Source organism: Oncorhynchus clarkii, chromosome 7 (genome assembly GCF_045791955.1).
Source record: "Oncorhynchus clarkii lewisi isolate Uvic-CL-2024 chromosome 7, UVic_Ocla_1.0, whole genome shotgun sequence".
NCBI lineage: Eukaryota > Metazoa > Chordata > Actinopteri > Salmoniformes > Salmonidae > Oncorhynchus > Oncorhynchus clarkii.
In genome coordinates this window covers 33,277,260-33,349,348 of record NC_092153.1, presented here as the reverse complement: position 1 = coordinate 33,349,348, position 72,089 = coordinate 33,277,260, and the positions used below count along the sequence as shown (strand labels likewise).

At 41.6% G+C, this 72,089-nt stretch overlaps 1 protein-coding gene and 1 long non-coding RNA gene across 3 annotated transcripts; both read left to right on the top strand.

Annotated features, from left to right (window-relative positions):
- The first annotated feature begins 23,479 nt into the window (after positions 1–23,479).
- Positions 23,480–51,071, top strand: LOC139413210 (oxidative stress responsive serine-rich 1). Of its 2 annotated transcripts, none has more exons than XM_071160327.1 (5): positions 23,480–23,581; positions 31,647–31,809; positions 37,814–37,923; positions 38,103–38,213; positions 49,960–51,071. In XM_071160327.1, the coding sequence occupies exons 2-5, from the start codon at positions 31,798–31,800 to the stop codon at positions 50,699–50,701; spliced, it is 975 nt and encodes a 324-aa protein (XP_071016428.1). In that variant the 5' UTR covers positions 23,480–23,581; positions 31,647–31,797; the 3' UTR covers positions 50,702–51,071. The 2 variants fall into 2 exon arrangements, with proteins under 2 accessions (XP_071016428.1, XP_071016426.1); XM_071160325.1 differs by having other exon boundaries at positions 23,490–23,863.
- On the top strand, positions 40,376–44,384 carry LOC139413211 (uncharacterized). Its single transcript, XR_011634776.1, has 3 exons — positions 40,376–40,579; positions 41,254–41,286; positions 41,633–44,384. It is a non-coding gene; the product is annotated as an uncharacterized lncRNA (long non-coding RNA).
- Positions 51,072–72,089: the final 21,018 nt, after the last annotated feature.

The following is a 72,089-nucleotide window of genomic DNA, read 5'->3' as shown; positions in this document are numbered from 1 at the left end:
AAAAAAAATCTGAGTTTACATTGGCTATTTAGATTCACTAGTTCCAAAAACATCAAGTGATTTTCATAGCCACATCGTTTCAACAGAAATACTCATCATATGTAGATGTAGATGATGTATGTAGATGATAATGTAGATGATAATACAAGTTATATACATGGAATTATAGATATACCTCTCCTTAATGCAACCGCTGTGTCAGATTTCAAAAAAAGTTTACGGAAATACGGCAATAATCTGAGACGGCGCTCAGAACAGAAGCCAAATTAGCCGCCATGTTGGAGTCAACAGAAACCAGAAAATACATGATACATGTTTCCTTACCTTTGATGAACTTCATCAGAATGCAGTCCTAGAAATACCAGGTCCACAATAAATGCTTGATTTGTTCGAAAATGTCACAAAGTCACAAAGTGCATCCACTATAACGTGACGAAATGTCCAAATGTTCCGTAACAGTCAGTAGAAATATGTCAAACGATGTACTGAATCAATCTTTAGCATGTTATTTACAACCGGAGAATTAGAATTACTTCAGATGAGAAGTGGAACGCAAGTCCCTCCCCTGTGAACGCGCCTGGTGAAAGCATGGTCCACTAATGGCTGTGGTGACTATTTCCTGTGTCAATCGACCCCCCTTCACATTAGAGTCATCAGACAAAGTTCTGTTGACATCTAGTGGAAGGCGTAGGAAGTGAAAACTCATCCATATCTCACTGTAAGTTCAATGAGACATGGGTTGAAAATCTGCCACCTCCAGAAAAAAAAACAGGAAGTGGAATTTCTCAGGTTTTTGCCTGCTATATGAGTTCTGTTATACTCAGACATAATTCAAACAGTTTTAGAAACTTCAGTGTTTTCTATCCAATACTAATAATAATATGCAAATATTAGCAACTATGACTGAGGAGCAGGCTGTTTGATATGGGCACCTTTCAATCAAGCTACTCAATACTGCCCCTGCAGCCATAAAAAGTTTAAAAAACTTGAGTCTCTCCCCTTATACTAGGTCCTGGCAGAGTTGTGCAGACTCAGGACAACTGAGCTTTGGAGGAATACACAGATTTAAAGAGGAGTCCGACATTTTCTTTCTAATGATCTTTTCCTCAAAGAAGTTCATGAATTTATCACTGCTGAAGTGAAAGCCATCCTCTCTTATTAGTTAGCTTTGCGACAGTATCAAAAATATATTTTGGATTGTTATTATTTTTTTTAAGTTGGATAAATTGGATGATCATGCAGCAGTGAGGGCTCTTCGATACTGCACGGTACTGTCTTTCCAAGCCAGTCGGAAGACTTCCAGTTTGGTGGAGCGCCATTTCCGTTCCAATTTTCTGGAAGCTAGTATCAGAACTCAGGTATTTTCTGTATACCAGGGAGCTAGTTTCTTATGACAAATGTTTTTTTATATATTTTTTTACAGGTGCGACTGCATCTAGGGTATTGCGCAAGTTTAAATTGAGTTCCTCAGTTAGGTGGTTAACTGATTTTTGTACTCTGACGTCCTTGGGTAGGTGGAGGGAGTCTGGAAGGGCATCTAGGAATCTTTGGATTGTCCGAGAATTTATAGCAGGCTTTTGATGATCCTTGGTTGGGGTCTGAGCAGATTATTTGTTGCGATTGCAAACGTAATAAAATGGTGGTCTGATTATGTCCAGGATTATGAGAAAAACATTAAGATCAACAACATTTATTCCAGGGGACAAAACTAGGTCCAGAGCATGACTGTGGCAGTGAGTAGGTCCGGAGACATGTTGGACAAAAACTGAGTCAATGATGGCTTTTAAAGCCAACACCCTGACCAACCAAAACATAGAAACATACAAAGCAAACTATGGTCAGGGTGTGACATGGAGTGGGTCTGTGGACTTTTCCATGTGAATATTAAAGTCACCAAAAATTTGAAAATTATCTGCCATGACTACAAGGTCTGATAGGAATTCAAGGAAATCAGTGAGGAAAGCTGTATATGGCCCAGGAGGCCTGCAAACAGAAGCTATAAAAAGTGATTGAGTAAGCTGCATAGATTTCATGACTAGAAGCTCAAAAGACAAAAAGTTTTTTTTTTTGTAAATTGAAAATGGCTATCGTAAATGTTAGCAACCCCTCCACCTTTGCGGGATGCGTGGGAGATATGGTCACTGGTGTAACCAGGAGGTGAGGTCTCATTTAACACAGTAAATTAATCAGGCTTAAGCCATGTTTCAATCAGGCCAATCACATCAATATTATGATCAGTGATTAGCTCATTGACTGTAACTGCCTTGGAAGTGAGGGATCTAACATTAAGTAGCCCTATTTTGAGATGTGAGATATCACAATCTCTTTCAATAATGGCAGGAATAGAGGAGGTCTTTATTCCAGTGAGATTGCTACGGTCGAACACCTGCCATGTTAAGTTTTGCACAACCTAGATCGAGGCACAGACAGGTTCTCAATGGGGATAGCTGAGCTGACGACACAGACTGTGCTAGTGGCAGACTCCACTAAGCTGTCTAACAGCCTGCTGCCTGGCCAGCACCCTCTCTCATTGTGGAGCAGGGGGAGTTAGAGCCCTGTCTATGTTCGTAGATAAGATGAGAGAACACCTCCTATACTTTACACAGCCAACTGTCCTCCCTCTCCTATGAGCCATCTCCTGTAACAATACATATTCTCTAGAAATAACACCCCTACCACCACGACCTTATAAATTAAGTCCCCAACCAGATCCCCAATGCAGTCACATCCCATCTAACCTATAACACACTAGTCACTACTCCTAATGTACTTCCACAGTTAAACATACTAAAACATTTTCAAATCAATTTAGTACATCAGTCCCTCAAACAATAATCACTCTGTTCCACAAAACCTAAAAACATTTACTTATTAACAAGAAAAGAGAGAAAAAAGTTTAACAGTACACCACCCATGGATGTGACTAACATTATAATTCTGAATACATTTTAAAACAAAATAACAAAAAACCTTATGGTTAACCCAAGCTATCATCCAGTGATGATAGTGTCGTTCCTGTTGGTGTAAAGGCTTTCCTGTGGTGAAGTAGAGGCGGACCAAAACGCAGCGTGGTTATATTGATTCATGTTTAATGAAAAACGATAAACACGAACACTACAAAACAAACGTGGAAAACCAAAAACAGCCCTATCTGGTGCAAAACACAGAGACAGGACCAATCACCCACAAACACACAGTGAAACCCAGGCTACCTAAGTATGATTCTCAATCAGAGACAACTACTGACACCTGCCTCTGATTGAGAACCATACTAGGCCGAAACATAGAAATACCCAAAACCTAGAAAAACTAACAGACTGCCCACCCAACTCACGCCCTGACCATACTAAATAAATACAAAACAAAGGAAATAAAAGGTCAGAACGTGACAGTCGGTGGACACTTAGAAATAAGGTTTCTGGAGCCTCCCTCAGCCTAATAAAATTGAGCAGTGCCCTCACCCCTCATCGTTTGTAAGCAACTATCTCTTAGTATCCGAATCATAACTACATAATTTTATAAATTATCCAACCCAAATTCAGAATGACAGTCCTTAGTGCTTACTTTGAGACTATGACTCAAATTCCTGCTTCCTAACTTAGCACACATCATCCCGGTTAGAAGGTACATTTGTAAACAGAACCTTTTATTGTCGTTAATAACTCTTCTCATTACAACGTAATGACCTCATATATTATAAAGGCTGTCAAGCTCCCAAACTAACTGGTTAAAGTCGGCTAGCTAATTTAACTAACGCAACTTTCAGACATAAACAAGAAAACATGGTGGTAACTGACTGTGCTGCTAGCAATAATTCAAATTACGTTATTTCCCTGACGTTTACTGACACCGGCAATATTCAATCCAGCTTTGAGCATTTGTAAAATCATAAGTTATTCTGCACTCTGGTGCATCCAACCTAGTGTTTTGAAATCCAAACAAAATAGCCTGAACGACTTTACCAAGTACCCTGTTTTACACTATCCATTCTCAAAATAGTCCAGTTAGTGCAATTACACTGATAGAATGCTAACTTCAATATGCTAGTATATATTGATTCTGGTTTTATGTGATTGTGCCAATTCATAATTGCCTCCCTGCATTTTTCTTCTGATTTGAATTCTCTGTTAGCAGGGAAATGTTGCCCAACATTATCCATTTTGCTCAATTCTTTCCATATTTGAGCCGAATTAGTAGAATTTGCGTGCACTTCTTTCAGCCACTCCATGGTTTCATTAAAAATAACTATTCTCCAAGCCTCTCCCTATTGTCCTGTGATATTCATATTTATTCTTTGCTCCCTAGTTTCATTTTATTGTGCTATTCACTTTATTTCTCCCTACTATCCTATTACCTCATATTGATATCCACGCTATTTTCCTTTCTGACTATTGCACTCGGTCTATTGGTTATGGCCCGTGTCTCTAGGTTTTTATAATTGTTCTCTTTTTGAGTATATTCTTACTTCAAATGTTATCATTTCTATATTTCCCTGTACTGTATAATATTCTACCTTGCAGCACAGTATGCAATTTTCAATGGCCTTACCAGGCAATCGCTAATATCGTCTTGACATTTATTACGAATTTACTATAATGTTCATGTATTTTTTAATTTATCGTAACTGTTCAAACTTCTAGTATTATATTCCTTCAATGTGTATTCATGTACCATTCACCCACCCCTCCTTTAGTGCGGGACTGGGTGCGTCCTCCCAACCAGGCTACACTTAAGCAACGGTTTCGGGAGTGGTGCTCGACCCTTTCCCCACCAACAGCAGAGAACTTTTACACTCACTTTCACACACCCCTTCCGCTTTCCTAAGTGACCTGAAAACTTTAGTCCATTCTATAATTTAAAAAACAACGTATTATACAGAATTTTCACTTATTTATTTAACAATATCGATACACTTGCGTGACACAAAAAGCAACCCTATAGGATTTCTCTTAGACTTTCCTAAGTGACCTGGAAATTTAGAATTTTCTGATGCACTTCCTCGACACAGAAAAGGCAATATTATACAGGATTTTTTACCCACCCAAGCAGTCCCACGCTAAATCTAGTTGAGGCGGTATTGTGGGCTACCCACCCAAGCAGTCCCTTGCTAAATCGAGTCAAGGCGGTATCGTGGGATTTCCTATCCGCCCAAGCAGTCCCTTGCTAAATCAAGTCGGCATCGTGGATTTCCTATCAAACAATTCACAAGTAATGTTATTCGACCATGCAGATAGACAGTTACCACTTCAAACTAGATTGAACAGAAGCAAACAAATAACCTGAACGAGACTGAACACCCACCCCAGCTGAGCAACTGAGCGAACTAGATTAATTGAATGACCCACCTGACTCGGACTGACTGAATAAGCTGAATGGGCTGCGTTGTGCGCAAACTCAAACAGGTCTAAACAAATAAGCCCAGCCAAAGACTGAACAAACTGGTCAGATGAACCGCCTGAACAAATTAGTGAACAACCCCACTTCACTGAGCCAGACAGATGAAGCACATACATCTCCCTCTGCAATTGGTCACACACACACACACCAATTACTATACTATATTTTCACTGTTGCAACACTCAAAAGCGTTTTATCCCCCCCAATATTTTGCATGCATTTCTAAGGTCTCAATATTTCTTTGGTTCGTCAAATTTGGAGACCCACGTGGTGAACTATCGCTACGACAGATTTCCAGAGTGAACCACAAACTCTATTACTATAGGTAAGTACTCAGCTTACCATCTTTCAAGTGGCCACTTGTATTTTTGTGCAGTTCATCCAAGAAGCCTGTCCGCAGCTGCAGATTTTCACCGTCTCTGGTCCCTTTTCGCCACTCCTGGCTAGCTCGACATTTATGTTGTCGAAATATTCAGTCAATAATATTTCTCAAATACCAGAGCCTGTAAGTTCAAATATACTTGTATTACAATAGTAATATAAGCCCAGCTGGTTCATGAAAACAACTAACTTTCTAGTCTTGGCTCACACTCTTTATACAGGTTACATCCTTACGTCACACACACACATAGTAACTCCTCTTTATGATTCATCCACTCTGGAATTTGGCCACCATTATCCTTTTTGCCTTGCACTAATTTTAGTTTGGTTTCACATTAGGGCATGGCAACTTTAGAGCCATAGCAATGATTAAAAAATAAACAGTCATGTCCACCCCAGACAGGTGCATGTCTAATGGTGTCTAATGACCCAGACGCACATATGCACACATACCCATATGCACACATACCCAGATGCAATCTAGTGCACTATTCTTGCTGGCTCCTCTGAAAGGATCAGACATGTTCTGGAAAATTCCCAAAAGGCGTACCAACCATAGCAACAGTAAATATTAGGCCATAGCACTGGTACAGAAATTATAAGGGCACAAGGCGAGACGCAGATGGTTAGAGTCTTTGTAGTGTATTTATAATCTAAAAAGGAGTAGGCAAGAGAATGGTCGTGGGCAGGCAAAAGGTCAAAACTAGATTCTGAGTCTAAGAGGTAAAGAGTGGCAGCCAGGCTCAAAGTCAGGGCAGACAGGTCAGGCAGGTGGGTACGGAGTCCAGAGAAAACAGGTAAGGGTCAAAACCAGGAAGACTAGAAAAAGGGAATTAGAGAACAGGAGCATGGGAAAAACACGCTGGTTGACTTGAAAACATACAAGACAAACTGACACAGAGAGACAGGAAACACAGGGATAAATACACTAGGGAAAATAAGAGACACCTAGAGGGGGTGAAGACAATCACAAGAACAGGTGAAACAGATCAGGGCGTGACAGAAATGAACAGTCATGTCCACTCCCCAGACAGGTGCATGTCTAATGGTGTCTAAAGACACAAATGCACATAGAGTGACTAATCCTTATCCCAGTCTGCTGTTCCCACATGCTTCAAGAGGGCCACCATTGTTCCTGTTCCCAAGAAAGCTAAGTTAACTGAGCTAAAAGACGTCCGCCCCGTAGCACTCACTTCTGTCATCATGAAGTGCTTTGAGAGAGAGACTAGTCAAGGACCGTATCACCTCCACCCTACCCGACACCCTAGACCCACTCCAATATGCTTACCGCCCCGATAGGTCCACAGACTACGCAATCACAACCACACTGCACACTGCCCTAACCCATCTGGACAAGAGGAATACCTATGTGAGAATGCTGTTCATCGACTACAGCTCAGCATTTAACACCATAATACCCTCCAAACTCGTCATCAAGCTCGAGACCCTGGGTATCGACCCCGCTCTGTGCAACTGGGTACTGGACTTCCTGACGAGCTGCCCCCAGCTGGTGAGGGTAGGTAACAACATCTCCACCCTGCTGATCCTCAACACTGGGGCCCCACAAGGGTGCGTTCTGAGCCCTCTCCTGTACTCCCTGTTCACCCACGGCCATGCACGCCTCCAACTCAATCATCAAGTTTGCGGACGACACTACAGTGGTAGGCTTGATTACCAACAACGACAAGACGGCCTACAGGGAGGAGGTGAGGGCCCTCGGAGTGTGGTGTCAGGAAAATAACCTCACACTCAATGTCAACAAAACAAAGGAGATGATTGTGGACCAGGAAATAGCAGAGGGTGCACCCCCCTATCCACATCGACGGGACAGTAGTTCCTCGGCGTACACATCACGGACAAACTGAATTGGTCCACCCACACAGACAGCGTTGTGAAGAAGGCGCAGCAGCGCCTCTTCAACCTCAGGAGGCTGAAGAAATCCGGGTTGTCACCAAAAGCACTCACAAACTTCTACAGATGCACAATCGAGAGCATCCTGTCGGGCCTGGTACGGCAACTGCTCCGCCCACAACCGTAAGGCTCTCCAGAGGGTAGTGAGGTCTGCACAACGCATCACAGGGGTCAAACTACCTGCCCTCCAGGACACCTACACCACCCAATGTCACAGGAAGGCCATTAAGATCATCAAGGACAACAACCACCCGAGCGACTGCCTGTTCACCCCGCTATCATTCAGAAGGCGAGGTCAGTACAGGTGCATCAAAGCAGGGACCGAGAGACTAAAAAACAGCTTCTATCTCAAGGCCGTCAGACTGTTAAACAGCCACCACTAACATTGAGTGGCTGCTGCCAACATACTGACTCAACTCCAGCCACTTTAATAATGGAAATGGATGGAAATTGATGTAAAAATGTATCACTAGCCAATGCCACTTAATACACTGCTCAAAAAAATAAAGGGAACACTTAAACAACACAATGTAACACCAAGTCAATCACACTTCTGTGAAATCAAACTGTCCACTTAGGAAGCAATACTGATCGACAATACATTTCACATGCTGTTGTGCAAATGGAATAGACAACAGGTGGAAATTATAGGCAATTTGTCACGACTTCTACCGAAGGTAACTCCTCTCCTTGTTTGGGCGGCGCTCGGCGTCGCCGGTTTACTAGCCGCTACTGATCCCTTTTTCCTTTTCTGGTTGTTTTGTCTGTGTTCCTTTTCACACCTGGTTTCAATTGCTTTTATTTCTGTGTGTATATAGGGCACCTGTTGCCTGCCTTAATTTGTGCAGGATTAAGCTTGTGGGTATTTGCGTTCGGTTATCTATGCTGTTTACCGTTTTCGCTATTACGCACGTGTATGTAGTGTCGGAACTGCGGTTGTTCCGTGTATTGACACGAGTTTCTGTTGCTTCGAGAGCGTAGTTTTGGATTTTCATCTGTGCCAATTTTGTATTGGTGGACTATTTGTGTATATACAGTGCCTTGCGAAAGTATTCGGCCCCCTTGAACTTTGCGACCTTTTGCCACATTTCAGGCTTCAAACATAAAGATATAAAACTGTATTTTTTTGTGAAGAATCAACAACAAGTGGGACACAATCATGAAGTGGAACGACATTTATTGGATATTTCAAACTTTTTTAACAAATCAAAAACTGAAAAATTGGGCGTGCAAAATTATTCAGCCCCTTTACTTTCAGTGCAGCAAACTCTCTCCAGAAGTTCAGTGAGGATCTCTGAATGATCCAATGTTGACCTAAATGACTAATGATTATAAATACAATCCACCTGTGTGTAATCAAGTCTCCGTATAAATGCACCTGCACTGTGATAGTCTCAGAGGTCCGTTAAAAGCGCAGAGAGCATCATGAAGAACAAGGAACACACCAGGCAGGTCCGAGATACTGTTGTGAAGAAGTTTAAAGCCGGATTTGGATACAAAAAGATTTCCCAAGCTTTAAACATCCCAATGAGCACTGTGCAAGCGATAATATTGAAATGGAAGGAGTATCAGACCACTGCAAATCTACCAAGACCTGGCCGTCTCTCTAAACTTTCAGCTCATACAAGGAGAAGACTGATCAGAGATGCAGCCAAGAGGCCCATGATCACTCTGGATGAACTGCAGAGATCTACAGCTGAGGTGGGAGACTCTGTCCATAGGACAACAATCAGTCGTATATTGCACAAATCTGGCCTTTATGGAAGAGTGGCAAGAAGAAAGCCATTTCTTAAAGATATCCATAAAAAGTGTTGTTTAAAGTTGCCACAAGCCACCTGGGAGACACACCAAACATGTGGAAGAAGGTGCTCTGGTCAGATGAAACCAAAATTGAACTTTTTTGGCAACAATGCAAAACGTTATGTTTGGCGTAAAAGCAACACAGCTGAACACACCATCCCCACTGTCAAACATGGTGGTGGCAGCATCATGGTTTGGGCCTGCTTTTCTTCAGCAGGGACAGTGAAGATGGTTAAAATTGATGGGAAGATGGATGGAGCCAAATACAGGACCATTCTGGAAGAAAACCTGATGGAGTCTGCAAAAGACCTGAGACTGGGACGGAGATTTGTCTTCCAACAAGACAATGATCCAAAACATAAAGCAAAATCTACAATGGAATGGTTCAAAAATAAACATATCCAGGTGTTAGAATGGCCAAGTCAAAGTCCAGACCTGAATCCAATCGAGAATCTGTGGAAAGAACTGAAAACTGCTGTTCACAAATGCTCTCCATCCAACCTCACTGAGCTCGAGCTGTTTTGCAAGGAGGAATGGGAAAAAATGTCAGTCTCTCGATGTGCAAAACTGATGGAGACATACCCCAAGCGACTTACAGCTGTAATCGCAGCAAAAGGTGGCGCTACAAAGTATTAACTTAAGGGGGCTGAACATTTTGCACGCCCAATTTTTCAGTTTTTGATTTGTTAAAAAAGTTTGAAATATCCAATAAATGTCGTTCCACTTCATGATTGTGTCCCACTTGTTGTTGATTCTTCACAAAAAAATACAGTTTCATATCTTTATGTTTGAAGCCTGAAATGTGGCAAAAGGTCGCAAAGTTCAAGGGGGCCGAATACTTTCGCAAGGCACTGTATATATATGTATACATATATCGATATTAAACACGCTTCTCAGAAATCCCTGCTCTCCTGCGCCTGACTCCTACACCTCTCACCGAGACGCACCTTATCACACAATTAGCAAGACACCCCCAATAAAGGAGTGGTTCTGCAGGTGGAGACCACAGACCACTTCTCAGTTCCTATGCTTCCTAGCTGATGTTTTGGTCACTTTTGAATGCTGGCGGTGCTTTCACTCTAGTGGTAGCATGAGACTACAACCCACACAAGTGGCTCAGGTAGTGCAGCTCATCCAGGATGACACATCAATGCGAGCTGTGGCAAGAAGGTTTGCTGTGTCTGTCAGCGTAGTGTCCAGAGCATGGAGGCGCTACCAGGAGACAGGCATGTACATCAGGAGACGTGGAGGAGGCCGTAGGAGGGCAACAACCCAGCAGCAGGACCGCTACCTCCGCCTTTGTGCAAGGAGGAGCAGGAGCCAGAGCCCTGCAAAATGACATGGGCAAATTGAGCCTCAACAACAAATCAGTTGCCACTTTCGCAATGCCCTTGCCTGTTGACTCTGGCACCCTGTATAGCACAATAAACTCCTTGTGAGGGACAAGGACAACATAACGCAGGCAGACACTCTTCTGTTCAGCAGCAGAGACATCTTGAGTACCATCAACAATTACTGAAAACTGTACAATCGAAAGAGACCAAATATAAGCTGCAATGCCTCAAATGACTGTATTGGCCATGATGGTCAGAATTTCATTCTGTGCCTTGGGGCCTGTGTACATTGTGGTATGCTCTGTTAACCACTTCAGTAAAATGAGATCATCCTCTTCTGCCCTAAGTTTAAAAAGCTGGTATAAATTCCCACTGTCATCCATGTGGCCTCTAAAGGCTTGTCCCTGTCTTGCTTCACTGAACTAACAATTTTCATCAAGCAATGCCTTGCGTCCTCCTGCTGTTTACCCCACGCACTGGATAACTGGGAACTGATTGGATTTAGCTGGTGTGCTGTTACAGTTACAAAGTGGCGGTGGGTTTGGCTGTTTTGATGTGCTGTGAATTTTACAATGGCTTTTCTCCAGTTCCTAAATCTTGCACTATTGAAGGCAGAATCCACTCTCTGGCCAAAATATGGCATCCTTTAAAACCCTTGGCTACAGTGAAAACACTCCTTTTTTTGATGGATTATAATATAGCCAGGGGACATCGCGAAACCATTTATAGTGAAACGTTGTTGGTGTGGCTGATATGGTTTTGTGCCATCACTGAAGTAACTGGACAATGCTGTGCCACTGTCCCCTATACTGGTGCTGCTGGCAACAAGGTTGACACCTGGTCCTGCCGTGGCTGTGACACTGTCATCTGAAGTCTCTCTCCCTGGCTCTTTTGCTTTCACCACCCTCACTGACTCACAGTTTGTCTCCTAGAAAATAAAGAAGGTGTTTGCCACACTCCTATCTACCGGTACCCAAAACTACACAATTAATCACAGCAGTAATACCATTGCCTTAAATGAATCTTGGTTCAGTCACCAGTTTAAGTTGAGAGTGGGAGTCTCCATGGCATTGTCCAATTATGTCCCTATTTTATAGGTCTAAAAGAAAGAGGGGACCTTTCATAATGTTGTCAAACAAAGACTCAAACTTACCTGAGACTCCCTGTCTTTGCCAGTGTGTCCCTGCCTATCTGTCCCCAGCTCTGCCGTCTGTGTGCCATCTGTTGCCTGCTCTGCCTAATGACATCATCATGAAACAATTCCATTAGCATTTCACTTCTTTCTTATGAACATTTTATCAACTAGTCTTTGAGATATTAGGCTACTAGGGTTCTTACCTTGCATTTTAGTGCACTGAAAAATTTATTTTTTCCTTTTTCTGCCATTTTTCTGGCTGGCTGGCTACACACACACACAGTGTGCAGGCTATTTACAGTAGGAGATGGGCTTCTATCATCTACAAGGGTAGCTGTATGAGTTCACCATTTACACAACATATGTTGCAACCTTTTGTAATTTGAATATTGTTTGTTTTTGTTTTATATTGGCTGGCTTCCCACAATAGCTGAATTTGCAGAGCTAGCGAGCACCAATTTCGTTTCAGTGGTGTTTGCTATAATCTTTGCTATCGTCAGTTTACTCCAAGATCGGCACATAGGTGCTTCAAAGTCCCCTAGCAGCAATTTAGCTTTTGCAACTAGACCATTAAAGATATTTAAGACAATGGTAGAAGAGAGTGTAGTTCTGTTCAGTTTGGAGTTCAGTTTATCGCTAACCTTATCACAGGGAAGAATTACAGCTGCATGCTGTTCTTGGAATAAACTGACAACAGCAAAGATTCCATCTTTGACGACGCCACATAAATGGAATAGGTGCTAGCTAGCTAATGTTTGCTCCATCGGTTTGCTCGCTAGCTCTGAAAATGAACCCTGCCAACATAAAACGAAATCGCTATGGTGCGATTGACTGGATTAACCTCACATTAGCTACGAGCATTGAGTGTCTTCCAGATGGTAGACACGAACACTGTCACATTGCCAGCTAAGGAACACTACATTGCATTGCTAGCTTCTCTCATCGACTCAAATTCAAACAGCTGCAAACACTGGTTGATGTTACTGTAGCTAGCTAACAAACGTCAGCTAACCGCTAGCTAACATAAAGAGTGACCTGTAATTCAATGCTGTGAAAATGAAGACTGGTGACGGTTATAAATGTGTTTTATTGTATTGAGTGGTAGAAGTAAAGAAATGTCTAACATATCCTTTGTTTGAACTACTTACTGGAGGTCAGCCACCAACGACAGAATGTCAGATTCCCACACATGCACTGTACCTGCATCATGTGCCACTACTGGGGTTGCAATGTTTGTCTATAATCAGCACAAGTGTTTTCATTGCGCATTATAAGTATTATTGAAATTACATAGTTATATTTACAGTGATATATTGGATGGAAAAAATCTTATTTTTCCCCAGGATGGGGGGGGGGGGGGGTTGTGTCCCCCCAGGGATTTCCGCCTATGTATAAGGAATTTGAAATTATTCATACTTTTACTTTCGATACTTAAATATACTTTAGCAATTACATTTATTTTTGATACTTAAGTATATTTTAACCCAAATACTTTTAGACTTTTACTGAAGTATTATTTTACTGAGTGACTTTCACTTTGTTTCTATTGTCGTATCTATACATTCACTCAAGTATGACGATCGGGTACTTTTTCCGCCACTGCAAATTACTGCTCTTTTAAATACTTCACTCATTGCTTCAAGTCACACCTTGCCACACCCACAAAACTGGAGCAAACGTGCCTCAAATCTGTTGAACGAATGTGGTGCTTTCAAGACAACTGCGAACTCGGGGGAAAAGGTTGGAAAGTCTGAGCTCTAGAAAGATGCCAGTGTTTCCGACATGGAATTCAGAGTTGGGTGACTGTTGAAGTCGGAAGTCAGAGAATTCTGAGTTCCCAGTTGTTTGAATGTGGCATTGAAAGCACCATGACGTTGGTGTGTGTGTGTTCGACTGGATTCATTGGCGGTAGAGCAAAGAACGAAGACTCGGTGGGGACGGCGTTTTCGAAGAGACATTGTGTGAACAGTTAGAATTAGCGGAAAAACAAACAATCAAACTTTACTCGTGTGGTGATGGTTCGGCTCAGCTGTGCTTTGACTGGGTTAGAGATGGTAGGAGATAGTGATGGAGAAGAAAGTGAAGCAATTATGGATCATAGTGGTGCAAATAAAGGAGGGAGTAAGAAAGAATAAAAGAAAGTGGGAGAGAAAGGGAGTAGGGGTTTGAAGGGGAGCAAGAGGTCTATGGAGGTGGAGAGGAGGCAGGAAAGTTTGAGGAAAGCAACATAGTTTCTAATGCTAGCGGCAGTTCAGAGGTAGAAAGTGCAGAGGCAGGGCAAGATAAGACGCGAGGGGAGCATGGAGGTGAGGAGGAGCATAGTGATTCTGAAGTTTAGGGAGGAAGGGGTGTAGGGGTGATGAGTACGATAAGGTTGACGGCTGCGATAAAATAGTTGATTGGGAAAGTTATCAATGCTAAAGTGTTAAAAGATGGGAGTTGGGAGCATCCGGGACTGCTGGATAGGAGGGAGGATGTACTTGGTTAACTTCACCTGGGAAAGATGAGGTGTGCTATGTTATGTTGGCCCATCTTACTGATGAGGCACTGGATAAGGTTGTAGCGGTATTTATTAGAGAGGGGTAAAGCAAGATTTTGTTCGGGCGCCAGGCAGGTATTAACCATGCCGAAAGGAAAAGAGTAGACTAAAGAGAACCACTACCAGACCCACACACATCAGCAGAAGAGACTGCCTAGAGTGTAGCCTGTTTACCAGATAGCCAGTGGAGAGAAAAAAAGAATACACACCATATAAAACCCACATCACAGCACAGGGGTAACCCAAACAAGAATACCTCATACAATAATACTAATACTAATAATGGCATAGCAATTCAACAGCAACTTCATACAAGAACGAACCCAGTCATCAACATAGGATTTGCAATAATCTGTATTATTTTCTAGTGGATGAGTGCAAAGGGTATGAATGTGGGGGGTGTTCATCGACACAACAAAGGCCTTAAAAATGTCCAGTCTTCTCGGCCACATGTCATTAGTACATCTCAATACAGTTCACATAACAATACACAATTTGCAAGCAACCTCCCTTTTAACTGAAATGTCCAAATACTTCTGGCAGGGCAATAATAGTCCAGCTCTAATGAACTTCAATGGGAAGTGCATTGGAAAAATAGAGAGTCTGTTGCAGGGTAAAGCACTGGAACGATAGAGGGAAGAGAAAAAGAGAAAGAGAACAAGAGAGATCTTAGCTGTGGTCTTCAGGCGTGCAGGGGTACTGTCTGACTGTCCGATGGTTTGTATGTTAAAGCTTCGCAACAATGTTGCTACTAATCCATGCGATCCATAACGGGCGCGGTCCCAAACGAAAACAACCACGACCTAGAGCAATTACACCGAGGATTGAGTTAAACACTCTATAAACTACACACGCTGAAAACAAACAAAACTTCTGCAGCACAGCACACACAATCAAACTGTCGCGCCACCAAAGAGCCCCTCCCCAAAGAGCTGAACGAGCTCTCTTTATTTTCTCCTTCCTTACTTCTCATGCGCTCTTAAAGTGGCAGTGCACGGTGAAGGCTCCGTGCAGATTTCGCCACAAGGTATTGGTGTTGTACAACAGTGTGGAAGGAGGGGACACTACCAGGCAGCTGGAAGGAGGCAGTAGTGGTACCAATCCGGAGGCCAGGGAAGGACACAACGAGACCAACAAGGTCAATAGCCTTAACATCACATGTATGTAAGATTATGGAGCGTATGATAATGGAGGCTAACTTACTTCCTGGAGAGCAGGGGGTTAGTATTGCCACATCAGAGTGGATTCAGGAAGGGTAGGGGGAACAATGGACCCAGTGCTCTGCTTTGAAGCAGAGGTCAGGAAGGCTCAGGTGAACAAGGAGACTGTTGTTAACTGTATTTTTTGATGAGGAGAAGGCATATGGTATGATATGGAAGGAGGGGTTGTTAATCAAGCTTGATATTATGGGGGTAGGAGGAAGAGCGTACAACTGCATAAGGATTTCCTGTTTGGGTGGGGAAGTCTCCCTCAGACAGCTACACGGTGGATAATGGTACACCACAGGGAAGCGTGATTAGTCCTCTGTTGTTCTCAGTCATGATCAATGATTTACTCTCAAGTACAGACAGATATTGGGAGGTTGTTATTTGCAAATGATGGGGCCTTATGGAAGAGAGGAAGAAATGTGCCATATAGTGTCACAGGCCAGCTCATAGCCTGTGGCAAAAATGAGGGGACACGAACAACAGGTATAGGCCAATCAAAAAGGTTATTTATTGTAAACCAAAACTATTAACTTTAAACAAAGAAAAAGGAATGAGGTGTGAAAGTATCATAATGTAAGGTGTATGTAAAGTGCAGGGATGCATGAATCTGTGTGTGTGAATATGACTGAGTGAAAACTAAGTAAAACTACAAAGGAACAAACAAACAGGATAATACCTGGAGGAGCAGAGAGAGAGAGACAAGAATGATTAGTGAAGCAGTTTAAATACCCTGAGCCCAGGTGACTCCAAGCACTAACGACCCTCCTCTGCCTGCAGGAGGAACCGCCCCTGCACTGCAGAGCAGGGGCCGTGACAATAGTCAGGAAGGTACAGGAAGCAATTGATGAGGTAGAGCGGTGGGTATTAATGTGAGGATTCAGGTTCTCTGTAGAGAAAACTCAGACAGTGTTCTTTACCAGGAGGAAGGTGGGAGATGAGCTATGCTTGAGGTTATATGGAGATGGTAGGGGCCTTCATGTACCTTGGGGATACTTTGATGCTAGAATGACCTGGGCAGAACACATTGAGAGAGTGGTGGGACAGTGTAAAGAAGGTACTAAATGTGATGCGCTGTCTGACAGGGAAGGACTGGGTGTGCCTCATTGAAGACCATATATGTTGCATTGATCCGATCTGTAATAGACTATGGAAGTATAGCGTATGGTTCGGCAGCCCGTACATCATTGGAAAGACTAGACGTCATACAGGGGACAAGACTCAGAATATGTAGTGGGACGCTTCGGATCTCCCCAGTGGCTGCACTACAGGTGGAGATGGGGGAAATGCCATTGCAGATTAGGAGACAGATTAGGAGACAGCAGCTGGCAATGATTTATTGGGTCAGCCTACAGGGACATGGGGTATCACATCCTGCGAAAGGGATTTTACAGGCATGCTGGGAACATGAGTGAAGACAGAACACGAGCTTTGGGTGGGTGGGTAATACCCAGGCGAAGGAGATGGGACTGTATGGAAGGGAGTTTAGTCCAATGGTAGCTATCCCTGTGAATCCATCATGGCTAATCCCACCTCCAGTAGTAGATATAGATGTATTGGAGAGACTACAGAAAGATAGGGAGGGTGTTGATCCATCTGATTTGTTTAAGAGACGTCTGGATACTGTGTATCAAAATTTTGTTGCCATATTCACAGATGGTTAAAAAGATCCAAGGAGAGGGCGCACTGGGTCAGCATTTGTAGTGCAGGAATGTGAGGTGAGAGTCAGGAAACGTATTACAAATCATCTGGCTGTATATATGGCAGAGATGATGGCCATACTGTTGGCCTTGCAGTGGGTGGAGGAAGTTACGTCATAAAGAGTAGTTATTTGCTCTGATCCATGTGCATTGCTGAGGAGTCTCCAGTCCTTTATATCACAAAGCAGACAAGACCTGCTTTATGAGGTGCTACAAACCCATGGCAGGAGTAAACAAATGGGTATACAGAAAATATTTACATGGATCTGAGCTCATGTGGGAGTGGAGGGGAACGAGGCAGTTGATGTGCTGGCTAAACAAGCAACTAAGTAGTGGGGATGTTGATGTGGTAGTATCAATGAGCAAGGAAGAGGCAAAAAGTATGATATGGACCGTGATGGTGGAGAAATGGCAGGAGCAGTGGAATAGAGATACTAGGGGCAGGCATTGATCTCCCAAGATGGCATAGCAGTTCAGACGTATTTTTGTCCTCGTCCTGTCGTGTCCCGTATATATATATATTTACAACTTTTTTTTCACATACATTTTTAATTTTCCAAAAACTCATCTTCAGAACACTCTCCTGCAATCCGTTTCACCAATTTATATTTATATAAAAAAGTATTATTTACCTCAGATCTGTGATCCTCCGAGAGGCTAGCCAGAAATTAGCCAGAAGCTAGCCGGGAGCTAGCCAGAAGCTGGTCCAGGAGCTACTCTGAAGCTGATTCAGGGGCTAGTTCAGAAGCTAGTTAGCTTATTTACTGGCTAATCGTTGGTACTCAGCTGACCACGGTTTGTGGTCATCGGCTGTCCTTTGGCTCGAGAATCTATCGCCAGTTTTGTACGGCGCGGTGCAGCGCAGCGCGGCTCGGAGCGGAACATATCGGACCAATTTTTCTCTCCATGTCCCTGGATTTCGGCCGCTGGTGTCACGTTCTGACCTCTATTTCCTTTGTTTTGCATTTATTTAGTATGGTCAGGGCGTGAGTTGGGTGGGCAGTATGTTTGTTTTTCTATGTTTTGGGGCAGTTCTATGTTTTCGGCCTAGTATGGTTCTCAATCAGAGGCAGGTGTCATTAGTTGTCTCTGATTGAGAATCATACTTAGGTAGCCTGGGTTTCACTGTTTGTTTGTGGGTGATTGTTCCTGTCTTTGTGTAGTGTTCACCAGATAGGCTGTATTAGGTTTCACGTTCCGTTTGTTGTTTTCGTATTCATTTAGTTATTTCATGTATCGTCATTTATTTAATTAAAGAACATGAGTAACCACCACGCTGCATTTCGGTCCTCTCTTTCAACAAACGAAGAACGCCGTTACAGCTGGCTCTGGACGTCCATGCCTGGATCTCGCAGCTAGCTAGCTGCTATCCGTGTGACTATCGGCTTTCGTCGATTCCGGAGCTAACATCAATTGTTCCGGAGCTAGCCAGCTGAAGAGTTCCATCAATCACTCCTGGGCTGCAGTCACCTATCCGGACCCGTTTTGCTGCCTACGCGGAGCCCCACCGGGCCTTCACGGCTAGACTGCCGACGTTGTCTACCCGAGGGAACTGTCCGGCTGGCTTCTCCGGCGCAACGTTGCCTGGGCGCTCATCTGCGGCCTGCTAGCCGTTGGCTATCTTATCGGCTGCTATCTGAATAGACAATCGGACAATTTTTATTTTATTTTTATTTATTTATTTATTTTTCTTCTTGGGCCCCTATAACTATATCTATTGTTTTTATTTTTGTTGTTGTTGTGTGATTTGGATTCATCCCCTCTACCACACGGAAACCCACTAATCTACTGACGGAACGCAAGAGTTGGCTAATAACAGACCTCCATCTTATGCTAGCTTGCTCCTATGCTAGCTTGCTACCGATTTAGCTGTCTAAATCGCCGTGACCCCCAACCAACCTCTCCACTCACTGGACCCTTTTGATCACTCGACTGAGCATGCCTCTCCTTCATGTCAATATGCCTTGTCCATTGCTGTTCTGGTTAGTGTTTATTGGCTTATTTCACTGTAGAGCCTCTAGTCCTGCTCATTATACCTTATCCAACCTATTAGTTCCACCATCCACACATGCAATGACATCTCCTGGTTTCAATGATGTTTCTAGAGACAATATCTCTCTCTTCATCACTCAATACCTAGGTTTACCTCCACTGTATTCACATCCTACCTTACCTTTGTCTGTACATTATACCTTGATGCTATTTTATCGCCCCCAGAAACCTCCTTTTACTCTCTGTTCCAGACGTTCTAAACGACCAATTCTTATTGCTTTTAGCCGCACCCTTATTCTACTCCTACTCTGTTCATCTGGCGATGTAGAGGTGAATCCAGGCCCTGCAGTGCCTAGCTCCACTCCTATTCCCCAGGCGCTCTCTTTTGACGACTTCTGTAACCGTAATAGCCTTGGTTTCATGCATGTTAACATTAGAAGCCTCCTCCCTAAGTTTGTTCTATTCACTGCTTTAGCACACTCTGCCAACCCGGATGTTCTAGCTGTGTCTGAATCCTGGCTTAGGAAGACCACCAAAAATTCAGACATTTTAATTCCAAACTACAACATTTTCAGACAAGATAGAACTGCCAAAGGGGGCGGTGTTGCAATCTACTGCAAAGATAGCCTGCAGAGTTCTGTCCTACTATCCAGGTCTGTACCCAAACAATTTGAACTTCTACTTTTAAAAATCCACCTCTCTAAAAACAAGTCTCTCACCGTTGCCGCCTGCTATAGACCACCCTCTGCCCCCAGCTGTGCTCTGGACACCATATGTGAACTGATTGCCCCCCATCTATCTTCAGAGCTTGTGCTGCTAGGCGACCTAAATTGGAACATGCTTAACACCCCAGCCATCCTACAATCTAAACTTGATGCCCTCAACCTCACACAAATTATCAATGAACCTACCAGGTACCTCCCCAAAGCCTTAAACACGGGCACCCTCATAGATATCATCCTAACCAACTTGCCCTCTAAATACACCTCTGCTGTTTTCAACCAAGATCTCAGCGATCACTGCCTCATTGCCTGCATCCGTAATGGGTCAGCGGTCAAACGACCTCCACTCATCACTGTAAAACGCTCCCTGAAACACTTCAGCGAGCAGGCCTTTCTAATCGACCTGGCCGGGGTATCCTGGAAGGATATTGATCTCATCCTGTCAGTAGAGGATGCCTGGATATTTTTTTTAAATGCCTTCCTAACCATCTTAAATAAACATGCCCCATTCAAGAAATTTAGAACCAGGAATAGATGTAGCCCTTGGTTCTCCCCAGACCTGACTGCCCTTAACCAACAAAAAAACATTCTATGGCGTTCTGCATTAGCATCGAACAGCCCCCGTGATATGCAGCTGTTCAGGGAAGCTAGAAACCATTATACACAGGCAGTTAGAAAAGCCAAGGCTAGCTTTTTCAAGCAGAAATTTGCTTCCTGCAACACTAACTCAAAAACGTTCTGGGACACTGTAAAGTCCATGGAGAATAAGAACCCCTCCTCCCGCTGCCCACTGCACTGAAGATAGGAAACACTGTCACCACTGATAAATCCACCATAACTGAGAATTTCAATAAGCATTTTTCTACGGCTGGCCATGCTTTCCACCTGGCTACTCCTACCCCGGTCAACAGCACTGCACCCCCCACAACAACTCGCCCAAGCCTTCCCCATTTCTCTTTCTCCCAAATCTGCTCAGCTGATGTTCTGAATGAGCTGCAAAATCTGGACCCCTACAAATCAGCCGGGCTAGACAATCTGGACCCTTTCTTTCTAAAATTATCTGCCAAAATTGTTGCCACCCCTATTACTAGCCTGTTCAACCTCTCTTTCGTGTCGTCTGAGATTCCCAAAGATTGGAAAGCAGCTGCGGTCATCCCCCTCTTCAAAGGGGGTGACACTCTTGACCCAAACTGCTACAGACCTATATCTATCCTACCATGCCTTTCTAAGGTCTTCGAAAGCCAAGTCAACAAACAGATTACCGACCATTTCGAATCTCACCATACCTTCTCTGCTATGCAATCTGTTTTCAGAGCTGGTCATGGGTGCACCTCAGCCACGCTCAAGGTCCTAAATTATATCTTAACCGCCATCGATAAGAAACATTACTGTGCAGCCGTATACATTGATCTGGCCAAGGCTTTCGACTCTGTCAATCACCACATCCTCATCGGCAGACTCGACAGCCTTGGTTTCTCAAATGATTGCCTCGCCTGGTTCACCAACTACTTCTCTGATAGAGTTCAGTGTGTCAAATCGGAGGGTCTGCTGTCCGGACCTCTGGCAGTCTCTATGGGGGTGCCACAGGGTTCAATTCTCGGACCGACTCTCTTCTCTGTATACATCAATGAGGTCGCTCTTGCTGCTGGTGAGTCTCTGATCCACCTCTACGCAGACGACACCATTCTGTATACTTCTGGCCCTTCTTTGGACACTGTGTTAACAACCCTCCAGGCAAGCTTCAATGCCATACAACTCTCCTTCCGTGGCCTCCAATTGCTCTTAAATACAAGTAAAACTAAATGCATGCTCTTCAACCGATCGCTACCTGTACCTACCCGCCTGTCCAACATTACTACTCTGGACGGCTCCGACTTAGAATACGTGGACAACTACAAATACTTAGGTGTCTGGTTAGACTGTAAACTCTCCTTCCAGACCCATATCAAACATCTCCAATCCAAAGTTAAATCTAGAATTGGCTTCCTATTTCGCAACAAAGCATCCTTCACTCATGCTGCCAAACATACCCTTGTAAAACTGACCATCCTTCCAATCCTCGACTTTGGCGATGTCATTTACAAAATAGCCTCCAATACCCTACTCAACAAATTGGATGCAGTCTATCACAGTGCAATCTGTTTTGTCACCAAAGCCCCATATACTACCCACCATTGCGACCTTTACGCTCTCGTTGGCTGGCCCTCGCTTCATACTCGTCGCCAAACCCACTGGCTCCATGTCATCTACAAGACCCTGCTAGGTAAAGTCCCCCCTTATCTCAGCTCGCTGGTCACCATTGCATCTCCCACCTGTAGCACACGCTCCAGCAGGTATATCTCTCTAGTCACCCCCAAAACCAATTCTTTCTTTGGCTGCCTCTCCTTCCAGTTCTCTGCTGCCAATGACTGGAACGAACTACAAAAATCTCTGAAACTGGAAACACTTATCTCCCTCACTAGCTTTAAGCACCAACTGTCAGAGCAGCTCACAGATTACTGCACCTGTACATAGCCCACCTATAATTTAGCCCAAACAACTACCTCTTTCCCTACTGTATTTAATTAATTTATTTATTTTGCTCCTTTGCACCCCCATTATTTGTATTTCTACTTCGCACATTCTCCCATTGCAAATCTACCATTCCAGTGTTTTACTTGCTATATTGTATCTACTTTGCCACCATGGCCTTTTTGCCTTTACCTCCCTTATCTCACCTCATTTGCTCACATCGTATATAGACTTGTTTCTACTGTATTATTGACTGTATGTTTGTTTTACTCCATGTGTAACTCTGTGTCGTTGTATGTGTCAAACTGCTTTGCTTTATCTTGGCCAGGTCGCAATTGTAAATGAGAACTTGTTCTCAACTTGCCTACCTGGTTAAATAAAGGTGAAATAAAATAAAAGTAAAAATAAAATGTATTTCAAGTACAGAGGAAAGTTGGGGAGGGTAGAACGGCAGGAAAGGACAGAAGAGAGGAGGCTGTATTTCCAAGATTAAGGGTGGGACACAGCCAGTTGAATAAGACCTTACATGTGATAGGAAAGCATCCAACAGGAAAATGTGAGTATTGCTAGGAAACAGAGACCGTGGAGCATGTGGGCATTATTGGAGGGAAAGAGAGAGGATGAGATCTAGTTTGAGGGAGAAGGGGATACAGGAAATTAGTTTAAAGAGTATATTGAGTAGAACGTCATTAGATATAGTCACAAATATTTAATATTTTTTAAGAGCAATGGGGCTGGCAGGTAGGATTTGGTTTATCCCTATCTCTGGCCTACACTCCAGTACAGTAGGTGGCGGTAATGCACCTTAACGTTGGATGCCAACCGCCGATAAACCCCACCGAAGAAGAAGCGTCTGTGTTCTACGTCAGGGCAGAGTGCGTTGTTGCAGAGTCACTGCGAAGTGGTTCGTGTGTAAACAAGATGTTGGAGAAAGAAAAGTCTGGAACTAGCCAAGTAAATACTGCTTTTGAAAATAATAATAGATTAGAATGAAACTGAATTGATTGTAGTGTGATGCTTGTGGAACGCTAAACCTAATCGAAAAATGCAATTAGCTCGCGTCTGTCATGTCTCATCAATCGATGAGACATTGCTAACAGAGTTAGCTACTTTAGCTAGCCACCTCACTATTGCTTAATAGCTTGCTGCATTTGAGGCCCGTTTGTCGCAGCGCCTGATAGACCCTATATGTCCAGGCCATCCTCAATCTGGACTGTGGACAGGAGATCCTGAGTTGTGAGTACCCCAATTCTCACACGATGTCAAACTTCGATATTGCCTTGCTAGCTAGTATCCACGTTGATTATTATGGAAATGATGCGCAACTTCATCCACACACGGTAGGCTAGCTAGGAGCAATTCCACGATTTTCACTTTAAAATGTACAAAACAAATACTATTGATTTAAAAGCTTAATAAACCGCACAAGTCTATGCACTAGCAGTACCTTGAACAATTTACACCATTTAAGAAAAACGAATTTACTGGAAGAACTGTGGATGCAAAATTTGGTGGCTAGCTAACATTTAGAATCTTTATGCTAAAATCTCACTTAGTTTTTTTTTATGCGACGTTTACCAAAAACTCTTAAATATCTGCACCGAATTAAGATTTAAAGATGTCTACAGAAAGAATGGGGTGTCCGCTATGATATGACACCTTGAGTTTGAAAAAATATACTGTTGTTGTTGAACTAGGCTAGTGAGTGAAGTGTATTTACACCTGGTATCAGATTACGGTAACGGAATTACATAATTTGTTAAATTAATTTCTTAACTGCCATTTTTCCTTAACTATAGATTTAAATAAATTTAAGCAAAGTTGTTATTCCTCAACAAAGTTATTGGAAGTGTTATTACCTATTCTCCTAGGAAGAAACGGGGGAAATTAAGAAATGGGATTCTTGAGAATAATGTTTTAGGATTTCTTCTTGGAAATGCATTTAATTTTAGGGCAGCTAAACCATTGTCTTGATTTGAATGGATACTTTTGTAAACATGAACGCTTTCTTGCACCACAGTTGGCTACCTGATATTTCATTACAGCAAGAAAACAAATTAAACGTGCATTAGCTAGCTAGTAATTAACAATATATTACAATATTGGTTATTGGTTTCAAGCACGTCACTAATGTCAATGCCAGATAAGATATTTACGAGGTTCCTAAGAACTTTGAGGAATTACATTTACAAACTATCTTATGAACTTTTTATTTTTTCCCATAAACTTTACTTTTTTTGTAAGTAATGTTTTGTGAATCCGGCCCCTGATCTGTACTACACAGAAATGCATAATTACGGATATGAATGTCATTATCTTCATGATGACTTATCCTGAATAGGTTCACCATGGAAGAAATATGCAATATCATTATTTGCATATATGGGTATTATTCACCACACGGACTATTATTCTAATCAGCTCTGCACCAAAACAAGACCAAATTTGGTTGGACCTGACCAAATCTTAACCAATCATAGACATTTCTGTTTCACAAGTTTGGACTGTACAGCCACAGAACAATGAGCCAGATATTTCACGGATGTATACCTGTAAAGCATCCGGTTGACATTTTCAGATATGGTGATGAGAAGAAGCCCAGTGGCCGGCAGTGGGAGATGGAGTGATATGGCTTTTGGCCGACATTCTTCTTATCAATGGAACATTTGATCTCAATACAGTTTGCTGTTCCAAAACTAAGAGTGGACTAAGTTTTGTAGATTTTACCCTCTGCTAAAAAAAATACAGTTTAGGAGTGCAAGCAAGGTGTGAATTTAGTTATTGGAAACTGGTGTAATTGCGGCCTGCAATTTGGGGTGTTCCTGCATGTGGGCATTCTTATGTCTGCAGGAACCCCTCTTTATACTTCTATTGGTAAATGTTTTAGCTAGGACAGGCGGGGGCGCTAATGCACAATAATGTTGGATGCCAGCTGCCAATAAACCCCCCAGAAGAAGGGGCGGGGCGACAGCGATAGCTAGCTAGCCGTACAACGGTAGACGGTGTCCTTCGTCCCTGCCAATCGGGTACTGTTTTCCCACAGTTATGTTAATGATGGTGAGGGCAGGCGGGAGAGAAGGACACTGTGTGCTAGCTTAAAACCTCTTACAGCCACTGAGACGCCAGCGTATCACATAGCCAACAGGAAATGGAAGTGCGCAACGCCAAATGCTAATAGTACTCGATAAAACTCAAACTTTCATTAAAACACACATGCAAGGTACTGAATTAAAGCTACACACATTGTGAATCTAGCCAACATGTCAGATTTTTAAAATGCTTTTCGGCGAAAGCATGAGAAGCTATTATCTGATAGCATGCAACACCCCGAAATACCTGAAGGGGACGTAAACAAAATAATTAGCGTAGCCGGCGCTACACAAAACGCAGAAATAAAATATAAAACATTCATTACCTTTGACGAGCTTCTTTGTTGGCACTCCTATATGTCCCATAAACATCACAATTGGGTCTTTTTCCGATTAAATCCGTCCATGTATACCCAAAATGTCCATTTATATAGCCCGTCTGATCCAGGAAAAAACAGCTTTCCAAAACGCAACGTCATTTTTTAAAATGAAAAAAGTTGCCAATAAACTTTGACAAAACACTTCAAACTACTTTTGTAACCCAACTTTAGGTATTTGTAAACGTTAATAATTGATCACGGGGCGATCTGTATTCAATAACAGCTACTCTTGAAATCATCGTCCATTGTCTCTCTCCCATAAGCCTCTTCCTGTTTACTGGATGACAGGAAGGGCCTATTTCTATTTCTATTCCACCAAGGATTAAATCCAATGAAATTGACAGTACTGGCGACATCGTGTGGAAGCTGTAGGAACTGTCAACTGGTTGCTATTTATTTTCTCTTGCCATAGACAATTCAGAGACTGGCGGATTAATACTTTTTTTTTTTTTTTGTGACATGATTTAACCAGTTTTAGAAACTTCAGAGTGTTTTCTATCCACACAGTATGCATATACTATATTCCTGGCATGAGTAGCAGGACGTTGAAATGTTGCACGATTTTTAACAAAATGTTGAAAAAATTCAAGAGAGCTCTAAGAGGGTAGGAGTGCAAAGGCGAATTGACTTATGCGCTCTGTCCGTTTCCATCTTGTCCAGCTGTGCCTGTAACATTTAGTGTAAACCCTGTTTCTTGTATGCATCAAAATAGCGGTCCTTGTACCTATCATCGGGCATGGTGACGACACAATAAAGAGACTGTATGTCACCGAATCGTAGAGTACTTTTGCAAGTTTTAACCCCATGGTATGTGTCGGCAGTTTTGTTGAGCAGGTGTTTCAATGCTATTACAGAGGGTATTGAGTCTCCTGCAGACATAGTTGGATTAGCTTATTTCTTGAGTCAGTTGTTCGTTTCAGCTCGAATGGAGCTAAGAGTGTGTTCATGTTTCCAAGTTTCAAACGTTCTCACGTGCCATTGAAATGGCAGCAGCGGTATCAGAACCAGCACACAATAACGCTTTGCTCAGTACCAAATCCTCATTGACCCACTGTGCTGTCAGTCAGCATGCAAGCAGGCTGACATCGCTGGTCCAAATGTCAGTCGTGAAGCTAATAGCAGTGATGCCCATAACAAGTAGCTCAGGGATGTGCGTTTCAACAATACCATGTAACTCCGGTAGGGCAACATCTGAAAAATAGCACCTATTTGGTGGTGTGTACCGGGGCTCGAGGTGCTCAACCAGTCGGCGAAAGCCAACAACATCATCCACGACAGAGAACGGTTGATTGTCAAGGGCAATGAATCCCATTATCTTGCCGTTAATGGATTTCACCTTTGAGTTGTCTCTCTGAAAGTTTCTTACTCTTTCAAATGACGGCTCGACTTGAACTTGTTTAGTTGTTGGAAGTGTGCGCTTAGTATTTTTCTGCTTTTGTTCTGTGTAGCGCTATATTTTCCGTGGCGTCATCTACCTACATTATATAGGTATGCACGTCAGCTTTGACATCGGTTTTGCACATCGGCTTTAAACCAGATATTGGGCTGATTGTTGGCATTTTTAACTAATATTGGCCGATTCCGATATATCGTGCATCCCTAACGTCTATGTTTGGGCCAAATCAAGGCTGTTTTGGACCGGCCCAAAAATAGATGTTTGTGGATGTTGAAATCAAGGCCAGGACGGACTGACCAAACTTCAACCACTTCAACGTCCATGTTCAGTGGGTGTGGATGCTGGTTACAGTAAGTGGAAAGAGAGGGGGTCATGGGTAGGTGTCAGTAAGAGCCGGTAGAGGTTTCATTAACTTCTTGACGCTACCTATCCCGTTAGCGGGATAATTGTCATCAACAACCGCTGAATTGCAGAGCGCCACATTCAAATAATATTACTAAAAATATTTATATTCATGAAATAACAAGTGCAATATAGCAAAACACATCTTAGCATTTTGTTAATCCACCTGTCGTGTCAGATTTTGAAAATATGCTTTACAGCGAAAGTAATCCAAGCGTTTGTGTAAGTTTATCGATCACTAGACAAAACATTATGAACACCTAGCATCAAAGTAGCTTGGTCACAAATCAGAAAAGCAATCAAATGAATCGCTTACCTTTGATCTTCGGATGTTTTCACTCACGAGACTCCCAGTTACACAATAAATGTTTATTTTGTTCCATAAAGATTATTTTAGATCCAAAATACGTTTGTTTAGCGCGTTATGTTCAGAAATCCACAGGCTCGAGCCGTCACGACAACGCAGACGAAAATTCAAAATAGTATCCGTAATGTCCACAGAAACATGTCAAAGGTTTTTTATAATCAATCCTCAGGTTGTTTTTAAAATATATAATCGATAATATATCAACCAGCACTGTCTTTTTCAGTAGGAGAGGGAGAGACGATGGCTGTCCAAACTCTGTTGAGCAAGCAAAACTCATGCGAACACCTGACGCGATGTTATCTTTCTCGCAAATTTTTCAAAATAAAGCCTGAAACTGTCTGAAGACTGTTGACACCTTGAGGAAGCGATTAGGAAAGGGAATCTGGTTGATATCCCTTTAAATGGAGCAAAGGCAGGCTATGGAACATGGAGCTTTCAAAATAGAAGCCTCTTCCTGGTTTGATTTTCCTCAGGTTTCGCCTGCAATATCAGTTCTGTTATACTCACAGACAATATTTTGACAGTTTTGGAAACGTTGTTTTCTATCCTAATCTGTCAATTATATACATATTCTAGCATATGGGCCTGAGAAATAGGCCGTTTACATTGGGAAAGTTATTTTTCCAAACATAAAAATAGTGCCCCCTAGCTGAAAGAGGTTATCTAGAGAGCGAGGGTTTTTTAAGACTGTTCACACTCGCTTTGACCACCATATGACTAAAAGAGAAAGAAAACAGTTATGAGCTGAACATATATTAAAACAAAATGTAACCTTTTATTTAATTAGGCAAGTCAGTTAAGAACAAATTCTTATTTACAAAGACTGCTTAACCCGGACGACGTCTGGGCCAATTGTGCGCCACCCTATGGGACTCCCAATTACGTCCGGTTGTGATATAGCCTGGAATCAAACCAGGGTCTGTAGTGACTCCTCTAGCACTGAGATGCAGTGTCTAATAGTATGGAAGAACAGTAAAAGGTGACCCAACTGTGGTTTGTGACTACTATGATTTTCCATTGTAGCCAAATCAATTGCAGTATTAGCGTATTTTAAAAAGGGGAAAAAATAAAATAAAAAAATGTATAGGTAATTTTATTACCGATTTGGTAACAAAATTACGAGTTTTAGTCACTTAATAAACAAAAAATTATATTAGTACAAACACAAACTAATTGGTAGGTTTACCTTGTTACTTCTGTTAACTTTCATTGTCCTTCCTCATGGGGTCAAACATTTTGGTAACAGAATTACAAGACACACGGCAATATTTTTTAAACTTACAGAAGGCAAATAATTTCTACAAAACTGTTGATATTAGTTGGCAGGGGTCTTTACATGTATTTATAATACCTTTTAAGACTTTCTGGTAGAGGTTTTGTAAGACCCCTTTTCGATCAGTTTGACCAGAAATCAAAGCCAATACTTACGCCTAATTTTTAAGGGTGCTTGTTATCTGGAATACTTGGGACATCCCAACTCTGACGTTACCCAATTGAAGTTTGTATTTAAAATGGTACGGGTTAAGTTTAGGCTTAATAACTTCTTACGGCTGAAATCCCGTTAACGGGATCGATTTGACAGCCAGTGAAAGTGCAGGGCGCCAAATTCAAACAACAGAAATCTCATAATTAAAATTCCTCAAACATGCAAGTATTATACACCATTTTAAAAATAAACTTGTTGTTAATCCCACCACAGTGTCCGATTTCAAAAAGGCTTTACAACGAAAGCACACCATGCGATTATGTTAGGTCAGCGCCTAGTCACAGAAATCAGCCATTTTTCCAGCCAAAGAGAGGAGTCACAAAAAGCTGAAATAAAGATAAAATTAATCACTAACCTTTGATGCTCTTCATCAGATGACACTCATAGGACTTTTTCATGTTACACAATACATGTGTGTTTTGTTCAATAAAGTTCATATTTATATCCAAAAATCTCAGTTTACATTGGCGCGTTATGTTCAGTAATGTTTTGCTTCCAAAACATCCGGTGATTTTGCAGAGAGCCACATCAATTTACAGAAATACTCATCATAAATGTTGATGAAAATACAAGTGTTATGCATGGAATTAAAGATATACTTCTCCTTAATGCAACTGCTGCATCAGATTTCAAAAAAAGCTTTACAGCGACAGCACACCATAGAATAATCTGAGTACAGCGCTCAGAGACCAAAACAAGCCATACAGATACCCGCCATGTTGTGGAGTCAACAGAAGTCAGAAATAGCATTATAAATATTCACCTACCTTTGATGATATTCATCGGAATGCACTACCAGGAATCCCAGTTCCACAATAAATGTTTGTTTTGTTCGATAAAGTCCATAATTGATGTCCAAATACCTCCTTTCTGTTCGCGCGTTTAGTTCACAAATCCAAATTCACTAGGCGCGTTCACTAGGTCTGACAAAGTCAAAAAAGTTACATTACAGTTCATAGAAACATGTCAAATGATGTATATAATCAATCTTTAGGATGTTTTTATCATAAATCTTCGATAATGTTTCAACCGGACAATTTCTTTGTCTTTAGAAGTAAAAGGGAACACAGGTTCTAAAGACTTGACATCCAGTGGAAGCCTTGGGAATTGCAATCGGACCAAATTTTACACTGTATATTGGATAGGCAAAGACTTGAATACCTACAAACCTCAGATTTCCCACTTCCTGGTTGGATTTTTTCTCAGGTTTTTGCCTGCCATATGAGTTATGTTATACTCACAGACATCATTCAAACTTCAGAGTGTTTTCTATCCAAATCTACTAACTATATATTCTAGCTTCTGGGCCTGAGTAGCAGGCAGTTTACTCTGGGCACCTTATTCATCCAAGCTACTCAACTGCCCCCCAGCCATAAGAAGTTAAGGGTTAGGTTAGGGACTTCCCAAGGAGCCCAGATAGCACTAACCAATTTTTAAGATGGAAAATAGTTGAAAAATTTGTCTATGCCTTCATTTCCCCAAAATATACTCTTCGCTTTCATTTGACACCCAATTTGATATGAACCTATGAACTTCACATGTTGGTGCTCATGGGTTCATTTTAAATAGAAATTAACCTAGCTATCCGCTAGCTGTGGTGATTGTGATAGCTAGCTAATGAAATCATTGTGCATTGCTGTTGTGGTGCTTTTCTAAACAGGTCTGTGTTTAAGGTCTGCACGCTGCTGTTTTGAAAGGGGTTGCCTTACAGTAGCAGAGCCTATTTGTAAAGCCTATTCACCATATTATGGCCAGAGATGGTTCATATTATTCATACAAAATCTGATTAGGCTATTGCTAATTAGGCTATTCCTAAATCTGATTAGGCTATTGCTACTAGCTACAGGAATGCAAACTCGTCACTTTTCGATGATATTTGCTGTTTTGATTTCAAAATAGGTCATCCACGTGAAAAGTAAACAGACGCAGAGTGCATCACCCATGAAGCTATAAAAGAACAGATCTTCTCCCTGTGTGATCACATTACCTTCTCTGTCAGCTGTGTCATCACACACTCCACGCAACATTGTCCCTGACTGGGATATTTGGAATGCAACTCGAGGTAAGCAACCTATGTTCAAAAAGCCAGCCGCATCTCCAGCCATTAGCCTACTCAGCTGCTTCTCTGTTGTCTGTTGTTTCTGTGCATCTCCATCTAAAACCATCTAAAACAGAGCACTGTGACACGTGCTTGTGCCTTTGTCACAGAAAAACGCAAGTTTCTAGCCCAAACCCTTGGCGCACATGTTTTATAATATAGAAGATAAAAAGCTTTTAAAACTTGTTAGGGATAGATGTCCCGTCAACGGGACAGTTGTAAATCATGCAGTGCCTTGTGTCACGATCGCAGATTAGAGAAACAACAAATGTTGGTACATATAAGTGTCTTATATCGTCTGAAAGCTGAAGTTGTTGTTAATATATCTGCACTGTCCAATTCACAGTAGCTATTACTAAGAATTAACTACTCATGGGCTGAGTTTTTGGTTTGATATCAAACAACCTTGTTTAGTCATGTTAGCTGGCTAGCTAGCTAACAACTTGTTAACTTGGCTATGCACACATTTGAATGGCACAGGGAAACGGGATAGATAGCCTACTTAACTTCTTGCTCCTACTTGAGACGCAGATGCCTCAAGTAGACACCTGGAAATGCAAATGCGCTACGCTAAATGCTAAATGTACTCGTTAAAACTCAAACGTTCATCAAAATTCACATGCAGGGTATTGAATTAAAGCTACACTCGTTGTGAACCTAGCCAACAAGTCAGATTTTTAAAATGCTTTTCGGCGAAAGCATAAGAAGCTATTATCTGATAGCATGCAACACCCCAAAATGCCTGAATGCGACGTAAACAAAGATATAGCTTAGCCGGCGCTACACAAAACGCAGAAATAAAATATAAAACATTCATTACCTTTGACGAGCTTCTTTCTTGGCACTCCTATATGCCCCATAAACATCACTATTGGGTCTTTTTTTTCGTTTAAATCGGTCCATATATACCCAAAATAGCTTTCTATGGAAGCTGTGTCATTCAGAAAAAAACATTGTTTTTAAACGCTGCGTCATTTTTTAAAATTAAAAAAGTCGACGATAAACTTTCACAAAACACTTCGAAATACTTTTGTAATCCAACTTTAGGTATTAGTAAACGTTTATAATCTATCAAAATGATTACAGGGCGATGTATATTCAATAGCTCCTCGTTTTCAAATCAATGGCTGCCAATGTGCACATTCAAAACATCCTGGTGGAGACCGGAAGAAATGGAATCCAGTTAGTTGGATTTACAAAGAAAAAAGTCCCTTGAAAATGACGACAATGGCGACATCGTGTGGAATCTGTAGGAATTGCATGCAGATCCATAATTAATTTTGTGCCCTTTTAACAACCCATGAAATTGACGCATGGAAATTATTTTTAGCTTTCAGAGAGCAGTTTTTCTTGCGTTTTTTGATGAAACAAACGATCTGTTATAGTCACAGCCGTGATTTAACCAGTTTTAGAAACTTCAGAGTGTTTTCTATCCACACATACTAATCATATGCATATACTATATTCCTGGCATGAGTAGCGGGACGCTGAAAAGTTGCGCGATTTTTAACAGAATGTTCGAAAAAGGAGGGGGTAGACTTAAGAGGTTGTAAAGAGATACTTCAAAGGTAGGATGCATATGCCAACGTAATTTTTAAGCTAAATCTGAATCAAAAGTCAATCTATTTTTTTGGTGTTAATTAAATTCTGTTTGGTGCCTAACTTTGGGAGCAGTGTGTGAGAAAGAGTAGTGTGGGTGGGGGAGTATGTATGCTGTGTGTAAAAGTGTCTGAAGAGTAAGCTAAAGATGGTTTCATGTAGGGCTAGTGTGTTTTCCCCTTATTGCCAAAATGAAAATGCAGATTATGCGTTTATATTCCTTACTATGTCTGTCCTGCCCAATCACAAGTAGACCTTTTGGATATGAGCAAATCAGCTATTTTCTGCAGTAGCCTTTTATATTATACAGTAGAAAGTGTGGTTAAATTCAATCTGTTGTATTGAGAAGAGGTGTGAATATCAGGGACAGGTTTTTCTCCGCAGCACCTTTGTGCAGAACGTATACAGGGTTCGATACTGCGACAAAAACAGTCACATTTGAAGCTATTTGACTTGGCAGTGCGACGCACATTTTGAATTGGCCAGTGAAAATAAATTACATGGTCACATTAGTTTTTGGTTCAATTTGCAATTTTTTTGTCAATATGATGTGCAATTGACCATAATAAACCAACTTTTTATGAAGAGGCAACAACGGCATGGGAGTGCCCCTGTCTGTGTGTCTGGACTCAACATACAGGGGAGGTTTTGGAAACCCTTCGATCATCCCCATCAGTGACCCTCTTGGGCCAGTGAACAAAATGTTGTAATAATGGTATTTTTAATCTAGGCTATATAATTTAGAAAAACAGATGGATTCCTTAAGCTGTTCCTTATGTCGATTTATTTATCACACACGCGCAACTCTCAAACAGCTGGTTTTTGAATTTTGCAATTTTTCTTTGGTGGTCTCTGGGGGGGATAAATCTAGCTAGCTAAATCAGCCATTGGCTAGGCCATCAAAAGCTAGATAGAAGGCATTTGCTGTTCAACTGTATTAGGGCAGAACTTTGGAGTGCCAGTGGAATCAACCAATTACATTTTAACCTGTAATGGGTGGGACCGTTTTTACCAAAATGGTTCAATTTAAGGGTGTAACTATTCTGTTGCGGTAAAACCATGTCCATTTATTATTACCAAGACAACGTTGAATGTTTGCCTCAACTTGGTTTTTACATACATCCATTAGAATGGGAACCCAGTTTTTGGTCGCTTTCTCGTTTTAGGACATGATACAATAACTCATCAATAACTCTTTAAACATCTCAAACGGCATGACTGACTAGCTACCACATGTACATTCTTCATTAGTGTGTTTGTGTCGGGAGCATGTTTTATATTTTGTCAGGCAATGCCCACGTTATTGTGACATTGTATAATGTAATTATTTTATAATGTAATTTTGCCGTGCGGTAGCAGAGAGAACAGTCTATGACTAGGGTGGCTGGAGTCTTTGATCATTTTTAGGGCCTTCCTCTGACACTGCCTGGTATGGCAGGAAGCTTGGCCCCAGTGGGCCGTACGCATTACCCTCTCCCCGTAGTGCCATACCAGGCAGTGATGCAACCCTCCGAATGCTCTCAATGGTGCAGCTGTAGAATCTTTTGAGGATCTGAGGACCCATGCCAAATATTTTCAGTCTCCTGAGGGGGAATAGGCTTAGTCTTGCCTTCATGACTGTCTTCGTGTGTTTGGACCATGATTGTTTGTTGGTAATGTGGACGCCAAGGAACTTGAAGCTCTCAACCTGCTCCTCTAGAGCCCCGTCAATGAGAATGGGGGCATGCTCGGTCCTCCTTTTCCTGTAGTCCACAATCATCTCCTTTGTCTTGATCATGTTGTGGGAGAGGTTGTTGTCCTTGCACCACACGGTTACGTCTCTGACCTCTTCCCTATAGGCCGTCTCATCGTTGTCGGTGATCAGGCCGTACACTGTTGTCATTGGCTAACTTGATGCCTGGCCATGCGGTCATGAGTGAACAGGGAGTACAGGAGGGGACTGAGCACGCACCCGAGGGCCCCCGTGTTGAGGATCAGTGTGGTGGATGTGTTGTTACCTACCCTTACCACATGGGGTTGGCCCGTCATGAAGTCCAGGATCCAGTTGCAGAGGGAGGTGTTTAGTCCTAGGGTCCTTAGTTTAGTGATGAGCTTTGAGGGCACTATGGTGTTGAACGCTGAGCTGTAATCAATGAATACCATTCTCACATAGGTGTTCCTTTTGTTCAGGTGGGAAAGGGCAGTGTGGAGTGCAATAGAGGTTGCATTATCTGTTGGGGCGGTATGCAAATTGGAGTGGGTCTAGGGTTTCTGGGATAATGGTGTTGTGAGCCATGACCAGCCTTTCAAAGAACTTTATGGCTACAGACATGAGGGCTGTGGGTCGGTAGTCATTTAGGCAGGTAAACTTAGTATTCTTGGGCACAGGGACTATGGTGGTCTGTTTGAAACATGTTGGTGTTACAAAGTCAGGGACAGGTTGAAAATGTCAGTGAGACACTTGCCAGTTGCTCAGCGCAGTACATGTCCTGGTAATCCATCTGGCCCCGCAGCCTTGTGAATGTTGACCTATTTAAAGGTCTTACACACATTGGCTGCGGAGAGTGTGATGACACAGACATCCGAAACAGCTGGTGCTCTCATGCATGTTTCTGTGTTACTTGCCTCGAAGCGAGCATAGAAGTAATTTAGTTTGTCTGGAAGGCTTGTGTCACTGGGCAGCTCGCGGCTGTGCTTCCCTTTTTTGTAGTCTAATAGTTTGCAAGCCGTGCCACATCCGACGAGTGTCGGAGCCGGTGTAGTACGATTCAATTGCATTGACTCTTTGCCTGTTTGATGGTTCATATGAGGGTGTAGCGGGATTTCTTATAAGCTTCCGGGTTAGATTCTCGCTCCTTGAAAGCGGCAGCTTTTTTAGCTCAGTGCGGATGTTGCCTGTAATCCATGGCTTCTGGTTGGGGTATGTACGTATGGTCACTGTGGGGATGATGTAATCGAGGCACTTATTGATGAAGCCAGTGACTGATGTGGTGTACTCCTCAATGCCATCAGAAGAATCCCAGAACATATTCCAGTCTGCTAGCAAAACATTCCTGTAGCTTAGCATCTGCTTCATCTGACCACTTTCTTATTGACCGAGTCACTGGTGCTTCCTGCCTAAATTTTTGCTTGTTTTTTTCCTCTAGTTGTACATTTAACATGCGGTTAGAAATTATGTTAAACAGATTTGTTTCCCTGCATTAAAGTCACCGGCCACTAGGAGCGCCGCCCCTCGATGAGCGTTTTCCTTTTTGCTTATGGCCGTATATAGCTCATTGAGTGCGTTCTTAGTGCCAGCATCGGTCTGTGGTGGTAAATTGACAGCTACGAAGAATATAGATGAAATGCTCTACCTCGGGTGAGCAAAACCTTGAGACTTCCTTAGATTTCGTGCACCAGCTGTTGTTTACCCCTTGTCTTACCAGAGGCCGCTGTTCTACCCTGCCGAAAAAGCTTAAAACCAGCCCAGCTGTATGTTATGCATGTCGTTATTCAGCTACGACTCGGTGAAACATAAGATATTACAGTTTTTAATGTCCCTTTGGTAAGATGTACGTGCTTGTAGCTCATCTATTTTATTATCCAAGGCAGATTACCCACTTGTCGTCGGATCTTTACAAGCCACCCAGACCTTCGTCCCCAATATCTCTGTCTATTTGTCCAGCGAATGAGGTGGATGAGGGCCTTGTCGGGCGTCTGAAATAAATCCTTCCCGTCTGACTCGTAAAGAAAAACTATTCCTCCAGTGCGGGATGAGTAATCGCTGTCATGATATCTAGAAATTCTTTTCAGTCATAAGACACAGTGGCAGAAACATGTACAAAATAAGTTACAAATAACGCAAAAAAAACACACAATAGTATAATTGGTAAGGGGATCGTAAAATGGCAGCCATCTCCAAACGGCATTGCAAATGTGTTTGATTTAAATGGATAGTGCGGGATTCAGTCAGGTGAAGGTAGTTTAGCGAGTGAATGGATGCTAATTGACCTCATAGACTTTGTCATTGTGCAAACCTAGTTAGCAGCTTCCTTCAAACTGCTCGCAGAGACAAAAATGGTATCCATGAGTTCATCTGACTCTGGGTAAGTAGAAAAAATGCTTTATTTCCAACATCTCGCACTATCCCTTTAAGTCTGTACCTGTTTAGCGACATCCCACTTCGGAAGGAATATTCGTAGTCGGTAGATAGTTTTCATTAAATCTGCATGCCTTACATCATCACCGAGCAGTTCACAAGAAAGTATTTAAGCCAGTTGTTAGATGCTATAGTGTGAGAACATGACAACTTTAGCCAGCATGTCTATAACAAACCTTACACTAGCAAGTCAGTCACTCACATCTTGAGTCAGCAGTAATACCTCGCTAATGAAGTGTTCTTGTTTTATAGCTGGGTGGCTGGTCACTACAACCTCCTCCCACTATGGAGGAAGGAGGAAAAGACTGTGAGGACGAGACCCTACAAACTGCCTTTAAAAAGCTCCGGGTAGATGCTGAAAGGTTCGTAGTACTGTTAATGGCTCTTACATTTAACTCTTTCACGTTTTAGGTCCTTCCTTACTGGTTGATCTAGGGTCAGTTTCCAGGATTAATGTAATATTTCTTGAAAATTTGAAGTCTCAGTTAAGTTCTTCTGATGTTCAGTGTATTGTGGTCTGAGTTTTTGTTGGTTTCTTTAGCTTGCCTGCTACGCTGCACGTCTGTGAGACCATTACTCCAAGAGTGGTTAGCCGAGCCTTTCTAGAGGGTGCCAAGCCCAAACTTAGCTGCCCCAAGGAGAACTGGCATGGGTAAGGAAAGGCCTTACAATCATTGTCCACTGTTTTATAAGTATCTTCTTGCTATGCTTCTCTATTGTCTGTTCCTTTTTTATTATTTAAGTATAATAACTTGTTAGAACCCCTAGGGCCAGATTCAGTTTTATAAGTTCTATATTTGTAAAATGTACACATTTTGTAATAAAAATGTAACACATTGTGTTTAAAATGAGTGCAAAAAAGGCTGTATAAAACAAATTACACAAATACTGAGCTATATTGATTGCAAAAAAAATGAAATTATATTATTTTATACTAATATAAATGCTCAGAAAAAGATTTGGCCTAGCAAGTAATACAAAAAAGAGCCAGCACCCTATTTTACAGTAGGTTAGGGGTTATTTTCTGCTTATAAATCTTTGTTTCAATGCTAAACCCACCACTGGTGTGTGTGGCCAAAGAGCTCTATTTTCATGTCATCCAAAAAATGTAAACGCTTGAAGATTTCTAAACGGCATTGGCACTTGGATTGGAACTCTTTGGCCACGCACATCAGTGGTGGGTTTAGCGTTGAAATAATAAGGATTCATAAGCATAAAAGAACCCCATACCTACTGTATAGTATGGTGGTGGAAGCAATTTTGCTCCTGGAGCCCTTAAGGTCAATGGCATTATGAACTTTAACCAGTATGAGGACATTTTAGCCAAAAACCTGGTTGCAAGTGGATCTTCCAGCAAGACAATAACCCCAAGCACACATCAAAATCCACAAAGAAATGGTTAATTGACTATCAACATTTTGCAATGGCCATCTCAGTCTCTGGACTTGAACCCTATTGAAAACCTGTGGTTTGAATTGAAAAGGTCAGGCCATAAGATCTGGAAAGATTCTGTATGATGGAATGGGCTAAGATCCCTCCTAATGTGTTCTCCAATAAAATATTTTAGAAAAAGGCTCAGTGCTGTTATCCTTGCAAGGTGATGTATTGAAAGGTATTGAAAACGGGTGCAAATAATTTTGACCCCTATCTTTTTGAGAGGAAAAAAGCGTATTGATTGTTAAAATTGCCATCTGAGCAATTTATTGGTATAAAATAATCATATAATTTAAATTGTTTGGCATATAACAGCACAGAATTGGTATTATTGTTTACAATCTTTTTTCCCCAGTTTTCTTTATCATGGTGTGCCAATAACCGCCGCAGATTCATGTCTCAATTATCTCAAGGCTCAAAAATACATCTTTAACCTGTCTCGTCCCCTTTATCTACAGTGATTGAAGTGGATTTAACAAGTGACCTCAATAGGGGATCATGGCTTTCACCTGGTCAGTCTGTCATGGAAAGAGCAGGTGTTCCTTATGTTTTGTACACTGTATGTCAGGTTTTCTGTTAGGAAAATTTGGCACCGGACAACTTGACCAGTAAGATTTTAATTTACTGGACATTTGAAAAATTGTCCAGACATCCATATGCATTGGGTGCGTAACGCATTAGGGCATCCACCCACGGTGCTCAAAATCACATTTAGATGTAATTCATCTTAACAGAATAGAATTTTGCCTGTAAAGTTGTAATAAAATAAAGTAGAATGATGTTCTTATTCCAACATGACAGGTTTTATAGAAAAGCAAAACATTGCCCGTTGTCTGTTCCCTGCTATAAATCACTTTATAGCAGCAGGTTAGGAGAATTAGGTTAAGGTTAGCTAAAATGCAATTTTGTTTATTTTTTACTTTTGACGTTAATTTGACAAAAGCTGGGATCCCTTTTAGCCATGACCGGGCTTGGCTGTCCCACCACCCTCCATTCCATCTGCGATTCAGCAACACAAGCAGTTGAACGAGGACACTCTAGGCAGCCACAAAATTAATACGTTATTAAACTGATGTTGTGCAATCAAATTCAATATGTACATAAATTAAATTTGTTAAGGCTGGTTCATTGAGAGAAAGCTTATTTTACAATGCTCTTGAAGTCACTAGTTTGCAAAGCTCAAATTATGTCACTCTTTTTACAGTTCTACTGGATGATGTTAATAAATTGTATATTTACTGTAATTTGAACTATCGTGCGGTTGTGTAGTCTACCATGGTATGAATCACAATACCCATAAAACCTATCGGTCAAACACGGAAATGGTTCCAATTGTTTTTCCACCATTTCAATTTATCCATTGTGGATTTTAGAAACACTTCGAATAAGGGCTGTGTTTCGTGGAGACTTACCCTGGTATGGCGTTTTGATAACCATGTACGTCTCCTGGACAAGGTTACTTTTTTTTTATCAATATATTCGCCTGTATTCAATGTGGCTATCAAAGAGAACTACAAATTCCTGTCTCAAGCTTCAAGTCACTCACCAGGGCCATGATGACGAGACTGCCGAATCGAGGCAAAGGTAAGCGTCTCTGAATTAACTATCTAATATTAGCTACATTTATTAGTTAATACATTGGCTAAAATTGTTTCAGTTCACAGAATTGCCAAATGTCTTGGGCAAGTTTTACATTGAAAATGTCTTTATCTAGCTAGCTCATGGTTAGCTAGTTAGCAACATTACCCTGGCTAGATGGCTACATTAGCCGTCTATTTGTCTAGCCATTAAAATGCATGAGAAATTCAGAAAAACAAGTTTAGCTTTCTTTTGGCTTCTATAAACCAACAATAGCTCACTAGTCAGCAGTTTAGCTCGCTAATTAACTAACAAGTTAGCTTAGATGGTGAAGCTCTAGCGATAGGAGTTCTTAATCATGTTTGTTTGCGTCTGTGGGTAGCCTACTTCAAGTACTACTTTACTTGTAGCTACCCTAGCTAGCTGTATTATTTTAGTCTGGCATTCTCTCGAGTCAGTGTGCTTACTGTACTGCAGGAAAACATTATGTGTGCTGTTACCCTCTGGACAGCAGATCATTAGTATAGGTAGTAGGCAAGGTTATGTAACCTTATTTGGTGCTATCTGCTATGGTGGGTTTTAAGTTCATTGATATTCACACATTTGTTTTTTTGAGGTAGAATTACTGTAATGTTAATGATTCCAAATTGCTAACCTTATTTGCACCTTGTCTATTCCAGAACCATTTGGTGTGCCTGAGTCTTCTCAACTAGGTAAGCTGTTTCAACCTCGACCACCATTCTCCTGTTTTTGTCTGTTTCAGTCATTGCAAGAAGTCCTGAGGAACAGGAGCGTGTGAAGGGTTTTGTCCATGCCCTGCTCTAACAACTGACTTAAATAAGCAACATACCGAAAGGCTATGATTTGTAGTCAGGCATGGGCTGGGCTGGAACAAAAGCCTATACACGCTCTTGCCATTCAGATCTGGAGCTGTCCATTCTGTACTATGGTTACACTTGGGTGGGGTTATTGCTATAACACATGCTCCACTCTCAAATTGAAGTTGAACTTGTTGGAAATGCTGTGATCGCTCATCGTCTTTAATGTTGTGATCCACAGACACAAGATGACCATGATTTGAATGCTGAAACTGAGACGTAATGATGTCGAGGGACATATGCATATGCATACCACGAGTATGATTGGACATGGTCCGGATATTTGTGACCACTACCTACAAGGGGTGCAGAAGCACACCAGCACCCCATTTTATTTTTATTCCATGGCCAACAAGCTCTCTAGCTACCCTTTATTCCACACTGTCTTTCAACTTCAGACACTTTGCAACTCTCTACCCTACCATCACCCATTTCCCCTATGCTGCTTCCTTCACTTGTTCTTCTGATTTGATAACATCTAGACTCAGTAACACATTTAAGTGTTGTGGTGTGCTGTTTTTGCTATTGACAAGCAACATTGACAAGAAGGGTGTTGATATTGCTGCTAACTTGTTTTGAGTCTTAAGTGCATTTCTCATTTTACATTTTTACATTTGAGTAATTTAGCAGACGATCTTACCCAGAGCGACTTACAGTAGTGAGTGCATACATTTTCATACTTTTATTTTTGTTGTTGCTGGAGTTGGCTAGTAATTTATATAAAACCTACCTTACGCATCCAGTTTTTCCATTTGTAACCCACCCACCAAAATCACAATATGCTGTTTTACATGTATTATTTGTGCTGGCCTAATTCCTAAAAATGGGAAACATAGAAGAATCTGTTCGCTCTCAGATAGTAATAATAGTTCATATGGTGCTCTTTGATGTCCCTGGTGTGTGGCATTGATGAGTAAATCATTGAATGTTTACTTAACAGTGCATACATATTCGTATATGTTATGTTAACTCTTTTTTTATTTAAAACAATGTGATTGTTGGAGTTTGGGTGTCTGTGATTCATGGGTGACACTAAACTATTTTTGTCAAATATATGTTTATTCATTCATGATTATGGATATATTCTGCAATGAGTTAATTGGGCTTTGAATCTGCAAACAGAACATGTCAAGTTAGATCTGAACTGCTTTAATACAGCAGTGCATTCTGACAGCATTAATTGAAGTAGATTTGACCTTGTTCATATAGTTGGCAGAAATGATAATGGATTAAATAAAGACCTCTGTCTGAAGGAGAGGAGTATCTGGTAAAATAAAGGTATGTTGCTAATATCATCTAGCTAACTAGATATATAGCTTCTTTGCAAAAACCAAGTAGTATTCATGGAACATTATAAATATCTGACTGCTACTAGAATAGTATTCCATACAAGACCAAATGCATACCGTAATTTCTGGACTATTAAGCGCACCTGAATATAAACCGCACCCACTGAATTTAAAAAATATATATGTATTTTGTACATAAATAAGCCGCAACATGTCTATAAGCCAGAGGTGCCTACCGGTACATTGAAACAAATGAACTTTACACAGCCTTTAAACGAAACACGGCTTGTAACAAAAATAAATAGGCTTTAACGAAACACGGCTTGTAAAAAAAAAAATAGCAGTGAACAGTAGCCTACCAAGAAAGTCATTGGTCACTCTTCCTCCTCCTGTGCACTGAAACCAATGAAGTCATCTCTTACTGTGTCGGAGTTGAATAGCCTCAGAATTGCTTCATCCAATGTTGGGTCACTTTCATCCGGAGGCAAATTCCCCGCTGAACTCATGCTGCCCTCTTCAACATGCAGCAGTCCAGCCTTTCGAAAAGCATTTGACAATGCTCCACGCTGTCAGGACCCACTGGCAGACTGGACCATAAGTTGCTCTTCGCATGCGGCCCGTTTTAGTGAAGGATTTCTGCCCACTTGTCATCCAAGCCTCCCACTGAACACGGAGCGCCACCTTAGATGCACGATTTACGCTGATGTCGAGTGGCTGCACATACTTTGTTGTGCCCCCAGGAATCACAGCTGGAATTGAGTTTGTCCTCTTGATGGCTTCTTTCACAGAATATGTTATGTGGGCCCTCATGCTGTCCAACACGAGCAATGCCTTGTTCTTGTGAAAGAATCCTCCCGGTCGCTTGCTGTAAACACTCTGTATGCCATTCATGCATTAGGCCTTCCGTCATCCATCCTTTCTTGTTGACTTTCACAACAATGAATTTCTCTGTGTCTTTGCCATGATGAGGGTGACAAAATGACTACCGTAAGCAGAATGATGGGAAGTTTGAGTGCGCTCGATTTACTTCACTATATGTGACGTGCTCAGTTTTTTGGCGGCATGAATCTTGTGAAAGCGGCCGCGTCATTGTATAAGCCGCGAGAGGTTCAAAGCATGGGGAAAAAGTAGCGGCTTTTAGTCCGGAAATTACGGTAAATAAAACAACAAATATTAGTTAAATAAAATATGGAACTGTAAATTAAAATGTTCAATATATCTTTCATTTTGGATCAAGGTAGCACGTCATCTATGCTCGGACACGCATACCCGTGATATATTTCCCCCTCTTTTCCCGGGGGGGCACAAATAAAAAGTAGGTCTTATACTTTAACATATTCAAGAGTACAATACGAAGTTTCATGACTCTACGTGCATATTTAGTGATGTAAAGATGGCCTCATTTCTACATTTGACCAAATGTACAGTTTAAGCTCTTAAATATTTGGGGCGGCAGGTAGCCTAGTGGTTAGAGCGTTCGGCCAGTAACCGAAAAGTTGCTGGATTGAATGGATTAGCTGACAAGGTAAAAATCTGTTCTGCCCCTGAACAACGTAGTTAACCCACTGATCCCCGGTAGGCTGTCATTGTAAATAAGAATTTGTTCTTAACTGACTTGCCTGGTTAAATAAAACATTTAAAAAACTTATGGTTATACGTGCCAGTTCCTCACTCGTTGCCTCAAATCTCTCATTTTATGTCATGGATCCTAGCATTTGTTGATTTAGTTGCCATACCTACGAGGATCAAATGAAGAAATGTGTTTTCCTGCTGGTAGACGGAGATCCTTAGTGGAATGAGAAAATGCGTTTATCAGCTGGAGGATTTGGAATCCTATGCAGACATTTGCCCTTGTAACCAGGAACACGTTTCGTTAATAAAACAAAGAAAACTAGAGACCGCTGCAAGCATCCAAGGTTAGATAACTGTTTGTGTCCAGCGGCCGACCACGCGTCATATGTTTATACAGAAAGAAAATACCACAACAGAGAAAATTGTCACAGTTTTATAGGACACCTACACGAAACACTGTTTTTCAAATCCATGGTGGAAAAACTATTGGAACCATTTTGGGGTTTGACCGCTAGGTTTATGGGCGTTATGACTCCTCCACTGTGGGGCTCAATTGATAACTCTGTTTCCTATAGAAAGTTGACTGCCTTGTGATTGCAACATTGTCACTGACGTGAATAGTTGGCAACGATGTTTCGTTTCCAGGTTCTGCTGAACTGAAAGTCACCAATTGCACATGATACATATCATTAGTCTCTCTACTCTAGTGTAGCAATCAATTTCAAATATTTATACTATACATGAGACGGGCGGCATATGTTGGTCTTGCCTAGGGCGGCAGCAGAAGTGCTAGGACCAGGCCTGACGAACACAATAAATGGCCTCTAATTTACTTGCGTTTGCGGTGGATCTGGGCCTGCTCAAAGTGAGCCGCTGCTGTTGGGAAGTCAAAACTGTCCAACTCTTCAGAGCAGCTTGCGTTGCGCATCAGCCTTGTTCCTTTTTCCTCAAGATGGTGCGATTTGAGGCCGCCTTTACTCTGTTTTGGAGGAAAAATCCGCTTTCGGCGGGCACACTGGAAGTGAACACAATCTTTGCCAATTTTGCCTAGTTGGGGTACACTTTGCTGAAGTCCCTTAAGAGGACCTTGCGTGAAAACTGAAACACGCACTCGACACTAATTTCCAAGCAGCTTGAGGATTTATTAGCCTATGAAGTATATTTGCCTTTGAAGTTGGAGCACATCGACTGGTATTTCCATTAATTAATAAAAAGCATTATTTTGCTATGGATTTTTTTTCTTTCTGCCGTGGACAATTTGACCAGCAATTATTTTTTTATCGGCCAAAAGTAGTATTTTACCATCTAACGGAAACCCTGGTGTGTGTGTGTATGTGTGCGCACGCACACACACACACACACACTTGCTGGTCGAAAGTTTTAGAACACCTCATTCAAGGGTTTCTTTTCATTTTATACAATTTTCTACATTGTAGAATAGTGAAAACAAACTAAATAACACATGGAATCATTTAGTAACCAAAAAAGTGTTAAACAGATTAGATTTGAGATTCTTCAAAGTAGCCACCCTTTGCCTTGATGACAGCTTTGTACACTCTTGGCATTCTCTCAAACAGCTTCATGAGGAATGTTTTTCCAACTGTCTTGAAGGAGGTCCCACATGCTGGGCACTTGTTGGCTGCTTTTCCTTCACTCTGCGGTCCAACTCATCCCAAACCATCTCAATTGGGTTGATCGTGGGTGATTGTGGAGGCCAGGTCATCTGATGCAGCACTCCATCCCTCTCCTTGGTCAATTAGCCCTTACACAACCTGGAGGTGTGTTTTGGGTCATTTTCCTGTTAAAAAACAAATGATCGTCCCACTAAGTGCAAACGAGATGGAATGGCGTATCGCTGCAGAATGAGGTGGTAGCCATGCTGGTTAATAAGTGTGCCTTGAATTGTAAATAAATCACTGACAGTGTCACCAGCAAAGCACCATTGCACCTCTTCCTCCATGCTTCACGGTTCATGTGAACCACACATGCAGAGATAATCCATTCACCTACTCTGCGTCTCAAAGACACGGTGGTTGGAACCAAAAATCTCAAATTTTGACTCATCAGAACAAAGGACAGATTTCCACCGGTATAATGTCCATTGCTCGTGATTGTTGGCCCAAGTAAGTCTCCTTATTATTGGTGTCCTTTAGTAGTGGTTTCTTTGCAGCAATTTGACCATGAAGGCCTGATTCACGCAGTCCCCACTGAACAGTTGATGTTGAAATGTGCTTCTTACTTGAACTCTGATTCATTTATGTGGGCTGCAATCTGAGGTGCAGTTAACTCAAATGATCTAATCCTCTGCAGCAGAGGTAACGGAGTCTTCCTTTCCTGTGGCGGTTCTCATGAGCGCCAGCTTCATCATAGTGCTTGATGGTTTTTGCGACTGCACTTGAAGAAACATTCTTAACATTTTCTGGATTGACTGACATATCTTAAGGTAATGGACTGTTGTTTCTCTTTGCTTATTTGAGCAGTTCTTCCCATAATATGGACCTGGTCTTTTGCCAAATAGGGCTATCTTCTGTACCACACAACTGATTTGGCTCACAAATTCACAAATGAACTTAACAAGGCACACCTGTTAATTGAAATGCATTTCAGGTGACTACCTGAGAGAATGCCAAGGGTGTGCAAAGCTGTCAAGGCAAAGGGTGGCTACGTTGAAGAATCAAATCTATTTTGATTTGTTTAACACTTTTTTGGTTACTACATGATTCCATATGTGTTATTTCATAGTTTTGATGTCTTCACTATTATTCTACAATGTAGAAAATAGTAAAAATAAAGGGAAACCCTGGTATGAGGTGTGTCCAAACGTTTTACTAGTTCCGTATACAGTTGAAGTCGGAAGTTTACATACACCTTTAGCCAAATACATTTCAACTCAGTTATTCACAATTCCTGACCTTTAATCCAAGTAAAAATTCTCTGTTTTAGGTCATTTAGGATCACCACCTTATTTGAAGAATGTGAAATGTCAGAATAATAGGAGATTTTTATTTCTTTCATCACATTCCTAGTGGGTCCGAAGTTTACATACGCTCAATTAGTATTTGGTAGCATTGCCTTTAAATTGTTTAACTTGGGTCAAATGTTTCAGGTAGCCTTCCACAAGCTTCCTACAATAAGTTGGGTGAATTTTGGTCTATTCCTCCTAACAGAGCTGGTGTAACTGAGTCAGGTTTGTCAGCCTCCTTGCTCGCACACGCTTTTTCAGTTCTGCCCACAAATGTTCTATAGGATTGAGGTCAGGGCTTTGTGATGGCGACTCCAATACCTTGACTTTGTTTGTCATTAGGCCATTTTGTCACAACTTTGGAAGTATACTTGGAGGTCGTTGTCCATTTGGAAGACCCATTTGCCACCAAGCTTTAACTTCCTGACTGATGTCTTGAGATGTAGCTTCAATATATCCACATACATTTCCTCTCTCATGATGCCATCTATTTTGTGAAGCTCACCAGTCCCTCCTGAAGCAAAGCACCCCCACAACATGATGCTGCCACCCCGTGCTTCACGGTTGGGATGGTGTTCTTCGGCTTGCAAATCTCCCCCCTTTCCCTCCAAACATAACAATGGTCATTATGGCCAAACAGTTCTATTTTTGTTTCATCAGACCAGCGGACATTTCTCCAAAAAAGTACGATCTTTGTCGCCATGTGCAGTTGCCAACCGTAGTCTGGCTTTTTTATGGCGGTTTTGGAGCAGTGGCTCCTACCTTGCTGAGCGGCCTTTCGGGTTATGTCGATATAGGACTCGTTTTACTGTGGATATACAGTGGGGAGAAGTATTTGATACACTGCTGATTTTGCAGGTTTTCCTACTTACAAAGCATGTAGAGGTCTGTAATTTTATATCATAGGTACACTTCAACTGTGAAAGACTGAATCTAAAACAAAAATCCAGAAAATCACATTGTATGATTTTTAAGTAATTCATTTGCATTTTATTGCATGTATTTTCATGCATTTGGTTTTTGTTGCCATGTAGAATGTCTCCTTTCAAAAAGTCACCAGAAGTGACCTCAGTCTTTCTACAGAAAAAAAGTATATTGGCTGGGCATGCCCCTGGGCCCCCAAGCTTCCTTTGTCACCACTGCTGAAAATAATCCTAGGGAAAACACAAACTCTTTTTTTCAGCTGAAAAAACAACCGATTTAACACATAGCAGCGGCTAACATCTCACACATACTGTATTCTGGAATACCAAAAGGAATGTAACGCTGTTAAGTGAAATCTGTCAACTTGTCAATTTATAACTTCATTGTTTATCGAGGTTATTTATGGCTAATCACAAAGATCCAAATATATTCTGATTCCACTCCTTCACTCTGATTCAAATCATTTTTGCTGATTTTGAATATTTGCAAAATAACATTTTGCCACGACCAACGGGCGCAAATCTTTGACAAATATTCGTAAGAAATTACTAATCTGATTCTAATCACAAAATTGTGATACATGGACAGCCCTAATGTCATTACACAAGTAAACAATGGCTCATACCAAACAATAGATTCAGTTAATAAGACATGACCACCAGTGGCAGTGTGAACCAAAGATATTGCAGAGTGAGAGCAATGCAAAAGGCAGCACTTTAAAGCACCCACACAGAGCATCTGTGCATGTGCAGGAAAGTATGGCCACTCTTCTGCAGCTTGATAGCTGCATGACAAGAACTGCAAAGGAGATTAGCATCTTGCTATGTGCTCTTTGTTGCTGCGGAAGTCAACCAAGTACAGTTAATGTTTACTTTGTACCATTTTAAAGACTCATCAACATTCAAAATCATGTTTTTCATTAAATGTTATGATATTTGGATGACACCAAATCAAACTATGATGACCAAAGTGTGAAAAATTGCTGTTGCTTCTACATTGATCAAGTTTGATCATAAAGTTACAATTCCACCCCCAATGTAAAACACTTGGGTTCACGAGGTGGGATTATTAATACACCAATGGTAACATTATCTTTATAAGTACTGCCTTGTTACCAACATCCGCAAAGTGTGTTTGCAAAGGGGTGGGGTTTATATAGCAAGATAGCTGTACTACTGGTTCCAAAATTTGACTGTAGGGTGTCGGCAAATATATTTAAAAATGTACACTGTTCAGCTAGATACTAATGTTTCCCTTTTCATTTGTGTATGGTGTTAACTAGTTACTGGCTAGCTCGGTATTCAGCCAGCATGGAACAAAAGGGCGAAAGGGTAGTTCTGATGCAGTTGTCAGTGCTGCTATGAACCGAATCACAAGAGACATGCCAAACAAGTGGTGTATAAAAACATCATTGATGCAATTTCAGTGTTTGAGTTGCTTTGTGTATCACAACATTTGCTTGATGATTTTCATGCAACTGTTCACTGCAAGTTTCTTGACTTGGGCATTTCAAAGAACTGTCACTCAAGGCGAGACCATGACTGTAAGCTCCCCGCCCACTCAGCCTATCTTTTCAAACTTCCTGGTAGTTAGCCACGAGACAGTGCTTTTTCTAATTTACAGCATTTCTATTCCACCAAAATATAATGCGTTTTATTTTAGTCACTCAAAAGGCATGGTAATCAGAATGACTGTTTGGGTCCATTTTTATTTTACCATCATAGTTATGTTTGGTTTTAACATTTTTGTTTTTCTATGTAGTAGTTGTATGAGGAAGACGTCAAGAGGAGCCGTGAGAAGCCAAAGACGCCGGAGATCCAAGTCTCCCATTCTCCATCCTCCAAAGTTCACCTACTGTGGTTCCAAGATGTCGCCCTTACCTGGCCATCTGAAACACAAGAGCTTGCCAGAGGCTGAAGGTTGCAGCTCCTCCCTGGAGATCCCCGCCAAGAAGGAACTGCTCTCCTCGGGCCACTCCTCCCCTGTGTTTGGCGGTGCTGGCTATGAGCCCCACATCCCCGCTGCCTCTGGGGAAGGCCCCACAGCCAAGCTGGAGGGCAGCCCCAGACAGCCCCTGTCTGACGACAAGGATGTCCCAGAGGCAGCTCACTGCGTAGGGGCTGAAGCCAAAACCGGAGCTGTGCCCTCTGACTTCAGGTCCCTGTCAAAGCTCCACGAGGGTGGGGGCCCGTGCCCCTGCGCTCAGAGCGAGTGCCAGTGCACGGGCTGGCAGGGCATAGAGGTCTACTCCTTCACGGGCCTCCGTAACATCCTCTCAGAGTGCGAGAGGAACCTGGCGAGCCCAGAGGATACGTCCCAGACCTCCCTGCAACAGAGAACTCAGACCGATGGGTCCACCACATCAACCTCCCCGCGTTCCTGTTCCGAACAGGCTCGGGCCTATGTTGATGACATCACAATAGAGGATCTTTCTGGTTACATGGAGTACTATCTTTATATTCCCAAGAAAATGTCACATATGGCAGAGATGATGTATACTTAAATAAGTAATTGAAAAAATATATACATTCTGGGGGGGTGGCTTAAGGAATGGTTAGGCATGAAGTAATTTAAATATAAGGTTTAACTGTTTATTACTGCAGTTTCTCCATTCTCTTCTTTGCAACTCCAGTACCAGAGCTGAAAGACACATTGTATTTTTCTTATTACTTTTGAATTATTTGTTTTCTTTTAATTTTTCATGATTGTCCTTATTTCTGGTTGACAAATGAAGTTGCCAAAGCTCTATCGCAAAAAGTGCAGGTGGGATTTGTTGGTATATGCAAAGCAAACTTGTAATGCCAAGTGTGATTGTTTTCCACGGCCAAAGAGGTTTCCATTTCACTCAATAAAACATTTTTGTTGAAAACAGATGTTTGCCTTTGTCACACTTTATTTGTATCACTATTTTACCCTTTGTGTTTATTGTTTGATTCATATTGTTTGTGCTGCAATAATGGAGAAGCTAGAGCAAAGAATTGTGCCCTTTTGTGATAAAGCACCACATTTCACCCAACCAGATCAATGGGCTCAAATTGGACATGTTCCACATGTATTTGTTTCTAAGAACTCTATGGAATAACCAGTAATTTGATCAGATGTTTGATTTCAAAAGGGTGAGTGAGAAAATGTGTTAATTTGACCACATTCACTCAAATTATGTCTGAATTATGTCTTACAAAATTGGACACAATGTACCACTGGAGCCTGAGCTTCACTGCAACACACGGGAGGAGTAGCACATGGAGAGCAGTTCCTTCATGGCGGGAGCCCCAGAGAGGAGCTGCAGCCCTCAGCCTCTGGCAGGCTCTTGTTTTTGGTGGCCAGGCGGAGGCGACATCATGGAGCCACAGTAAGAATGTCTTAAACACAACTTTTCAGAAATATAATTTGACATTGACCACTAAAGCCTGAACTTTAATGCAAATAAATAATGAAGGGACTTGAAAAAACCTGGCACACTGAAATGCTAGAGCACATTAAGACCCTTAATAAGAAATTGGTTCTATTATGTCTACAGTAAATGACTGAGGAAACTATTTATTGAAATTAATGCAGTTATGATATTCAGTAATATTGTAGGCTGGAATTTGAAGTTATTAGGAACCCCATTAACTGATGTCATGATGCCAGCTAATCTTGTTGGGGTCCAACACATCAATAAAAATGCTTACATTTTACATTGAAGACATTACAAATGTTAAATAGATATTACAGACATAAAATACCTGACAGGTAACAAACACATGTAACATTTAAACCTAAGCATTAGGTATTTTCTTGAAGGTGAATTAACTTGTTGTAGGCTGGGATGAGCCTCTGGTGTCCAAGGAGATACAGGGCCAATTGTAACCATCGAAAGCCACCAGATTATCGCCAGCTGATCTCTCAAACCATCAATATGCTCTAAAATCTCCTGCACAGTTGATCTCATTTGCCAGACATTTACCACTCCCTAATATGGATGTTAAGGTTATCTTTTAGTCTTGATTGCAGCTAACATTTTTCCAGACTATTTCGTCCTCTGGTTGGTATTATCATCAGGAGAGCTAAGACAACAGCGGGTAAATGGCGATGAATGGGCAGAGTGGGTTAGTTAGGTACATACAGTACCTGAGTTCGAGGCTGGGGCCAACAGGTACACAAAATTAGGTACTGTGTTATTGAAACAGTCCAGGGGGCATCAGTGGTGTAGCCGGGTGATCATAGTGTCAAAAGAGCAGCAATCGGTGAGCCAGGGTGCTGTTCGGTAGTCACTACTACGCTAGGCGAGCAGGGGACACAGCGTTCAGAAAAGCTAGCAGGCCGGGGCTAGTAGATGGTTCTTCGGCGACATCGTAACAGAATAACCTGTTGAGCCAAAATCTAAGTCATACTTTATGAGCAGACTACAGGCGATTTATCTGTTTGACAATCATTCCGAACAACTCGAATAAAGTATTTCCTCGTTTACCATGGCAAATCTACTGTGGAAATTTACCAGACACGTTGTATGAATGGAAAACTGTTTATGGTGTAGCCAACTCTTATTATTTTATGAAATACAGGACAACTACTTCTATACTTATACTCCAGTAAGTATTTTTACATTCACCAGCCTTAGTTTCCAATGCTCCTGATAGGTTGATATTTCATTGGGGGCAGGAGAAGAGCACAACGCCTCCCGTTTAAACCTAGATAGTTTGTGTGTCTATTGATATGTAGGCTACATGTGCCTTTTTTAAATTGATGTAGTTCTGTCCTTGAGCTGTTCTTATCTATTAATGTTTTGTATTGTTTCATGTTTTGTGGACCCCAGAAAGAGTAGCTGCTGCTTTCGCAACAGCTAACGGGGATCCTAATAAAATACCAGGTACTGGTATCTCAATGACTTGACACATTAACAATGACTGTATTCAGTACGCCGATTCTGTTGCAAAATGTTTCTTAACCCAGAAGCAAACGGAATGAAACGACGAGGGATCTACCTGAATTTTTCCATTATAAACTTGTTTTAGTTTGGACTAATGATTACACCCCAGGGGCCTAATTTATAAACCGTGCATACTTACAACATACACTCCAAAATGTGTGTGCGCCAAAAGTTGCCATTTATAAAAAATAAAAAAAATGTACTCAGCTCCCCGCAAACTTTAGACCATGCGTACGCACATCTAGCCTCGTACGAACCATTCTGATCTAGCGAGCTAACATTGTTTCGTTGCACGGATACAGTTTGGCTGATGCGCAAACCATGTATATACACGGCGAGCTGTGACCAATGATTTATATATACACAGCATTGGCTGTGACTCACTGTTCTGAGGTGCGCTCAGTTCGCTTGAACATTTGCTACTTTGCGGAACGGTTTGTACTGAACTAAACACTTTCCAAAAATGTTCATGTACGTTATTGAACAGACTTTGAGGTACGTTTGCTCCTGTTTGGTGGGTGTGGCTTGAAGCAACGAGTTATGTGTTTTAAAGGCAACGGCCATGCTGGCAGCATTCCCCAACCAGAGTATGTGACAATGACGGTGTAGGCTGGCATTGTAAATAAGAATTTGTTCTAAAATGACTTGCGTAGTTAAATAAAATACATATGCTCAATTTGAGCGAGATTCCCAAAGGCTGGACCGTTGGCCTTCTAGCCCATTCCAATTTCACTACAGTAGCGCTCGCTTCACGGAGCAGCAGGTAGCCTAGTGGTTAGAGCATTGGACTAGTAAACGAAAGGTTGCTGGATAGAATCCCCGAGCTGACAAGGTAAGAATTTGTCATTCTGCCCCTGAACAAGGCAGATAACCCACTGTGGGCCGTCATTGTAAATAGGAATTTGTTCTTAACTGACTTACATAGTTAAATAAATAAAAATGTTTTAAATTCACCAGCTCAGGGCATGCCTGGCCCAGCATGCATTGTAGTGTACTTGTGTGCTGCTTTAGCTACTGTCATGGAGTTAGCAAAATATTGACATTTTCATAAAGAAACTGATAAAGACACAGGAACAAGAGCAAAAGAGGGAGTGCGGTGATGTAGTGTCCATAACTAAATAATCATTGTGGAATCTGAAAAGACACATACCCTAAAGCATGATGTTGTACTTACTATGTGCACATGATAAAAGAAAGGAATGAGTTGGGTAGATAACTAAGTGTGTCATTATAGCAAAGTATTTATAAACAAAAAAATCTGATCTCTTAAATGTTTAGCTCATTTTTGTTGCATTATCTTTACAATAGGTCATAATTGAGTTTGGCCCAATACGCCTGGTATATTCCCACATTCAAAGAGTTTTACGTTTTGATTGGGTTATTTTGCCTAATAACCTTTAGATAGAAAACAACAACAAAAAACTGTATCTCTGCCTAGAGTGGCCAAAAGAGTGTTTAGCATCCCCAGTGGCTCTGCAAGTGTGGAGAGGGTATTCTCCACTGCTGGCCTGCTCTCCAGGCACCATTGCATGAGCTTGAAGCCAAAGACCGGCCAAACTTGTGAAACACAAGCTGTAATTTAAAAATTAAGTCTATAAATTGTAATTATAAGCTGTCATTTACAAATTAAGTGAAAAATGACTTACTGGTCGTGAGCCAGGGTGCTGTTCGGTAGTCACTACTACGCTAGGCAAGCAGGGGACACAGCGTTCAGAAAAGCTAGCAGGCCGGGGCTAGTAGATGGTTCTTCGGCGACATCGTAACAGAATAACCTGTTGAGCCAAAATGTTAAAGCCAGCATCCAGCAATCCTGGTACAAAATCTGGGTGGTTAAGAATCGAGGTAAGAGCAAAGGTTAGTTTGGACCTTCCCCAAAAAATGTTTAACTGATCTCCTTGCTTTGTGTTAAGTGTAATGGGATTATTGCAGTGAACTTTTGCTGATTTGAAGCTTTGGAAAAATAAAAGATCCTGCAAGGGGTATTTTGAAAAAGAACTCTCAATATCTAACCAAATAGAGTCATCGTCATTTGGGATCCAGTCAGAAATATAACATAGGCAGGCACACCACTGATGAAGCCTAATATTGGGCAGATCAAGCCTGGCAGCTGCAATATTTACATCTTAAGTCTTGGCTTGCATTTTCTCCATATGAAGGAACTTAACCAGGCATTTAAATATGTTTTTACCTTATTGGAAAGAAAGATTGGGATCATTTGGATTGGGTGAAGTAGTCTAGGTAAAATGTTCCTTTTCAAGAGGGATATTCTACCCAATCATGAAATCAGAAGAGAGTTCCAGCGCTCCAGATCCTGTCTTATTGTATCAAATAAGGGAACAAAATTGGCTTTGTACATTTGCTGGAACTTAGGAGTTACGAATATACCCTGATACGTAAAACCTGAGGGAGGCCATTTAAAAGGAAAGGGGGGAAAGGTACAGAGTGAAGACTACCAAGTGGCATAGCCTCTGATTTAGTTAAATTATTCTTGTAGCCTATTAACAAGATATGTAATGGAAGTCTCTGGGCTGGAGATGAATATCAAAACATCATTAGCAAGCTTATTTTATGATGAACATCACCAAGCAGACACTGTATAGCAGGTGTTACTCAGATTGACTGGGCCAGTGGTTCTATAATAGCAGGTAGCCTAGTGGTTAGAGTGTTGGACTTGTAACCGAAAGGTTGCAAGATCAAATCCCCGAGCTGACAAGTTAGAAATATGTTGTTCTGCCCCTGAACAAGGCAGTTAACCCACTGTTCCTAGGCTGTCATTGAAAATAAGAATTTGTTCTTAACTGACTTGCCTAGTTAAATAAAGATGTTTTATTTAAATAGCACAAAATAGGACAGGGGACAAAGGACAGCACTGTCTAGTACCTCTGTGTGTGGTGAAGCTATTTGACCTTAGCCCATTAGTAAGGACAGCTGCCTGATGATCATCATTTAGAACCTTAACCCATTTTATAAAAGTTGTCACCTAGACCAAATTTAGTTTGAGCAAAGAATAGGTAGGACCACTCCACACTGTCAAATGCTTTTTCAGCATCTAGGGAGAGCACAAGACCATCCACAGCACTTCATTGGTAGACTTGAATAACATTAAGAAACCACCTGACATTATTACACGAGTTACGGCCCTTAATGAAGCCAGTTTAGTCCCCTTTCACAATTATGTGAATGTGGCTAGGATTTTAGAAGGCAATTTTCTATCCACGTTCAGAAGAGCAATAGGTTTGTACAAGGAGCAAGACTGGGCATTTTCCCTTTTTGAGAATAAGTGATATGTTAGCTTCCCTCAGCGTTTGAGGGAGGCGGTCATCTGAAAATGAGTGGTTAAACTTATCAAGCAATGGCTCAATTATCAGTCCATGGAACTCCTTATAGAACACACTACTAAACCCGTCTGGTCCCTGGGGCCCTACCATTTTGCAGATTCTCAATTGCAAGCATTATCTCTTCCTCTGTAATAGGAGCATTAAGGAGAGACCGCTGTTCTTCAGAAATAGTTTGGAGCTTAATCTTAGAAAATAAGTCCTCTATCAGTTTTGGGTGCATAATTTGTCAGTTCTGAGGCATAAAGATTTGCATAGAATTTCTTAAATGACTCATTTATCCATTTATGTTCATATAAATGGTTGCCATCAGAAGCAGTTATAGTAGCAATTGACTGTCTGCTCTCTTTTTAGCTAGGTACACCAAATATTTTCCTGGTTTATTGCCATGTTCATAAAGCTTTTGCCTGACAAATCTCATTTTCTTTTCAGCGTCCTGTGTTAGGAGAGAGTCCATCATTGATCTAAGGACTGATATTTGCTTTATAAGGGCAGGAGTGGGAATTTGAATGTAGTCCTTCTCTTTAGTTGCCAATTCACCCTTTAACTTTTTTTGCTTTGCATGTTTTTTTCCACCTCTTAGTGGCTGTGTATGACAATCAGAACCCTGGTGTACGCTGTACACGTTTCCCAAAGGAGCAAGGTGTTGTCTGTTGATTGAGAGTTGGTAGAGAGAAATGCTTTGAACTCTGTAATAAAATATGATGTAGGTGTACGGTCTTTAAGAATGGTTGTATTCCATCTCCAATATCATGATGGATTGGGTGCCCCTTTGAGTTGTAGTTCCAGGATCACCTCAGCATGATCAGATATGACTATGCTTCCTATATTAGCAGATAAAACAGACTGCAAAGACATCCTGGGCATAAAAAAGTAATCTTTTCTAGTCTGACATCCATGAGGTGCAGAGAAAAGGTGAACTCTGTTGGAGGGATGAAAGGTTCTCCAGACATCAGCACACCCCAGATCATCACAAATAGCTTTAAGTGACCTAGCTTGAGGAGAGGGTGAATCTAGGCTCCTGGGACACTTGTCGATAAGGGGGTTCAACAAACAATTCAAATTCAGTTAAATTCCACAAATTCTTTCCTTCTTAAAGTGTTTGAGCCAGTCAGTTGTGTTGTGACAAGGTAGAGGGGTAATACAGAAGATAGCCCTTTTTGGTAAAAGTCCATATTATGGAAAGAACAGCTCAAATAAGAAAAGAGAAACGACAGTCCATCATTACTTTAAGACATGACGGTCAGCCAACCATCAAGCGCTATGATGAAACTGGCTCTCATGAGGACCAACTTATGCTCTGTTGTAATTCAGGTCTGCGCTCTCAAGATTCAAAGGAATGTACTTTTTCAATACTTTTTCCAGCTGAAACTCTGAAGCGTTCAAATGCAAATACTGGAACAAAATGCCTAACATAGATCATAGGGAATGGTCAGACTTACTAATTAATGTAAGTTATTTTGTGATTTCATAAAAAAAAATGTCAGAAAGGAAATACTGTAACTTGGATAGTATACCCACTACATATACGTTTCCATACTATGCGTTGTGCATGTAATATGAACAATGATGAAAGTGTTTTTGTTAAGAGAGGGATGTGATTTGAGAAGCTGTAAGAGATAATTGTTTTCCACAAACTTTGCACAGTGACTAGCTGGCCGGAGCTGCAGCGTTCAAGCAATCTGAATAAATGATGGATTAAGAAAAAAAAACACATTAGACCAAAGGCGTGAAGCTGCAGCTGCGCATTTAAAGTAGTTTGAACTTTGAATCTCAACATCAGGTGGAGACGATAAACTAATCTCCCGGACAATCACTGGTACTACTGATTACTTAGGACAGCTAAAGTATCTTTGAAAGAGAATTTAAGTAGGACCATCCTGTTACTCTGCTCCAACCATTGATACGGCTGGCTAGCCTATCTTCAAAGAAGCCTCAAGAGTGAATGAAAGAAAAGTCCACTCTAATTCTGTTCAGGACTACATGACAAGTCACTGGATACTAGACAACTACAACTACAGGGCCTTGCGAAAGTATTCACCCCCCTTGGCATTTTTCCTATTTTGTTGTCTTACAACCTTGAATTAAAATAGATTTTTGGGGGGTTTGTATCATTTAAAATTTACACAACATGCCTACCACTTTGAAGATGCAAAATATTTTTTTTGTGAAACAAACAAGAAATAAGACAAAAAAAACTGAACTTGAGCGTGCATAACTATTTACCCCCAAATGTCAATACTTTCTAGAGCCACCTTTTGCAGCAATTATAGTTGCAAGTCTCTTAAAGTATGTCTCAATAAGCTTGGCACATCTAACCACAGATTTTTTCCCATTCTTCAAGGCAAAACTACTCCAGCTCCTTCAAGTTGGATGGGTTCTGCTGGTGTACAGCAATCTTTAAGTCGTACCACAGATTCTCAATTGGATTGAGGTCTGGGCTTTGTCTAGGCCATTCCAAGACATTTACATGTTTCCCCTTAATCCACTCGAGTGTTGCTTTCGCAGTATGCTTAGGGTCATTGTCCTGCTGGAAGGTGAACCTCCGTCCCAGTCTCAAATTTCGGGAAGACACAGGTTTCCCTTTCCCTGTATTTAGCGCCATCAATCATTCCTTCAATTCTGACTAGTTTCCCAGTCCCTGCCAATGAAAGTATCCCCACAGCATGATGCTGCCACAACCATGATTCACTGTGGGGGTGATGAGGTGTTGGGTTTGCGCCAGATTGACAAAAAGCTACATTTTACTCTGACCAGAGGACCTTCTTCAATATGTTTGGGGAGTCCCCCACATGCCTTTGGCGAACACCAAAAATGGTTGCTTTTTTTTTCTAAAGCAATGTATTTTTCTGGCCACTCTTCTGTAAAGCCCAACTCTGTGGAGTGTACGGCTTAAAGTGGTCCTATGGACAGATACTCCAGTCTCCGCTGGAGCTTTGCAGCTCCTTCAGAGTTATCTTTGGTCTCTTTGTTGCCTCTGATTAATGCCCTCCTTACCTGGTCCATGAGTTTGTGGGCGGCCCTCTTGGCAGGTTTGTTGTGCCGTATTCTTTCCATTTTTTTAATAATGGATTTAATGGAGCTCCATGGGATGTTAAAAGTTTCAGAAGTTTTTTTTATTACCCACCCCTGATTTGTACTTCTCCAACTTTGTCCCTGACCTGTTTGGAGAGCTCCTTGGTCTTCATGGTGCCCCTTGCTTAGTGGTGTTGCAGACTCTGGGTACTTTTAGAACAGGTGAGATCATGTGACACTTAAATAAAGTCCACCTATGTGCAATCTAACAAATTGTGTGACTTCTGAAGGTAATTGGTTGCACCAGATCTTATTTAGGGGCTTCATAGCAAAGGGGGTGAATACATATGCACGCACCACTTTTCCGTTTAAAAAATTACAATTTCACTTTGGACTATTTTGTGTATGTCCATTACATGAAATCCAAATAAAAATCCATTTAAATTACAGGTTGTAATGCAACAACTAGGAAAAACGCCAAGGCACTGCATAAAGAAGGACAACAATAGAAGACTTGTTGGAACCATTTCGAACAATCAGAGCCTTACAAATGTCTTCCCAATTTCGTGGTATGCAATTGGTAGTTAGTCTTGTCCGTACGGGAATTGCAGCGACAAGACTCGGGAGGCAAAGGTCGAGAGCCATGAGTCCTCCGAAACACAACCCAACCGCACTGCTTCTTGACACAATGCCCACTTAACCCGGAAGCCAGCCACACCAATGTGTCGGAGGAAACACCATACACCTGGTGACCGTGTCAGCATGCACTGCGCTCGGCCCGCCACAGGAGTCTCTTGTGCGCAATTGGAGAAGGACATCCCTGCCGGCCAAACCCTCCCCTAACCCGGACGACGCTGGGCCAATTGTGCGACGCCCCATGGGTCTCCTGGTCGCGGCCGGCTGTGACAGGGCCTGGACTCGAACCCAGAATCTCTAGTGTCAAAGCTAGCTCTGCGATGCAGTGCCTTTGACCACTACCACTCAGGAGGCCCCAACCTCCTTTCCAAGGCTGCACTGTTCACCTCTCGATCCCCAGCGAACCCAGGCATTTCTTACTCAAAGCGGGCAGCAATTCGTGTGCAAAGTATGTGGTTACTGTATGTGAGAGTAGTTTCTGAATGTACCAATGTTAAGTCTCTCCCCATCTCTTCTTTAACAAGCATCAATGTTGTTTTCATTCCACTAGGGACTTGTTTTCAGTCAATAACCAGTGCAGTGTGTGTATGTTTCTAATGTGTTCCCATTTAATTAGCTAGTAAATAATGAAACCAATAGTAGTGCTAAATCACGATGATCAGCATGATGATATGAAACATGGTTATGATTAACAAGTTTACTGTTTATAGATGTGATAGGTAAAGACGTTTTAGAGTTTGAATCTCAAATATAAATACACTGCTCAAAAAAATAAAGGGAACACTTAAACAACACAATGTAACACCAAGTCAATCACACTTCTGTGAAATCAAACTGTCCACTGTGGTACTGATTGACAATAAATTTCACATGCTGTTGTGCAAATGGAATAGACAACAGGTTGAAATTATAGGCAATTAGCAAGACACCCCCAATAAAAGGAGGGGTTCGCAGGTGGTGACCACAGACCACTTCTCAGTTCCTATGCTTCCTGGCTGATGTTTTGGTCACTTTTGAATGCTGGCGGTGCTTTCACTCTAATGGTAGCATAAGACTGAGTCTACAACCCACACAAGTGGCTCAGGTAGTGCAGCTCATCCAGGACGGAACATCAATGCGAGCTGTGGCAAGAATGTTTGCTGTGTCTGTCAGCGTAGTGTCCAAAGCATGGAGGCGCTACCAGGAGACAGGCCATTACATCAGGAGACGTGGAGGAGGCCGTAGGAGGCCAACAACCTAGCAGCAGGACCTCTACCTCCGCCTTTGTGCAAGGAGGAGCAGGAGGAGCACTGCCAGAGCCCTGCAAAATGACCTCCAGCAGGCCACAAATGTCAAACGGTCAGAAACAGACTCCATGAGGGTGGAATGAGGGCCCGACGTGCACAGCCCAACACCGTGCAGGACGTTTGGCATTTGCCAGAGAACCCCAAGATTGGCAAATTCGCCACTGGCGCCCTGTGCTCTCCACAGATGAAAGCAGGTTCACACTGAGCACATGTGACAGACGAGTCTGGAGACGCCGTGGAGAACGTTCTGCTGCCTGCAACATCCTCCAGCATGACCGGTTTGGCGGTGGGTCAGTCATGGTGTGGGCTGGCATTTCTTTGGGGGGCCGCACAGCCCTCCTTGTGCTCGCCAGAGGTAGCCTGACTGCCATTAAGTACCGAAATGAGATCCTCAGACCCCTTGTGAGACCATATGTTGGTGCGGTTGGCCCTGGGTTCCTCCTAATGAAAGACAATGCTAGACCTCATGTGGCTGGAGTGTGTCAGCAGTTCCTGCAAGAAGAAGGAATTGCTGCTATGGACTGGCCCGCCCGTTCCCCAGACCTGAATCCAATTGAGCACATCTGGGACATCATGTCTCGCTCCATCCACCAACGCCACGTTGCACCACAGACTGTCCAGGAGTTGGCGGATGCTTTAGTCCAGGTCACACACTACTGAGCCTCATTTAGACTTGTTTTAAGGACATTACATCAAAGTTGGATCAGCCTGTAGTGTGGTTTTCCACTTTAATTTTGAGTGCGACTCCAAATCCAGACCTCCATGGGTTGATAAATGTGATTTCCATTGATAATTTGTTTGTGATGTTGTTGTCAGCACATTCAACTATGTAAAGAAAAAAGTATTTAATAAGAATATTTCATTCATTCAGATCTAGGATGTGTAATTTTAGTGTTCCCTTTATTTTTTTGAGCAGTGTACATTTTGATTTGTTTAACACTTTTGGTAACTAAATTATTCCATGTGTGTTATTTCATAGTTTTGATGTCTTCACTATTATTCTACAATGTAAAAAATAAAAGGAAAGCCCTGGAATGAGTAGGCGTGTCCAAACTTTTGACTGGTACTGTGTATATATACTTCAGTGCTGCTTTTGACATTATCGATCATAGTCTGCTACTGGAAAAACATGGGTTATGGCTTTACCCCCCCCCCCCCCCCTGCTATATTGTGGATAAAGAGTTAGACAGGTAACAGAACACAGAGGGTTCTTTAATGGAAGCCTCTCCAACTTAATCCAGGTAGAATCAGAAATTCCCCAGAGCAGCTGTCTAGGCCCCTTACTTTTTTCCATCATTACTAACGACATGCCATTGGCGTTGAGTAAATGACTCAACACTATACACGTCAGCTACTACAGCGACTGAAATGACTGCAACGTTTAAGAGCTATAGTTGGTTTCAGAGTGGGTGGCAAGGAATACGTTAGTACAAATATTTCTAAAACTAAAAGCATTTTATTTGGGAAAACTAATTCACTAAACCCTAAACCTCAACAACTTGTAATAAATAATGTGGAAATTGTTGAGGTGACTAAAGTGCTTGGAGTAATCCTGGATTGGAAACTGTCATGGTCAAATCATATTGATACAACAGTAGCTAAAATGGGAAGAGGTCTTTCCATAATAAAGGTGCTGTTCTACCTTCTTAACAGCACTATCAACAAGGCAGTTCCTACAGGCCCCAGTTGTCGCACCTGGACTACATTTCAGTTGTGTGGTCAGGTGCCACAAAAGGGACTTAGGAAAATTGCAATTGGCTCAGAACAGGTCAGCCCTTGCATGTACACAGAGAGCTAACATTAACAATATGTATGCCAATCTCTCCTGGCTCAAAGTTGAGGAGAGATTGATTTAATCACTACTTGTGTTTATGAGAGGTATTGACATGTTGAATGCATCGAGCTGTCTGTTTGAACTACTGTCTCACAGCTCAGACACCCATGCATACCCCACAAGACATGCCACAAGAGATCTGAAGCTGGAAAGACTGCAAACTGGCTGCACTTAGTTTTGTTTGAACTGTTTTCTATTGATATTTCTTTGTATATACAGTGCATTCGGAAAGTGTTCAGACCTGTTGACTTTTTCCACATTTTGTTACGTTACAGCCTTATTCTATCACATTTACGTAAGTATTCAGACCCATTACTCAGTACTTTGTTGAAGCACCTTTGGCAGCGATTACAACCTCAAGTCTTCTTGGGCATGGCACACCTGAATTTGGAGATTTTCTCCCATTCTCTACAGATCCTCTCAAGCTCTGCCAGGTTGGATGGGGAGTGTCGCTGTACAGCTATTTTCAGGTCTCTCCAGAGATGTTCGATCAGGCTCAAGTCTGGACTCTGGCTGGGCCACTCAAGGACATTCAGAGACTTGTCCCGAAGCCACTTCTGGATTGTCTTAGCTGTGTGCTTGTGGTTGTCGTCCTGTTGGAAGGTGAACCGTCACCCCAGTCTAAGGTCCTGAGAGCTCTGGAGAAGTTTTTCATCAAGGAGCTCTCTGTACTTTGCTCCGTTCATCTTAGGCTCCCAGTCCCTGCTGCTAAGAAATATCCCCACAGCATAATGCTGCCACTACCATGCTTCACAGTAGGAATGGTGCCAGGTTTTCTCCAGACGTTACCCTTGGCATTCAGGCCAAGGTGTTGGCCAGAGAATCTTGTTTCTCATTCGGCAAACCAAACCGAACAATTGTGCTCGCATACTCCCTTAAAAAACCGTCGCTCGAAAAATGAGAACAAAAAGTGGCAATAGTAGTTTGTCCATTTTGAGATGCCGTAGCCAGTATACACTTCTTCAAAGTACTAATCTAAGATATCAAAATTATGACATTTGAGGTTTTGCTGAAGAGAGCTTAGTCGCGCAAATTTACATCTAAGATGTTTGACGCAGTATTTTTCTGTGAAAACAACTTGCATGAAAACAAGTAATCTCTCCTTCTATGGTATAATGACATTCGTAACAATTATATGTGCATTCCGCCACCTACTGTGCAGGTGGATAAGAAGGATTCCAAAAAGGAAAACCATTTGGGTAAAAATAAATATCATACAAACTACCAAAAAATGTATTAACTAAACAAAATCAACCTGCTTTCAGTAAAAACCTAATTCTAATCAGGTCCCAACACAGGCTCAGAAGCCTCCTGTGAGGGCGGGACAATTCGTAGTCCTTGTAATGCTTCTGTCGTGAAGTCTTTGAGCCCCAAAAACTTATCGGCTGCAGATATAATACCCAGATTCTTGTACTTCTTGGACACTTGTGCTGTACAATGAATCACTGTGGCTATAAGTGTCCCAAAATCCATCTTCTTCAAAATGAGTGTATCCAGATCACCCGATTTGACTTAACACTAGCAACAGGTTGCAATGCATCCACCGCTATATCTTCAACAATGCTGCCTCTTGTTCCTTCGACTCTCTTCACCGGCCTCCACATAGGAGATCCGCTGCGCAACCTTCAAGGAAGTCCGTAGTCTGATCCCCACCAAAGTTGCAACATTTTCCATTCACAGATTCTTCAATATAATACCTCTCCCGTCAGCAAACATTTGACATGTTACCATATCCTTTACATTTTCCATACTGTAATGGTTTGGACACACATGCTTTCATCACATACCTCACATATCCAGTCTCCTCAAATAACAATGTTGACAGGCTTCTCCTTCCTTCCATTTACCATACGGGTCAGGCGACGTGCACTCACCACTCCTGGGATTTTCTGACGAAGTTGTACTCATCATCTATATCCAACAACACTCCAGCTATAACTCCTTTGGCAGGCGCCCTGCTTCGAAGATCAACACATGGATTATTTTGCCAGATCCAGCGCATACTTCTGTTCTTCATCCACCTTTCTCACTGGTTTATTCACAGTCCTCAATATTACAAATGGATTTCCCAAATGAATCTCATTGTTCAAAAAACATAGTCCATTAAGAAATTTGAACGGTCCTTGTCTTCTACTACAACTTTTGCTTGTTTTGTTCCATTCTTTGATTGAAATACTTTCCATTCCTTATCACACTCTTCCATTGCTGCACTTTTAGATAGAAGCACAGTCGCCATTACATTACAACTTTGCCTTACTTCCAGAAAACATTTAGTGTGCTCTAACTGCAAAAAACACAAAAAAATAACAAATGCCAAACAAAAACTTCAAAATGTAGTCATAATATACAGTGGGGCAAAAAGTATTTAGTCAGCCACCAATTGTGCAAGTTATCCCACTTAAAAATATGAGGCCTGTAATTTTCATCATAGGTACACTTCAACTATGACAGACAAAATGAGAAAAAAATATCCAGAAAATCACATTGTAGGATTAATGAATTTATTTGCAAATTATGGTGGAAAATAAGTATTTGGTCACCTACAAACAAGATATCTGGCTCTCACAGACCTGTAACTTCTCTAAGAGGCTCCTCTGTCCTCCACTCGTTACACCTCCATTAATGGCACCTGTTTGAACTTGTTATCAGTATAAAAGACACCTGTCCACAACCTCAAACAGTCACACTCCAAACTCCACTATGGCCAAGACCAAAGAGCTGTCAAAGGACACCAGAAACAAAATTGTAGACCTGCACCAGGCTGGGAAGACTGAATCTGCAATAGGTAAGCAGCTTGGTTTGAAGAAATCAACTGTGGGAGCAATTATTAGAAAATGGAAGACATACAAGACCACTGATAATCTCCCTCGATCTGGGGCTCCACGCAAGATCTCACCTCGTGGGGTCAAAATGACGACAAGAACGGGATGCAAAAATCCCAGAACCACACGGGGGGACCTAGTGAATGACGTGCAGAGAGCAGGGACCAAAGTAACAAAGCCTACCATCAGTAACACACTACGCCGCCAGGGAGTCAAATCCTGCAGTGCCAGACGTGTCCCCCTGCTTAAGCCAGTACATGTCCGGGCCCGTCTGAAGTTTGCTAGAGAGAATTTGGATGATCCAGAAGAAGATTGGGAGAATGTCATATGATGGTCAGATGAAACCAAAATATAATTTTTTGGTAAAAACTCTACTCGTCGTGTTTGGAGGACAAAGAATGCGGAGTTGCATCCAAAGAATACCATACCTACTGTGAAGCATGGGGGTGGAAACATCATGCTTTGGGGCTGTTTTTCTGCAAAGGGACCAGGACGACTGATCCGTAAAGGAAAGAATGAATGGGGCCATGTATCGTGAGATTTTGAGTGAAAACCTCCTTCCATCAGCAAGGGCATTGAAGATGAAACGTGGCTGGGTCTTTCATTATGACAATGATCCCAAACACACCGCCCGGGCAACAAAGGAGTGGCTTCGTAAGAAGCATTTCAAGGTCCTGGAGTGGCCAGTCTCCAGATCTCAACCCCATAGAAAATCTTTGGAGGGAGTTGAAAGTCCGTGTTGCCCAGCAACAGCTCCAAAACATCACTGCTCTAGAGGAGATCTGCATGGAGGAATGGGCCAAAATACCAGCAACAGTGTGTGAAAACCTTGTGAAGACTTACAGAAAACGTTTGACCTCTGTCATTGCCAACAAAGGGTATATAACAAAGTATTGAGATAAACCTTTGTTATTGACCAAATACTTATTTTCCACCATAATTAGCAAATAAATTCATTTAAAAAAAAAATCCTACAATGTGATTTTCTGGATTTTTTTTTCTCATTTTGTCTGTCATAGTTGAAGTGTACCAATGATGCAAATTACAGGCCTCATCTTTTTAATTGGGAGAACTTGCACAATTGGTGGCTGACTAAATACTTTCTTGCCCCACTGTATATACACACAGTACCAATCAAAAGTTGACACCTACTCATTCAAGGGTTTTCCTTTATTTTTACTATTTTCTGCATTGTAGAATAATAGTGAAGACATTTATTTAACCTTTATTTAGCTAGGCAAGTCAGTTAAGAACAAATTCGTATTTACTACGACAGCCTACCTCGGCCAAACCCTAACCTGGACAACGCTGGGCCAATTGTTCGCCACCCTATGGGACTCCCAATCACGTCCGGTTGTGAAACAGTCTGTAATCGAACCAGGGTCTGTAGTGACACCTCCAGCACTGAGATGCTGTGCCACTCGGGAGACCTCAAAACCATGAAATAACACATAAGGAATCATGTAGTAACCAAAAAAAAGTGTTAAACAAAATCATACATTTAATATTTTAGATTCTTCAAAGCCACCCTTTGCCTTGATGACAGCTTTGCACACTCTTGGCAAAAGCATGCCATTCCAGGAGCGCATCAGTCCTGCATGACAACAAAATCAGAAACAGAGTACTGGCTAATAAATCCTTAGATTTGGGGTCATGCTCAGGGAAAACATTTTTGCTTATCTATACTTCCATATTTCCAAGTCCTATTGTTGAAGATCAAGGGGTGTAACATTTATTGGAATGCCTGGAATTCTGATATCTTTACATTAAAAAACAAAGTCTATCATTTAATCGTAATATGTAGTAGAAAGCGATGAAGAAGCCTACATAACCTACCCATAAAGTTAAATTTAACATGCATATATAGCCAGCCATGTAAACTGTAACATGGATTTATCCTGCAATAGATGTTTTTTAATTGGTAACATACATTTGTCTTCTTCTAATGCCCATTAAGGGGAAAGTAATCTAAAAGTAACAGAATGTTATCAGATTACATTACTGAGTTTGGGTAATCCAAAAATTAAAATTACTGATTACAATTTGACAGGTAACTTGTAACTGATTACATTTAGAAAGTAACCTACCCATCCCTGGTTATTATGAGTGATAACTGTTGTGTTACACATACATTTCTGGCTGTGAACAGTGAGTATTTGGCGCATGGTGGTGGAAGGTAGAGACAAAGAGGCTGAGAGTGGAGAGAGAGTCTGCTGGCAGGAAGACAAACAAGAAGACATGTACTTGGGGGTTCAAGTGAGGAATGGGATCAGCTGGAAACACTACTTATTCAACCGATAGAATGTTGTTTTAGATGATACATATAGTTGATTTCCTTTGTTTATAGATTTGCTTTTCGATGAAAGACAGCAGCTGATTACAGCCAATGAATGGGTCATAGGGTCAACCATGAATAGTTTCACAAAATTATTTGTTTTGTCATTGACCACTAGCTAGATCCAAATAATTCAGGTAGCTAACATTACACACAACCACCGGGACCATATACAACATATTGTATGTGTTACTGTAATTCAGCATTTAGCTGCCATAGTATACATTAAACTAAATAAACCATTTTCATTGTTTAATCAGTACTCTGTGCCATCCCCACTTGAGACCAGTTGGAGTTGCGCAAATCCTTTGTGACTCACTGGTCATAGCAAGCTAGCTAGCGTAGCTAACTATGACTGTTAGCAAACTAGCTATGTTAACGGGTGATTACTTCCCTAGTCTTAGCTAGACTACGGATGTTTCACAAACAAACACTAGCTATCACATAGGCTAGGCCCTAAACGTATTGACTTAGCTAGCTTGCTACATCTTTTCTCACAGTCGGCTAAGATAGCTAACAAACTTTGACAACAATGACCAGTCCAGAAATTAAGCTAGCTACAATGTCAAACTAATTAGCAACTGTGATGAAACACACTACTACAAATACAATAGCAACAATTCCCTATTTTGAACTTGTTGGTTAACAGTCGAGGCCAGCCAGAAAAGATACCAACTGACTCTCTCAATGACCGTTGAAAAGTCAGGCTCAAGCTGCAAGGCAGGCGGCTCGAGTAGCAGAGGCCACCGCTGCTGGATCATCGGTTTGTGGTTCCTTTAGAGAATGTTATCTCCCTATTAAGGATACTTCAGCAATCATTGATGGCAATTGACAATACATGTATGCTGCCATTTGCTATGAATCACAGATTTGTAAAAGAGACAATATGAGTTTATTGTTGACTTGGTGATGTGAGATCTGAATCTTGTCTATATTCAGGTTCATCAAAGATTTGGCATGCAACCTTGGGTTATGACAAAGAAACACTATGGCAAATTACACAGTTGGTGATATAACTAATCTGGTTAAGATGTGGTTTTATTTTCTTGTGTCTTCTCAGAATGGACAGGCAGCCCATAGCCACTGTCAAGTTTCATGCAGCGAAATGTTCGATGTATCACATATGAGGTGTGCAAAGATAATAAGTGACATTAAGCAGATGCTTTCATCCAAAACACTGTGCATGCATTAATTTTCTGTTCGTGGCTCTGGGAATCGAACCCATTGACTGTCATGGTCGTTATTTATTTAGCTATTTTAAATGAAGTCTATAGCGAATTTAACAGTTTAATAGGCTATTGCAATAACTCAACATGGTTGTAGGTTGTAGCATGGTTGTAGGCTGCATCACTTCTTCAGCCTATGTAGCAGATTATCTGGTGGAAGATATAAGCCTTCATTTATTTTATTAAAATAAAGGTATTCTATGTCCTAGGCTACAACACAGTGCAATGACGAATGTATTATTGTTAGTACACAATGATTGTCTAGGCAGTGATGTGGGCTAATCAAACATTCTTTTGTGTTTCATGCCAAAATAAAGCCCTGATTATACAACCATTTGGATCAGTTATGGGTTTATTCTCTACAGTTTACAAGGTCCAGAAAATTACATTAGGCCACTCATATCGTATTTTGTCAGGATGTATCAGCGTTTACAGATACAGTGCCTTGCGAAAGTATTCGGCCCCCTTGAACTTTGCGACCTTTTGCCACATTTCAGGCTTCAAACATAAAGATATAAAACTGTATTTTTTTGTGAAGAATCAACAACAAGTGGGACACAATCATGAAGTGGAACGACATTTATTGGATATTTCAAACTTTAACAAATCAAAAACTGAAAAATTGGGCGTGCAAAATTATTCAGCCCCCTTAAGTTAATACTTTGTAGCGGCACCTTTTGCTGCGATTACAGCTGTAAGTCGCTTGGGGTATGTCTCTATCAGTTTTGCACAGAGAGACTGACATTTTTTCCCATTCCTCCTTGCAAAACAGCTCGAGCTCAGTGAGGTTGGATGGAGAGCATTTGTGAACAGCAGTTTTCAGTTCTTTCCACAGATTCTCGATTGGATTCAGGTCTGGACTTTGACTTGGCCATTCTAACACCTGGATATGTTTATTTTTGAACCATTCCATTGTAGATTTTGCTTTATGTTTTGGATCATTGTCTTGTTGGAAGACAAATCTCCGTCCCAGTCTCAGGTCTTTTGCAGACTCCATCAGGTTTTCTTCCAGAATGGTCCTGTATTTGGCTCCATCCATCTTCCCATCAATTTTAACCATCTTCCCTGTCCCTGCTGAAGAAAAGCAGGCCCAAACCATGATGCTGCCACCACCATGTTTGACAGTGGGGATGGTGTGTTCAGGGTGTTGCTTTTACGCCAAACATAACGTTTTGCATTGTTGCCAAAAAGTTCAATTTTGGTTTCATCTGACCAGAGCACCTTCTTCCACATGTTTGGTGTGTCTCCCAGGTGCCTTGTGGAAAACTTTAAACAACACTTTTTATGGATATCTTTAAGAAATGGCTTTCTTCTTGCCACTCTTCCATAAAGGCCAGATTTGTGCAATATACAACTGATTGTTGTCCTATGGACAGAGTCTCCCACCTCAGCTGTAGATCTCTACAGTTCATCCAGAGTGATCATGGGCCTCTTGGCTGCATCTCTGATCAGTCTTCTCCTTGTATGAGCTGAAAGTTTAGAGGGACGGCCAGGTCTTGGTAGATTTGCAGTGGTCTGATACTCCTTCCATTTTAATATTATCGCTTGCACAGTGCTCCTTGGGATGTTTAAAGCTTGGGAAATCTTTTTGTATCCAAATCCGGCTTTAAACTTCTTCACAACAGTATCTCGGACCTGCCTGGTGTGTTCCTTGTTCTTCATGATGCTCTCTGCGCTTTTAACAGACCTCTGAGACTATCACAGTGCAGGTGCATTTATACGGAGACTTGATTACACACAGGTGGATTGTATTTATCATCATTAGTCATTTAGGTCAACATTGGATCATTCAGAGATCCTCACTGAACTTCTGGAGAGAGTTTTCTGCACTGAAAGTAAAGTGGCTGAATAATTTTGCACGCCCAATTTTTCAGTTTTTGATTGTTAAAAAAGTTTGAAATATCCAATAAATGTCGTTCCGCTTCATGATTGTGTCCCACTTGTTGTTGATTCTTCACAAAAAAGTTGTTTTATATCTTTATGTTTGAAGCCTGAAATGTGGCAAAAGGTCGCAAAGTTCAAGGGGGCCGAATACTTTCGCAATGGCACTGTAAGTCTACCACAGAACAATAGACTGACACAGATGTGCTGTTAGTCATGCATAATGTATCTCAAGTCGTCCTATAATTAACATGACCACCAGCATATGCCTAAACATCACTAATGCCATTATTGGTCGAATGACTGAAATTAATAGAATTAGTGTGACTGAGCCAGAGTACCATTTAGCCAGAACCCAGAGTAATATGATTCTGCCGGACTCGGGAAGAGCTCGGCCTGTATGAAGCCCCGAGTCAGTCCCGAGTCTCAAACGGAATAGGCCCGAACCCACGGTGTTGACTGGGCTAGCTTGTGAACAAAATAATGTAAATAGCCAAGAAACACAAGAACAAAGTCTCACTTCAGTTTCAAGTAAATTAGGGTTCCTCAATTGACACCACCCAAAAGAAAGAGGCTACCCAGGACATCCAACGATAATGGTACTGCCAT

What these genes read in the sequence shown, in the direction of transcription:
- LOC139413210 (XM_071160327.1), top strand. An exon ending in CTCCGGGTAGATGCTGAAAG is followed by an intron (nt 37,924 to 38,102) that starts GTTCGTAGTACT and finishes TGGTTTCTTTAG; the next exon opens with CTTGCCTGCTACGCTGCACG. An exon ending in CCCAAGGAGAACTGGCATGG is followed by an intron (nt 38,214 to 49,959) that starts GTAAGGAAAGGC and finishes TTTTCTATGTAG; the next exon opens with TAGTTGTATGAGGAAGACGT.